Here is a 72,089-nt window from a genome sequence, read left to right as displayed (position 1 = left end):
AGTATTGTTTTGTTAATTTCCGGGAAGGTCCCCATGTGTATCTTTGGAGGAATGTATACTGAGCATAGGTTTAGGTTGCATCCCTCTCATGATCCCATCAGAGCCACGTACCTACCCAGCGGATCCCTCCAAGTTTGATTCAGCAGCAAGTGTACTGAGTTTTTGACCCGTCTTGCCACCCCCCTGGACCCGGAGGTAAATCCTGCATGCGCCAGTAGGGTGAGTCCAAACCTGTTCAGTGCCAAGTACTGATTGCCCCATAGTTGTGTCTCCTAAAGAAATACTGGGGGGGTCATTACGATAGCGGGCGGAAGACCGCCCCCCATAAGGGCGGGGGTCCCATGGGAGCCATTAGGATGCGCCCGCCACAGTGGCAGGTGAATCCTGCATTCCTGACATTGTGGCAGGCGGTGCACTAAGCACCGCCCGCCACAATGCCAGAAAGACATGTCATGCACTTCCATGCACAACATGGCAGGCACAGTGCGGTGCCTGCCATGTTGTGCATGGAACTGCAGGGGGGTACCATAGGTACCCCCCATGTGCACCCCCCACCTCCCAGAATCCCTGGGGGGGCGCGTTATGTGCCCCCAATGGCAACTACTGCATGCCTTTCCGTGGCGGCAACGCCGCCGCGGAAAGGCACAACCCCGCACTATTGCTAATATGGATGGCGGCTCCCAGACACCGCCACCATGTTAGCTGTTTTTCCGCCCGGTCAACTCTACGACTGGGTGGAAAACCGGCGGACGGTCTTTCTATCGGCCGGGATCTCCCCCGCTATGGTAATGTGGGAGGGGGGAAATGCAGGGCGTGCGGTGTTTTTTACCGGGCAGATCGCCGCCGCCATACGGGCGGAGGCGATCCGCCCGCTAACCCTAATGACCCCCTAGGTGTGGAATGCCTGCGAATATAATGTAAAACTACAGTCCACTTTATCTTGTCTAACAGTCTGTTGACATTCCATGATAATATTTTCAATGTAGTTGGAGATTGTGGATCCAGATTGTGGATCCAGAAATGCGGTTTGGGAATGGATGTCTGGACTCCCTTCCCCACCCTCTTCTCTATCCACCCGTCCCCTAGCAGTTCCTGGACATAGCCTGCCTGTGGTACTGATTCAAAGAGTAGATGATACAAAAATGTTAAACACAACATTCAACTATTAAAACAAATACCCCATATGTAACTCCCCTCCCTGCCACCCTGCACTGTAGGTCTACCACTACCCACATCCCTAATTAGCAGAGCGCCTGTCGCCCAAATGGAATCATTTAATGGAATCATTCAACTATAACTTGGGGTACAAGAAAAAAACTAGGGGCCAAGCCTGGTCACACACACAATTGAACGTTCAAAATCATCAACTTGTCACTGTGATCTCACAGTGACAAGTTGGTGATTTCGAACGTTCCATTGTGTGTGTGAGACCAGGCTTGGTCCTTACACAGTCCTGCTTTCTATGATACCTACATTTATGTTGGGTTATTTCTTTATTTGGCATTTGTACAACTTCGTGGGCGTGTTCATTTCTTGGATCGTTTGGGTGTTTATCATCATCTTTCTTCCCTCTTCTTAACTATATAGTAAAGAGTCTGTTCATCATATCTCGGAATTCGTCACCTCACTTGGGCATTCTGGGTTTTACCGCTTTCTGTGTTTTCTGCACAGACTTCATGACAATATGTATATACCAATATTTAGGCATCACTCTGAGTTAGTATGTGACACTGTCATAAGTGTTGTTATGTGGTTTATCTTAAAAGTATATATTTGTTTAAAGACGAAACGCGTATAGGCAAGTTGTGTGCTAGGAGTTTTTTACAAAAATATTAACTTTGAAATAAAAGCTTCTGAACAGCAAGATGACTGATTGTTCTGGATTCCCTATTTTGGACTGTTAGGGGGTCATTACGATGTCGGGCGGATTGCCTCCGCCAGGCTGGCGGTAGCCACCGCCGGCCTGGCAGAGGCAATCCGCCCGACATCCACACTAGTATTCCCCCCTGCCATATTAGTATGGCGGGGGAGAGCTCGGCGGATGGAGAGACCGTCCGCAGTTTTTCCGCCCCGGTCGCCTTGCGGCCAGGGCGGAAAAGGAATAATATGGTGGCGGTGTCTATCAGACACCGCCAGCCATATTATGATGTGTGTCTTTAGGTGCCTTTCCGCGGCGGCGATGCTGCCACGGAAAGGCATGTGGTCTTCACTCTGGGGGCCCCCTGTGGGCCCCCAGAGTTAAGTATAGGTGGGAGGTGCACACAGGGGGGTAAATGTGGTAACCCCCTTCATTTGCATTTACAAAGCGGCAGGCACCGCGCGGTGCCTGCCGCTTTGTAAATGCAAATGCTGAAATGCATTTTTAGCATTGTGGCGGGCGGTGCAGACAGCACCGCCCACCACAATGCTAAAAATAGAGGATGTGCCCGCCACTGTGGCGGGCACATCCTAATACTCCCCACGGGACCCTCACCCTTATGGCAGGCGGTCCCTATTACCACGAGGATGGCGGGCTGGCAAAGTCCGCCCGCCACCCTAATGACCCCCTTAGTGTTGAAATTGTCTCTAAGTGGAGTTAATGGGGTTACTCATACCCAGATGAGATGTACATGCAAATGACTGGATATTCACAAGTGGTGTGCTGCAAAAGCCTTAGTTTTTTTCTTATATTGGATGCACATCTAGGTGTGCTCATAACACTGTTAGGTAGTAGGTGTTTAGGGCGAATCAAGCACTCGTCTTGACGTGATTGTCTAATGAATGTGCGGACATTTCCCTGCTAGGGAACACTAGTACCTATTTGTTTTTATAACCTGGGGTAGACCAGCGCAGCCTTTCTTAAACCGCAGCAGCCCTCCCATCCTTCTCTCCTCTTGTAACTAGAGCTAGGGTATTCTACGCATCTTTACATGTTACTCGACCCGTTATTGTCCCCACCTTTAGCGGGAGCCTCCATTGTGTAATGCAGCCTGAGGCTATGCAGTATTCACACCCATCAGGCACAATACCCGAATCTGACCTTTGTTACTGTACCATTTCCCCCCACCTCCACAGCTCATCCAAAATTAGTCAGGGGGGTCCACCACCATGCGAGCATGCATAGGGTCACCACAGACCGCATGCATGCTCTCCAAAGGCCAGTATGAAGAAAATTCTCGCTAAAATATGTTATAATTCCACCTAAATCGTGTCTTGCCGATTGTATTCTGAGAACTCTATTTTCTTCAGAGCGCCACAATTTGAATTTACTCTTTCTATCAATATATCTTTCCATGTGAAGAGGCAAAAACAGGAGTGCATGGTGCATGAAAGGAGGAGAGACTGGATGGCACATTGAACCAGATCAACTGCAGATTTTTTATTTATTGTGTCCGCCTCAACACTAAAGCAACGTAGTTAAATGTAAATAGTCGTTCTTTTCATTTCTGGGGAGAATTGTAGTTATTCTGACAAACTGTACTGTCAACCTTCAACATGAACGCCACAAACTCTAGCTCACTCATTTCCCAACCAGGCTTACAAGGTTCTTGGAGCGCGTATATCATGAAGTATGCCTCCCCCTGGGGACTGGGCCAGCATTTCATTTTTGTTCTGGCATTTGGCCCGTTGAGTTTATGAGGTTCTGTTGAGCAGCAGAATGGATGATCTGATGCATGAGGGGAAGGAAACAATGTAAGAGTTATTTACTTTTAAACGACTATCACAGTCTTTCAAGTTTTTCATAAAAGAAATGTTTTATCCGGCAATAAAAAGAAACTTCGATTTGAAAAAAAAAAGTTTATATGCTGCATTCATCTTCCCCGGAGAAAGTCTTTGAAAAGTTCTTGGGAGCAAGACTAGTTTCCTAAAAAATGCCAAGGTCTCTCTACACCGCTTTCGCCTTCTTGTTATGGTCAGAAATACAGTGTAGGTCTTGCGGCTCTAAGTAAAATATTGCAAAGCAGTAGCTCGGCCATCTTGAATCCCTGCTCTTTTAACATGGCGCTGTACATCATTTGCAGTTGTCGTCCAGCCTAGTGAGGAACAATGAGAAATGGCCCTGCTTACACATGATCACCCGAGAGCGCATTGATTCTGCTGCAAGCAAAGTAAAAACATGTGCCTGCTGACTGGGGCGCTGAAGAATGGCGAGGTGCTGCGGAGCATTTTATAAACCCAATTACACACTCCAGGGTGTACATTAAAAGTAATGTGTTTCACTTCCAACATGTTTAAGGCTAACACACCTGGAGAGCAAAGCTATTTATCCTAATACACGTCGTGTCCTGTGAAAATGGATCACTTGCCGCAGTTCTTAGATCACTTTAGAATACCATCAGCAGGACAAGTCTCCGACAGACGCGCACGCCTTTGTGACAGTCAGTTATCGATTCTGTGTTTTGATGCGCATCTTAAAACCAGTGGTAGGCTACACAGTTTAATAAATGCACAATCTGTATCATACACCAAACAAGTAATATGTGATGCAAATATTTGCGAATAATTCTTTTTGAGGGATGCTTAAGTCTGGTGATATGGCTGCCATTGATGAAATCCTGCCCATTGCCCTCCCATTCCATTGCTTTTCTCTTGACTCCCAAGTATGCTTCCTTTTTTTTATTTAGAAATTATTTTGAAATTATATAACTGCGAGACGTCTTGGCTGATGCCCAGTGGAGCTGCCTAAGTAGTTTGGCTATTGGGGAGTCCGGCCTGGGTTCTCCCGCGACCATCTCCAACGCAGCTGGACATTGGAGAAAGACATTCCTTGTCTCGCTGCTCTTCTCTCCTTCTGCCTACTGCCTCGGACCGACTCGCCGCTGTTGAAAGAAGGGCCAGCCTTGGCGCAGCATTGCCACCATCGGCTGCCTGCCAGTCCTCACTGCCGCCTCGCTGCCTCCCTTTGCAGGCTTTCTACCTGGATATGGTCCGCCTCATCACCGACTCTGGAGACCCGAGTGAACTTTTCCCAGGTATGGGGGCGCAGGAGCCAAGACCAGATGATTGTCTACAATGTTGCCCCAGTGGACCCGATCCTACACACCTCCTCTTCCTTCCTCCCCGACTTTGGGGGTCATTATGATGATGGGCGGACTTAGTCCACCCGCCATCATACCAGGACCCAGGACCGCCCGCCTTAAGGGCGGGGGTTCCGATCAGGGCATTAGGATGCGTCCGCCACACAGGCGGGCGCATCCTGTATATGTACCATTGCGGCGGGCGGGCAGAGCCGAAATCTCCACCCGCCGCAATGGTAAAAGTGCAAGTTGTGCTTTTCTAAGCGCGACATGACATGCACCCGCAGTGCCTGCCATGTTGCACTTAGAAATGCGGGGGGTACCATAGGTACCCCCCATGTGCACCCACCAAGCCACGGACTCCCAGGGGGCCCGCAAGGGGCCCCCACAGGGAGTCTGCTGCCACGGAAAAGCATCAGCAAAAGCCCATTGTAATATGGCGGGCGGTGTCTAACAGACACTGCCTCTATATTAATCATTTTCCGCCCCGGCCGCAAGGCGACCGGGGCAGAAAACAGGCGGGCGGTGTTTCACACCGCCACGGTCCCCTCCGCCATCCTAATATGGCGGGGGGAATTGGGCAATAGATGTCGGGCAGATTTCCTCCGCCAGGTTGGCGGTGGTCACCGCCAGCCTGGCGGAGGAAATCCGCCCGACATTGTAATGGACCCCTATGTCTTTAATCTACGTATCCACCTTGACTTCTTTCTTTTTGCACTTTAATTCACGCTCCCTGGGTCGCTTTCACAGACTTCATGACTTTTTATTTTTTGCCCTGCCCACCATTTTGTTGCTGTTCTCTGATGTTTTCTCCGGACCCTGACCCGCCATCTTGTCGAACTTTAGTCCTTCACCCTTTTCCCTCGTTCCCCCCTTGACGATCCTCAAACGTTTCTACCTCTTTCTGATTTGATTTTTCTCCATCCCCTCGAATCCCCCCACCCTCTATCAGTACACTACTTTTAACCCCTCTATCTTCTCTCCCCCCCTTTTTGACTTTTTCACCTCCCCTGTTAATTTCCTTACAACTGTCTTTTCATTACTGTTCTTTGACTGTACTGTTGACGTTTCTATTTGTTATCATTATGTAACTTATTTAACTTGTAACTTGCAAACTCTCTGGGGTGTAACCTAATGTAAAGCACTCTGATACCTACGGGTCTAGCCAGCGCTATATAAAACTCATTAAATAAATAATTTAATAAAGCACGTGATGAAATTGGGCGCACACGCTTTTTAAATACGGACATGGACTTAGCGTTGAATGAGGACGGAGTATTTGAGCATAGTCCATCATGCACTTTCAGTCATCTCGTGGCTGCAGAAATGTGCAAATGCAGGTATGTTCACGTTTTGATTTCCACTTAAAATGCGGAAAAAGCACAGGGATCAAGAATGCCATATTCACATTGCCTAAATTCCCAGGGCTATGTGGAGGAATAGAGCTCGTATACAATGCCTTTTTTTAGTCTCCCACATTGCAGTAACAATAGAACAGTACATAGTGCAAGCCATAGTGCATGAAAGCAAAATAACTAATAATCAGTGGATTCTCAGTGACTGCACCCAGGCTGAAAAGTATGGCAAGATAATAATGCAGTACACAGTACATAAGTATGTGCAAGCAATGCATCAGCCTTTACAAGTTCTCCTCTGTTTTTGTTAGTTACTACTCCCTAAAGTTGTGATCTCTGTTCTGCTCTGACAACAGCTAAACAGGCCTCAAACCATGTGTCAGTTAAACTGTAAATGTTTGTATGCTTAAAACAGCTTATACTACGGTTGGCCTAGGCTGACATGTTGCAAGGGTGTCAGCTATAAAATCCGTGGAATTGACACACCAGTACCGGCTCATGGACTCCTCCTTGTGCCAGTACAAAAAATGGATGCCTCTCCTCCCTGACAGCACATGCACATGTTAAAAAATAAAAAAAACTTTTATCAGTCGTTTCCTCCTTCCCAGGACCTCTGCAACAAACTCAGCTCCTTCTTCCACCACAAGATCAGGACGTTTTATGAAAACTTCGATGACCAAGACCATAACAGTGTCCCAACACCCTCCACCAGTGATGCCACCCAGCCGACCCTCCTCACCTGGACCCCTGTCACCATAGAAGACACAGCAAAGACTAAGAAAAGCATCCTCTATGGAGCACCCACCGACTCCTGCCCATCGCACATCTTCCAAAAGACCACCTCTGCCATTGCACCAGAACTATGACAGACAATCAACTGCGCCCTCAAAACAGGCACGTTCCCTGATGACTGGAAACGCGTCAAAGTCAAACCCCTCCTCAAGAAGAACTACAGGCCCATCTCTCTCCTCACTTTCGCCACCAAAGTCATCGAGAAAAGTGTCAACACCCAGCTAACGCACTTCATAGAAACATACAACATCCTCAGTAACTAGGTCAGTAACCAAAGCACAGACACCACCCTCATAGCCGCCACTGATGACATTCGCACCCTCCTCGATCAAGGCCACACTGCTGCTCTCATACTAGTAGACCTCTCAGCAGCCTTCGACACCATCTCCCACCGCACACTAGACGCCAGACTCCATGACGCGAGCATCCAGGGAACTGCCTTAGACTGGATTTGTTCTTTCCTCTCTGGCAAAACACAAAGAATAAGACTTCCAACCTTCTCCGAACCCACAGAGATCAGATGGCGAGTAACCCAAGGATCCTCCCTCAACCCCACGCTCTTCAACATCTGCAGGGCCCCTCTTGCAATCATCATCAGAAAACACAGACTCAACATAGTATCCTACGATGACGAAACCCAGCTCATCCTCTTCCTCACCGAAAAACCGACATCACCAAGCACAGTTTTCAGGAAGGAATGACGGACGTTGCATCCTGGATGAGCAGCAGCTGCCTGAAGCTCAACTCAGAGAAAACTGAATTTCTCATCCTCAGACCCGTCCACTCCATATTGGACGACACCTGGTGGCCCCTTGCCCTCGGAAACCCACCCACCCCCATAGACCACGCCCACAACCTCAGTATCATACTCAATTCCTCACTCACTATGATCCACCAGATGAACTCCGCGTCCTCCACATGCGTCACAACTCTCCGCATTGTCCGCAAGACCTTCAAATGAACACCCCCCCACTCCAGCAAACTGTCACCTATGCACTCATCACCAGCTGGCTGAACTACATGAACTCTCTGAAATTAAATAAAATGAAAAGGGGACTTATAAAGCGCAAAAAATTCACCCAAAGGTATCAAGGCGCTAGCTCAGCACAAAAGAGACAAGACCAATAGAGACCGCCTCAAAGATTAAAAAGCCACGTCTTTAATGCCTTCCTAAATGGCAGCAGGTGACTTCCTTCCCTAAGCCGCACCAGAAGTGTGTTGCAGAGTCTGGTCGTACTGACCAGAAAACTCTTCCCCCCCCGGTGCACTTTTTAATATACTGGGAACTACCAGGTTATGAGAGCTTGCAGAGCGGAGCTGGCGGGCAGGAACATAAGGCTGCAAATATTTTTTTCTTAAATGCTGGCCCAATATTGTGAGTGGCTTTGAACGCAATGCAGAGAGCCTTAAACTCTATCGCCTTTTCACTGACAACCATTGAAGCTTTATGAGCACCGTAGAGGCCGAAGTATGTTTTGGGATATTCAACAAGAGGCGCACTGCAGCATTTTGCTAAATCTGCAACTTATTGAGGCAATTTTTGCGGAGGTTCATAAAGAGCCCTTTACAATAGTCGGCTCTGGATAAAACAAGTGCCGAAACCACTAATTTCCTGAAGTCCGCTGGAATGAATGGGAGAATCCTTCTCAGTATTTTTAAAGTAAAAAAAGAGGCCGAAGTGACCTGATTAACTTGTCCCTCAAAGGAGAGCATAGAATCAAACGGAACACCTACGTTTTTTACCTTATTTATTGGGTTGGGGACCGTACCAAACTCTGAGGGCCACAGAGCGGGGGCCCAGAAGTTGGTATGGCTACCGAAAAGTACGACTTTAATCTACTAGCATTCAGCTTCAAACAGTTAGCAAACATCCAGTCCCCCACCTGGCGAAGACAGGTATGGAACTGTGCAGCTGTTTCGTCTGGAGAGCCTGTCACTGAAACCCCAATCTGGGTATCATCTGCATACGAAATAGCAGAGAAACCCAAAGATCTAATTAGCCTTGCCAGTAGGGCAACATAGATATTAAAAAGGGTAGGGCTCAATGAAGAGCCCTGTGATACTCCACATGGCAGTGTGAAATTCAGTGACTTGTACTCACCAAGAGCCACAAACTGTTCCCGACCTGACAAGAATGATTTTAGTAGAGCAAGCCCTTTTCCTTTAATACCAATCCCCTCCAGGACCTGCAATAGTTTCTGATGATTAACCGTCTCAAATGCCGCAGAGAGGTCAAGCAGCACAAGTGCTGCTTTGCCTCCTGAATCAACGGTTTGCCTAATCATTCCGGAAGTTGAGATCAACGCGAGTTCAATACTTTGTTGCTTTCTAAAACCAAACTGGGAAGTGTCTAGACAGGCATGCTTTTCCATATAATCCGATATGACAGTATTCATGGCTTTCTCCACCATCTTTGCGGGCAAGGGGAGTCTGGAAATTGGTCAATAATTATTAGGGTCTGTTCCATCCACATTGGTCTTCTTTAAAAGAGTGATAAGGAACGGCAATTTCCAATTAGCCGGAAAAATCCCGGAAAGAAACATTTGATTAAAGATAAAAGTTATATGTGATGAAAAAAATCTGTCAGGAGATGAAATATTTTGGGTGGACAAGGATCTAGGGGGGACCCGGATTTGGTGGACATCAAAAACGTAATGACCTCCTCCGTTGTTAATAACGGAAAGGAAAGCAGTTCATGAGTGTCATTACTGTCAGCGGATAACGGAGGGATTTCCATTTCCACCATGACATAACCAGGAGACCCTAAAGCTAGCAACTTCCCTGAGGCGGCAGTCTGTAAGAACCTTCTATAGACCACTTTCAGTTTGTCTTGAAAGAACGTGGCCAAGGAATTACATAATGTTTGGTTTGATGGTAAAAAGGTCACCTCAGGGCATTTGGCTAGCTTTTTCACCGTGGAAAAGAGTTCCTTCGATGACGTCCGCTACTTCCATTGGCTCCCCATCGTAAAGAGAGTAACCTTCAAACTACTCACACATGCCTACAAAACACTCCATAACACCGGATCCCAATACCTCAATGAAAGAATCTCCTTCCACATCCCCAAGAGAAACCTCTGCTCTGCCAACCTAGCCCTTGACGAGGTTCCCCGGATCCACAGAGACAGAACGGGGGGGGGCAGATCCTTCGCCTACATCGCGGCCAAGACCTGGAACAAACTCCCCCTCAGCATCAGATGATGCCCTACACTGCAAATTTTCAGACATTACCTCAAGACCTTGCTCTTGGGATGACCTCGGAGCTGCCTGAAACCCCTCCCCCAGCACCTTGAGACCCTCACGGGAGAGTAGTGTGCACTATAAATCCCTGATTTATTATATGATTGATTGAAGAATGATTTAAACCAGTTAAAGGATAATCCACCAACTCCAAAATTAGCCTAGTTTTGCAAATTGTTTTGCATGAGACAAAGTGTTGAAAATCAGCGAGATATTGAGCACAATGTATTTGAGCTTATATAGCGCACAGCTACCCACAAAGGGTTTCCCGGCGCTTGCTTAGGGAACCCGTCCTGGTATTCCCCTGTGAGATAACCCCCGGCAGGGGACAAGGTGAAAGCCAGGCATCCCGCCGCGAGGGGCCATTGTGGAGATTAAGCAAGCTATTGCCCAGAGTCGCAGAGTGTGAACCCGTGAGTCGAGAAGGCACCGGAGCGAGAATTATCGAGTCCGTGGAATTTTTGAGCCCAAGACCCGCCGAGGCGGGGAATTGAACCCTGGTCCAGGGCCGATCTCAGCTTCCGGGTCTGCCGCCTCTAACCCCTGAGCCACACTCAGACCAGATTTCCCTCCCTGGTCCAGAGTCAATTTGATTAATTCAGACACTTCAAGTAGTGCCATCTGTGTGCTATATTCAGTGCAAATTCCAGATTGGCTGGCATGTTGCAGTTTATTGGTCTCCAAATAATCCGACAAAGGCTTATTTATCAGCTTCTCAAGCATTTTATCTATCACAGGAAAAAGCAAGATAGGTCAGATGTTTCACAGGTACTTTTACCAGGACATGCAGCTCGTTCTCAAAAATATTCAAATTCATCAGTCATTTGAAGGCCATAGAATAGAACTGTGTCATCTCTATGTCTGGATATATTACTACAGCTATGTAGCGTGATCAATTTAAAATAACCTGGTACAGTGCTAGTACACTCCTAAAACCTGTGCCAGCATCTCAACGTTGGCTTCCATTGTCACTCACATCATTAACATAGTTAAGGTTTAAGAGAAAAGACATACTATAATTTGCATGGAGCCACAGGCCTATGCAAATGATGGAATGCCCTCCTGACACTGCATTGCAACAGAATGTGCCTCCACTCAATGGGATTACAGAAGGGTCTGTGCAACCTCGACTCAAAAATTAGAAATTTAAATTGAAGTGCACTGGAACAAAGGAATGCATTTGAGAATCAGACTGAGGCAATCAAACGCTGGAAGTAGTAGTGGGTATATAGCTCCTTAAGTACAGCAAAATTCATGCAGTGTGTGTTTATTTTATTTATTTTATTTTTATTTTAGCGATTTCTAAAGCGCCTGGTGACCCAAGGGCATCCCCGCGCTATGTAACTTGAAATCCTAATGAGAGGAAAGGCGGCCGAAGGGTGTTATTTGGGAAACAGATGGGTCTTTAGATTTTTGCGGAAAGCAAGGTAGTTGGATTCCAGTCTGAGGGCGCGAGGGAGTGCATTCCAGCCCTTAGCCGCCTGAACGGAGAATTGTCGACCTCCTGTGCGGGCTTTTTTGAATCTGGGGATGCAGACTAGATTCTCCTTTTGAGATCGTAGTGATCTGGTTGCTGTATAAGGTGTGATCATTTTACTTAGGATCGCAGATCCGTTGTAAAGCTTGTGTGTTGTACACATTGCTTTAAAGTGCACGGGGAGCCAATGCAGGGTTTTGAGGGCTGGCTTGGCGGATATTCTGGAGGGGGTGTTGGTAATCAGGCGTGCTGCCGCGTTCTGAGTCCGCTGGAGTTTCGTGATGGTAGCCTCGGGGGCTCCCAGATAGACCAGATTGCTGTAGTCCAGACGGGACAACACTAGGCCCTGGATAAGGAGCTTTCTGGACATAGGTGGGAGTAAGGGCAGGATTTTACGGGTCGTGCGCATGAGTCCAAAACATGTGCCCGAGGTCTTGGTTGCCTGGGTTTTCATCGTAAGCTGTGGCTCAAGCCACACCCCGAGTGTCTTGATTTCAGATTTAGGGGGGGGAATTTCTCCGAACACATCGGGCCATAGTGCAGGGGGGATAGTTGTCCATTGCTTGCCGAGTAGCATTACCTCTGTCTTAGTCCCATTCAATTTCAGTGAAGATTCATTCATCCAGTTGTGGATGTCTATGAGGCAGTTAGTTAGATTTTCAGGGTGGTCAATCAGCTGGGACAAGGAGACGACTAGTTGGGTGTCGTCAGCGTAACTCACCATTTTGATGTCAAATGGAGTTACCACATCCTCGAGGGGGGCCATATAGACATTAAAAAGCGTCGGGCTTAGGGAGGAGCCCTGGGGGACGCCGCTAGTGAGTGGGAGGGTGGATGAATGATGGCTGTCGTCCCACACTTGAAAAGTGCGTCCTGTAAGAAAGGATTCGATCCATTTGATAGCTGTCCCGGTAAGTCCTGCATTTGCCAGTCTATGCAGAAGGACACGGTGGTTAACCGTGTCAAAGGCTGCACTTAGATCCAGGAGGATCACTGCCACTGATCCTCCTGAATCTAGTAAGCCCCTTGCTTCTTCAATAACTGCGAGGAGTGCGGTGTCTGTTCCATGGCCTGGGCGAAATCCAGTTTGGGATTGTCGGAGCAGTTTATTTGTTTCAAGGAACTGGGACAGTTGGATGTTTACCAGTTTCTCGGTAACTTTGCTAATGCCCGGGAGTAGAGATATTGGTCTATAGTTGGACATGTCTGATGGATCTAGCTGGGGTTTTTTTAAGAGTGCTTTGACCACAGCACTCTTCCAACTGTCGGGGACGGTTCCGTGGGTGAATGAACAGTTGATAAGGTCCGTAATGGTAGGCACAATTACTGATGCTACGGTCTTGAGGAACCTTATAGGGGCTGGGTCCAGAGGGGATCCACTTTTCATTTTTACTAGGGTTCGCTCAACCTCTCCGGGGGTGACAGGTCGGAAGGTCTGAAGCGATGGACGACAGATGCTTTCAGTCTGTTCGAGGAAGGTACTACTTTCCGTGAGGCTAGGGGAGCTGGGGGGTGGGAGGGAGGCCAGGATGCGGGTGATTTTCTCGTTGAAGAAGTTAGCTAGCTCGTTACTTCTATCAACTTTGGGGGTGTTGGAGGGAGAGGTAGTGGGGACCTTGGTCAGCTCTTTGATGATCAAAAAGGATTCTCGGGCTGAATTGGATGCTTCTTGTATTCGTGTGTTATAGTAAGAAGCTTTGGCTGATTTAATGGCCTCTTTGTAAAGTTTGACCGTGGCCTGGTAGGCTTCTTTGCTGGCATGTTGCCAAGTCTTTCTCCAGAGTCGTTCGGCCTTTTTGCAGTTTTTGCGAAGTGTCCTTAGTTCTGCAGAGTACCATGGTGCTGAGCCATGTTTGCTGTTTTTATTTTCCCTATTTCTGAGTGGAAGTACTAGGTCTAGGGAGACGGTGATCCAGTCCCTGAATCTTCTGTCTGCCGTATTAGGATCTTCAGCGTGAGCAGGGATGTTTTGTCCAAGGGTCTGAGCCCAATCGTCCGTGGAGAGTCTGGGCCAGGTCCTATCCTTACTAAAGGTAGGGGGTGTACGGTTTTTCGTGAAGGTTCCAGGTAATTGGATAGGGACCAAGAAGTGGTCTGTCCAAGGAAGGGGAAGGGCCTCCTTTGCTAGCATTGAGAACGAGCTGGTAAATACGGGGTCTAATAAGTGGCCCTTGATGTGGGTGGCTCCGGAGTTTAATAGACGGATATCGAAGGCCGCTAAATCTTGAATCAGATCAATGGCTACCGAGTCGGCCGGGTCTTCTAGGTGGATGTTCAGATCCCCAACTATCATATAGTTTGGTAGGGAGTGGGCCTGAGTTGTGACTAGGTCCAGAAGAGAACAAGTGAAGGGGCCTGGGATGCCGGGGGGGCGGTAAATGAGGAGTCCTGTTAGAGAAGTGGTTGGGTTGAGTGTGATGGTAAAATGCAGACTTTCAGCGTCGGTGATCTGTGCGTCGTGGGTTTTGCAGTGGAGGTGTTCACGATGGATGATAGCTACACCGCCTCCTCTGCCTAGAGGACGGGGTAGGGATTGAATACAGTAGCCCTGTGGTGTTGCTAGTGCCATATCTGATTGTGAATGGGGACCGAGCCATGTCTCCGTGAGGAAGAATATATCAATTCCATGATCTTCTATGATATCGGCAATCTGAGTCGCATGTTTTGGAAGTGAACGACAATTTAAAGAGGCAAGGTTGAGGGTGGCGGGTTTGCTGGGTTTAGTGGGTAGCGTGAGCTGGGCTGGTTTGCATAGGGAGCAGCGAGTGAAGGGTCCCTTGAGATTATGGATGTAATCACAGGAGGGTGGGGGGGGTCTGAGGCTCAATAGATCTCTACGGGAGTACCTTATGATTGGGTGAAGAGAATCGGGCAGGGGTTCTGGCCCTGGGCCCGGTCGTGCGCGGACGGAAGCAGACGGGCTTGCCTTAGGCGCGCCTTCGGCGCGCAAACGGCGCTCCCGCTGCTCTCGTCCGCTGCGCTGGTGGGGGCGGCACATTTGTCGTGAATGGTAGAGGGCGTGGCCTCGCAGGGGGCGTGGCTACACCTTTGCCGCGCTGGCGGTGATGGCGTTTTGCAAGTTGCTCTGGGGGTCTGGCTGGCGCTAGAGGCAGCGTTTCACCAGGTGAGCTCGTGAGGATTACGTGGTTAAAATCAAATTAGCAGTTTTTTAAAATCAAACAAAACAATGAGTGAGCGAGTACCTAACCTCCGGCTTCCGCCTCAGAGGGAGTTTCAAGTCTTGTGAATCGTTGCGCTATGTAGCGTTTTTTATAGTAGTTCCTGGATGGGCGTGGCCTCGCAGGGGGCGTGGCTACACCTTTGCCGCGCTGGCGGTGATGGCGTTTTGCCAGTTGCTCTGGGGGTCTGGCTGGCGCTAGAGGCAGCGTTTCACCAGGTGAGCTCGTGAGGATTACGTGGTTAAAATCAAATTAGCAGTTTTTTAAAATCAAACAAAACAATGAGTGAGCGAGTAGCTAACCTCCGGCTTCCGCCTCAGAGGGAGTTTCAAGTCTTGTGAATCGTTGCGCTATGTAGCGTTTTTTATAGTAGTTCCTGGATGGGCGTGGCCTCGCAGGGGGCGTGGCTACACCTTTGCCGCGCTGGCGGTGATGGCGTTTTGCAAGTTGCTCTGGGGGTCTGGCTGGCGCTAGAGGCAGCGTTTCACCAGGTGAGCTCGTGAGGATTACGTGGTTAAAATCAAATTAGCAGTTTTTTAAAATCAAACAAAACAATGAGTGAGCGAGTACCTAACCTCCGGCTTCCGCCTCAGAGGGAGTTTCAAGTCTTGTGAATCGTTGCGCTATGTAGCGTTTTTTATAGTAGTTCCTGGATGGGCGTGGCCTCGCAGGGGGCGTGGCTACACCTTTGCCGCGCTGGCGGTGATGGCGTTTTGCAAGTTGCTCTGGGGGTCTGGCTGGCGCTAGAGGCAGCGTTTCACCAGGTGAGCTCGTGAGGATTACGTGGTTAAAATCAAATTAGCAGTTTTTTAAAATCAAACAAAACAATGAGTGAGCGAGTACCTAACCTCCGGCTTCCGCCTCAGAGGGAGTTTCAAGTCTTGTGAATCGTTGCGCTATGTAGCGTTTTTTATAGTAGTTCCTGGATGGGCGTGGCCTCGCAGGGGGCGTGGCTACACCTTTGCCGCGCTGGCGGTGATGGCGTTTTGCAAGTTGCTCTGGGGGTCTGGCTGGCGCTAGAGGCAGCGTTTCACCAGGTGAGCTCGTGAGGATTACGTGGTTAAAAATCAAATTAGCAGTTTTTTAAAATCAAACAAAACAATGAGTGAGCGAGTAGCTAACCTCCGGCTTCCGCCTCAGAGGGAGTTTCAAGTCTTGTGAATCGTTGCGCTATGTAGCGTTTTTTATAGTAGTTCCTGGATGGGCGTGGCCTCGCAGGGGGCGTGGCTACACCTTTGCCGCGCTGGCGGTGATGGCGTTTTGCAAGTTGCTCTGGGGGTCTGGCTGGCGCTAGAGGCAGCGTTTCACCAGGTGAGCTTGTGAGGATTACGAGGTTAAAATCAAATTAGCAGTTTTTTAAAATCAAACAAAACAATGAGTGAGCGAGTACCTAACCTCCGGCTTCCGCCTCAGAGGGAGTTTCAAGTCTTGTGAATCGTTGCTCTATGTAGCGTTTTTGATAGTAGTTCCTGGATGGGCGTGGCCTCGCAGGGGGCGTGGCTACACCTTTGCCGCGCTGGCGGTGATGGCGTTTTGCAAGTTGCTCTGGGGGTCTGGCTGGCGCTAGAGGCAGCGTTTCACCAGGTGAGCTCGTGAGGATTACGTGGTTAAAATCAAATTTAGCAGTTTTTTAAAATCAAACAAAACAATGAGTGAGCGAGTAGCTAACCTCCGGCTTCCGCCTCAGAGGGAGTTTCAAGTCTTGTGAATCGTTGCGCTATGTAGCGTTTTTTATAGTAGTTCCTGGATGGGCGTGGCCTCGCAGGGGGCGTGGCTACACCTTTGCCGCGCTGGCGGTGATGGCGTTTTGCAAGTTGCTCTGGGGGTCTGGCTGGCGCTAGAGGCAGCGTTTCACCAGGTGAGCTCGTGAGGATTACGTGGTTAAAATCAAATTAGCAGTTTTTTAAAATCAAACAAAACAATGAGTGAGCGAGTAGCTAACCTCCGGCTTCCGCCTCAGAGGGAGTTTCAAGTCTTGTGTTGGCACGTCAACCTAAAAACGCCACGGGGCAGATTTACTAAGCACTTGCATTGTCCTTTCATCATGCAATTCGGTTCAAGGCAAGGCAATGCAGGTGTCTTTACCAAGCCACACAAATCGATTTTTACGTGGCCTTGGGTCACTTTTGACCTTGTGCTTCCGTACCCTGAGTCAGGGATGCTTTACATGGTTGGAACATGGTTCCTGTGTATCCACCAATGTTTTTTTACGTAAACTCACATTTAGTAAAGATCAAAATCTTCTTTGCATGCGTGCTGCATTCTGTTGCACACATACAAAGAGGAACCCGACTCTGAGGATAGTTTTTATGCAGGAAGGATACCCTCTCTGCACAAACACTTTCCTGACCACAATGCAGGTACCCTCCCGCCATGTTCCAGTGTTGGCTGTGTTGGATCTTGGCTGCCTCAAGCGCATAGGGAGAGAGCAGAAGTGTGCCATATCTAAGTAAATATGATGCATTTCTGCTCTATACCTTTTATACAATGTCGCACACTATAGGGCATATTTACATGTTCTGACGCATTTCTGCAAATCAGCAGGGATGCGCCAGAACATATGCGTCATGCAATCCTCTCCTTCCGCCATCACAGATGCACCGCATTTACAATGCGGCGCACCATGGTGCAAGGAAGGGAAGATGCGTGACGCATTTTGTGGCGTATGGGTGGCGCATTGCTGGTGTTGCGTCGCAAGCGAGACGCAACTCCTGCAATGCACAGGGGCCACCCATACTGAACGTGGTGCGTCACTCCTTACGCCTGCTTCAGGCAGGCGTAAGGATTTGATGCAGCAGCCTCGTAAAACTGACTCAGTGAAATCTTGTAGATTTCACTGAGTCAGTTTTACGGGGCTTTCCTGCGAGGGAACGCCCACCCTGCGACAAAACGCCCACATGAAACCTGACGCAGGTTTCATGTGGCGCAGGGCTTTACAACGTGACGCATCTACCTAGATGCGTCACATTGTAAATAAGGCGCATTGTTTACGCCGCCGCTGCGTCACAAAAGTGACGCAACGGCGGCGTAAAAGTGTCGCAAGGGGCTTGTAAATCTGCCCCAAAAATCCCTTGCTGCGTTGCATTGTGTGAAAAATCCAGACGTGTGTCTGCAATGCCGCCCTGGACCCTCCGAACTGCTCTGCAAGAGTCACACAAACGTATTCATGAAGCCATTGTACTCCTTATTGACCTATGGTGGAGTGGCCCTGGAAGCATTTTATCTGCCTTGTTGGAGTGGTCATTGAGGCAGTGGGAATAAAATGGGCACCCTTCTTCAGACAAGCAAATGTCATGGCATGTGTGATGGGGTACCAGTCTGGTGCCACGTCGAGATGACACTGTTGATTTGCAGCGGGTTATTGAATTATTCCTGATACCAGAATGCTGCCCAGTCCACAATGTAAAAAGATCAATGAATGGTAGACAGCAGCTGTTTGGGCATTATGCTCCCTATCACATCAGAAAACCGCTCTCTCTATCTTTGGCCCGTGTCTTTGCAAGACTCTCCTCCTACACGTGTAACAACACAGAGGTGGAACCAGGCGAGGCTGCTCTTGCAAGCCTTACAAGCAGACCTCAAGACAGCTCGCTGGCAGAAACGTGACATGGCAAGAAAAGTGCGCCACACGCGCCTTAGAAATATGCGGCAAAAACACATGGCGCTCGACTTTCAGACAAAAGTGTTTATGGCGACGGTGGATCCAGTTACTTAACATCACAACGCACCCTGGCAACCATGCTAGAAAACAATTTTGGGGCTGTGTAAACTGTCCCCAGGTGACTCGGCTTGGCAATACCACGGGCATCCGGCCTGGGGTTATAATGAAACGCGATAAGGGGAGAGTTTGGGAGAGCATTGGATTGATTAAGACACTGGCCCAAATGGTTGCCAAATTCCTAAAGCATTCAGTTTTCAATTTAAAATGTGTTTCTCTATGTCAACCCTGCCCTCTGAATTCTGGAGATGAAAGCTCCTAGAGCAACACAAATAAACGAGCTCATTCCATGTCTTTGCTCTGAAAGCGAAACTATTATGCGAGCCCGCTGGATATCATCACTTGTCACTAAGAATGAAAACCTATATGCTGTCAAAAGAGATAGTGGATTAGCAGATTTTATCAACATCCTCTACAATGATGTCATATTCCATTGTACAGCTTTCACTGCATTCCCCTTGAGAAGAGTTTTTATGAAAACTGCAGTTTTTCCTGCCTTTTTCATAAGGAAATCCTAAAATGCTATGAAAATGAGAAAGTGCATTTCTTGCAAGAAAAACAGTATAAAAATACGTGTCGCACTGGCCATTTAATCTGGAAATATTATAAATAGGGCTCCCGGTTTTATGGTACTTATTTTTTTGCCATTTCCGTTTGTATTTATCCATATTTCTTTTTTGGGCATTTTTTCTGTATTTATCCACATTTATTTTTGCCACAAGCAAAAGATGATGCTACAGCTAGTATTTTTCCACATTTCTTTCAGTCCCCAAAAACACATGTGCAACTGCTTGTACACAGACACAAGAGCCGAGGGAACAACAAACTAAATGGCAGCGAACTCAACACACACCGATCACAATGCAAAAGGGACACCACAAGCCACCAGGCCGCAGACAGACATGGGTTAAGTGTGCATCCAGCTACAAGAGTTGGATCTAGGACTAGTTGTTGCAGACCCAGAACATTGAAATTGTCAGCAAGAACCAGCGTCCAACTTCTAGTGGAATGTGTAACTGTATAGATTGTAAAACATGCGTAGCTGATAACCCCTATAGGTCACATGAATTAGCTTCCTAATGGGACAGAGCTGATTTACCCATTTATATAGCGGAGGCCAAGGGCGTAATTTACAGGGGGTAGTGAACAAACTCAGAGTTCTGAGGGACACAAAAAACACAAATTAAAATGCCTGGACATTGGCATTGACATTAAATACGCGTTTCAACGTATACATTACAATTATAATTAATGATTTAACTCCTTTCACCTAGCGCTACCTGTTCACTACCATATTGCCTCACTGACTGAATTAAAACGTCTCCTACTGTTCGCAGAATGCAAAAAATGGTTTGGGAACATGAATCAAATGATGCTTATAATTATCATTGTATATCATGGATCAATACAGACATGGGTAGCAAAATAATGCACTAGTGATTTTATTGAAATAGTTTTGCCTCCTTTGTGCTGTGAAAAAAATATATATCGATATTATAAATTATGCTGTACATTCAGATGATGCTCGTTACCACCTCCTCAGAAGAATAATAAATGCTGTTCGCTCTGTCTCTATTCAGATTGTTGCACTGTTGGTTATCTATGGAGCAGACACTCATCCCGCTGAACTACCTTACAGAATATACATAGCTGCCAAGGTTTCAGATTGCTTGTGTGTGATATTTTCATAATTTCAGTGAAATTATGAGTGATATTCAGCAACTATGAGTGACACTTTCTTGCGAACAGTATAATGCCACCCACACTTAGTAGTAGCATTGCACAGCCCACAGCCTAGGTCGGACACCTGTTGCTGTGCGAGGCTGCAGAGAAACAATATATCAGAGTGAAATTTGCATAATCTGAACTGTCTCACTTGTAGGCAAGTGAGATGGGCCGATGGGTGTTGCAAGCTGCAGTGGCCTCCTGGTTCGGACCCTGGCACTTATTATTGTATATATAAGCACTGCCCTGCATCATTAAAAGTAGGGGGGACCTAAACCAGTTCCACAGTCGAAAACCCTGTCCCGTTCAGCAGTACCACAACACCTTCACGTCACATCTATGGTGGAGAAACTTTAGGAAGGCAAATTAGCTCAATTAGGGAAAGTGTCCCAATGTTGCTCTTCCTGCCCACAATCTCCATGAAAGGCCAGATGGGTGCAGGCTGGAAAAAACACAAATAATGCCCTCTATGCACTTGGAGACAACCTCTCAGTGCATCAGATGCATCAAACAACAAAATGCTGACCTGGTCGGAAATACAGTTCAGTGGTCTTGAAAAGAGGCTACTTCATCCACTTAGTGAACAGCAGATATGATGGGGCACGCCTGGTGTTTGGGGTAAGCTGTTCCATGTTCCAGGTGTGATGCAAGAGGCCGGCACAGCACAAAAATATTTTTCTTTGGACAGGTATTAGCACAAAAATAGCGCCCCATTCTATGCCCTACTTAGTAGGCACGTGCCATGCTCTGGACACAGAGGGTGCCCATGCAACTCCAAGGAGACACAGGGACATGTGATAGATGGCAAGGAGGCAGGCAAGCAAAGAAAACCACAATACTACCACTGGCCTAGTGCACAGTGGTAGCAGTAATGCTGACAATCGCACTGTCAGGACTATAAGTAACAGCTCGAGCAGCAAGACAGTCCCAGCCTCGGTAGCTGTGCAGCACTAGCATCATGGAAAGGAAGGATGCTGCTGCCGGGTCAGCACACCGCATGTGTGCCATATCGAAACCAAATGTTTCACTATTGAATACGGGAGTCTTTACAGTGGTTGTGAGAAAAATAAAATGTGTACATTAGGATGCTATCTTAAACCTATTGCACACATTTTGGTAGATTAAGGTTACATTTTGTACTATTTTATTGCGTTTAAAATGTGTAAAATGCCTTTTATAATTCAATTAATCTGTTTCCTTATAATTCATTAAGTGTTGTACATGTTTCTCCAACTTTTCGATTGTGAATGAGCCTTCGAATAATTTCTATTACATCACCGCGCCGCGCTAGTTTAAGAATGCTGCCTGACTTTAACACCTAGTGCACTTTCAAGAGTTGCGTGTTTTCCTGACCTTCTTCTGTGTCACGTGCATGTGCTAATATCTAATGTCTATAGCCTAAGTTCTATCCACATCTTTGTAAATGATACTATGAGCGCCAAACAGTGCCAACGCTTCTGATAATGCTCTCAAATCTAAGCAGCGCGGACACATACTACCTGACACAGAGGCGCAACTAGAGTCAAATTTCGGGATGGGGGCTACAATAAATTTCGGGGTTGGGGGGGGGGGATGATTCTCTCAGCAATATGCAGAGCGGAGATGCTGGACGCTAAGAAGGGGTGAGAAAACACAACAAAGCCTCGTTAGCAAATAAATGGTCTTTTAAAGGCATGTGGAGTACTCGGGTGCGGCTGTGTGTGTGCCCGGGAAACTTTCTCAGCCGGACTGACACACACCAGGGGGGACTGAAGCTCTTTGAGCCCAATCGCGTTGCGCACCATTAATCTGTCCCCTGAGGCCCCAGAAATACACTTGTCAAACAGACAAACAGATGCCGAATTTAAAAGAAAGGCTGGGGCAACAACAAAAGGAACAGGGGCGTGGCAACTCTGGGCTGAAGCACGGCAGCCCAGCAACATTTACTAGTATTTTGCCGTTTTTACATATAAATACAGACAAAGGAAAAATTGCTTTCTGTCTGTATTTATATGTAAAAATCTGTTTAAACGGAAAACCGGGAGCCCTAAGGACAATAGGTTCATTTTTTTCTGTTTTTATTATAACATTTGTTTCCATCGCAGTGATAAATATGTACAATTACCGAGTAAAAGTGTTGTACACATTTTTCGTAAAATTGAGATCATCTCCCAACACCTTTCCACAATTTAACTCAGTGTGCCTGCCCATCTTTTCCTGTTTTAACTCAGATCTCTCTAATTGAGTTATTTTATTTTGTTACTTATTTGAAGTTTATACAACACTCTTACAGCGAGAATAAGGTCACTAGACGGTTTATAATTTAAAAAGCAGGGAATGGATCTAATCTAGAAAGGTGCATAATCCAGACGAACCTTGACAAACTAGCAAACCGTAAATAAAACGTAAATGGTAATCAAGTACAGAAAATAGGTACAATGTCCACACAAACTGGTACTGAGAATGTAGTTTTACATCAGATTGCTAGCAATTGCTCCACCGAGACACGCCATCAAGTAAGCCACATTGAACATATCATATTTTGCGCAGCTCAAAAATACAAACAAATATGGACACTTTCTGATATTGGGTAATTCATGTGGGAGTGGGTGATCTCTACCAACTTAATACAAGCAATCTGGTAAGGTCAAAACACAGTTCTGAAAGAATCTCTGCTCAATACTTGGTAGCAGTGGCATAAGCAGCAGAAAACCCCCAGAGAAGTACATGATACTTTCAAACAGTACCAGGAATTTCAATTAAAAGAACACATTGCAGTACAATTCCCAAATCACATAAGAAACAATGAAAACAATGTAACGAGCAAAAAGACTTTAAGATTATTACAATAGGTAAAGAGCAACCTAGTTAGGAGCAATGTAATTCTGAGGCTAACCGCACTTTGAAAATATGCCACTGATAAATAAACGTTTGCGGTTGACCTGACCTTGCAATTGCAAGCCAGGACATAGGAATGGTTTTGAATACACAAAGCAGGTCATCCCAATCACAGTTTTTGCTTATGAACTGAGGGCCCCATTAGGATGGAGGGTGGATCGCCCCCGCCGGGCCGCCAGTAGCCACCACCGGCCCGGCGGGGGCGATCAGCCCGCCATCCTTGCTGCAAAGACCCCCCACCATATTTCTATGGCTGGGGGGTCCGCAGCGGACGGAAAGACCGTCCACTGCTTTTCTGCCCGGTCGACAAGCCGACCGGGTGGAAAAGGCTTCAATATGTGGAGAAGTGTGGCTCACTGGTTAGAGGAGGCATACCTGGAAGCAGAGGTCAGCCCGGGACCAGGGTTCAATTCCCGGCTCGGCGGGGTCTTGAGTCCTAAAATGTCCATGGACTCGACAATTCTCGCTCCGGTGCCTACTCGATTCACGGCTTCACACTCTGCGACTCTGGGCAATAGCTTGCTTAATCTCCACAACAGCCCCTCGCGGCGGGATGCCTGGCTTTCACCTTGGGGATACCCTGCCTGGGTTATCTCACAGGGGAATACCAGGACGGGTTCCCTAAGCAAGCGCTTAGAAACCGCTCGGTGATTTGCGCTATATAAATTCCTGTACATTTACATTTACATATGGTGGCGGTGTCTGTTAGACACCGCCAGCCATATTAAGATGTGGGCAGGAACATGCCTTTCCGTGGCGGCATTGCCGCCACAGAAAGGCATGCAGGAATCTCTTTTGGAGGCCTGGTGCAAGCCCCAGGGACTCTGAGAGTGGGGGGAGCACATGGGCATTTCAATGTAAAACGTGGCAGGCACCACGCAGTGCCTGTCACGTTGTGCATTGAGAAGCACAACATGCAATTTTGGCATTGCGGTGGGCGGTCGCCGCAATGTCAGAAATGCAGGAGGCGCCCGGCAGTGTGGCGGGCGCATCCAAATGAGATGTGCGGGACTGCCGCAACCTTAGCGGGCAGTCCCATTTCCCACTGGTATGGCGGGTGAACATAGTCCGCCCTCCATACTAATGAGCCCCATAGTCTCTGAAATGAAAGTCAAAATCTTCCAGAGGGGCAATGTCCAGTGATGTGATAGCAGTGAGAGTCCCTCGAAGTCAGAAAAGTTGTGGTCAAGCTCCCACTGAAGCCATTTGTTTTGGCACCAAAAGCTTAGAGCAGGAGAAAGCTGTATTTCATGCCCACCAAGGGTGCCTTGTGGTTGCAGCCTCTTAAAACTAATATGAGTCATGCACCTCTGTACAGTGTTGTCACCTCACTCACCACATTAACTATAACTCACACCTTCTCCATGCTCTGGTTATACGCTTGATATTACATCACTTACACCATGTGCAATTATGGCAATGATAACAACACTTATACCATCGCAAATCACAATATTTGTTAGAACACAGTGCATGGTAGAGTGGTGACTCATAGTTAATGTAGTGTGGCGACTGACGTGATAATATGGTAAGCCTGATTCACAAAGTACCTCTGCACTTGCGGCGGAGGTCCCGTAGTTGTGACGGGGACCCCGCACTCGTGGCAGAACCTTCATACTGCAATTACCCATTGTGGAGATTCCACCATGCGTGGGGGGCACTTGCCACAACTGCGGAGCCTTTGCCATGAGTGTGGAGGCTCTTTGTGAATAGGCCCATGTGTACTGAAGTGTGCAACTTATAGTAATTTGGAGGTGTTGCATAAATTACATAAATATAAAGGATAAGAATAAATTTAGAATATCTAAAATGTCTGTTCTCTACGTTTTGTTTGTATAGAAAGAATAAATAAAGTTACAGTAATATAAAGGTGGTGGGTGAATTAAAAATTTAGGTTATAACTATAACTTTTGCATTTCTAATGTTTTAATGTTTGTGTAGTTTAAGTTTGTATTGTGTAGAAAGAATAAACAAAGTTTTCCTAACTATAACAAAGGTTTAAACTTGATTTTTTTCATTGAATTGTAATGTTAATTTTTTTATAAAAATATGTTTGAAATTGTAGAGTCTAGTGTTGTCAAGTGGAGTGTCGTTAAGTGGAGTGTTGTACAGTAGAGTGGAAGAGAGTGTTGTATGTTGTATAGTGCAGTGTTGCAGAGTGGATTAGAGTAGAGTGGTGTAGTGTCCAGCAGACTAAAGTGCCATAGAGTGCAGTGGCATGGAGTGCAATAGAATGGACAGGCATAGTGTAGAGTTGAGTAAAGTGTTATAAACTGGAGTGGGGTTTTGCACAGTACAGTGGAGGGGTGTGTTGTAGGGTATTGGAAAGTGTTGTAGAGTGGAGTAGAGTGTAGCAGCATAGAGTGGATAGAGCGTTGTATAGTGTAGTGGCATAGAGTGGAGTGCAGTGTGGTATAGTGGTAGAGAATGCAGAAGAGTCTTGTACAGTGGAGTCACATAGAGTGGTGTTTAGCGTCGTAGAGTGGAGCTGTGTAGAGTGGAGTGTTGGATAGTGCCATAGAGTGGGGTAAAGTGTTGTAGAGTGGAGTTGAGTGGAGTGGAGTCCAGAAGAGTGGTGTAATCTAGAGTGGAGTAGCATGCTGTAAAGTAAAATGTCATGGAGTGGAGTAGAGTGGACTGCCCTACATACAGTGGAGTAAAGTCTTGTAGAGTCAAGTGGTGTGTGGTACAGAGGGGTGTCAGTAACTGTCGTAGAGTGGAGTAAAGTAGAGTGTCACTGAGTGGATTACAGTGTTGTTACAGTGGAGTGGCCTGGAGTAGAGTAGAGTGTGGTACAGTGGTAGAGTGAAGTGGCATAGACTGTCGTAGATCTGAGTGGCATAGAGTAGTGTACAGTGGAGTGGCGTAGAGTGCAGTAGTATAGTTCAGTGGAGTAGAGTGGAGTAGTGTCTCAAAGAGTAGAATACAATGAAGTGGGGCTAAGTAGCCTAGCGGGAGTTGTGTAGAGTGACGTAGAGTGGAGTATCGTACAACGATATAGAGTTAGGTAGGGTGCTTTACACTGGGATTGACAGGAGTACATTGTTGTACAATGTAGTGCTATGGAATGAAGTATAGTGTAGTAGGGTGGAGGGGTTTAGACTGTTGTTAGGTGGAGTACAGAGTTGTTGAGCAGAGTACAGTGGATTGCCGTTCAGGGGAGTTAGGTTGAGTGGAGTAGCATACAGTGGAGTGGCATAGAGTGCAGTGGTATATAGTAAAATACAGTGAAATAGTGTACAGTGTAGTCGAATACAGTGGAGTGGTGTAGAGTGGAGTGACAGAGTGGATTCAGGTACAGTGGAGTGGGGAAAGTGGAGTTATGCACAGTGGAATAGTGTAGAGCGGATTGGCATACAGTGGAATAGCATACAGTGGAGTGGTATAGAGTGGACCGGCATACAGTGGAGTGGCGTACAGTGGAGTGGCGTATAGTGGAGTGGGAAATAGTGGAATAGCGTACAATGGAGTGGCGAACAGTCGAATAGCGTACAGTGGAGTGGCATGCAGGTGGGTGGTGTGGAGTGGGACAGAGTGTAATAGCATACAGTGGAATAGCATAAAATGGGGTAGTGTACAGCGAAGTGGTGTACAGTGGTTTGAGGTAAAGTACAGTGGCATATAATGGAAACGCGTAGAGTGGAGTGGTGTAGTGTGGAATGGCATATAGTTGAGTGGATAGTGGAGTAGCAGATAGTTGAGTAGCATACAGTGGAGTGGAGTGGCATACAGAGAAATTGCATAGAGTGGAGTGGTGCACAGTGGACTTCTGTACACTGGAATAGCGAGCAGTGGAGTGGCATAGAGAGTAATGGCACACATTAGAGTGGCGTAGACTGGAGTGACATAGACTGTAGTGGCATGCAGTAGAATAGCGCACAGTGGAGTGTTGTAGAATGCAGTGGGGTAGCATGGAACAGCATACAGTGAAGTAGCATACAGTGGAATGTCGTAGAGTTGAATAGCGTGCAGTAGAGTGGAGTATACTGGAGTGGTGCAGAGTAGAGTGGAGTGAGGTACAGTGTAGTGGCTTACAGTGGAATAGCAGAGTGGAGCGGCCTAGAATTGATGAGCATTCAGTAGAGTCGTATAGCGATGAGTGGAGTGGCATACAGTGGAGTGACATAGGGTGGAGTGCGATATAGTGGAGAATAGTGTAGAGTGGATTAGCATTAGGTTTGGGCGAATTTTGCGAATTCGCAATTCGCGAATTTTGCAAATTCGCGAATTCGTGATCTGCAAAATCCACAAATTTGCGGATTCGCAGATTTTGCGGATTGTGTGGAGAATGGCGGGGCGGGAAAACGGTGCACATCGCTAGTGTGAGGGGCAGGGCCAAACGGGCGAGGCTTATATGCGAGTTCACATGCCTCTTGTGTGCATAAACGGACAGGCACGGACCAGAGAAGCTCGTGGTCACAGGAACTGTACAGGGATTGAGCTCGTGAAAGTCAATAATGCAAAGGCCTCCATCAAGCATCATAGCGAATTTTCGAAGATAGATATGGGGAGAGCGCACACCTACCCAGCCTCGACAAAACACACATTTTTGGGGGGGCTGATTAACTTTGCCATCACACCAAAGAGCGCCGGGGTCCCTCGAGTGAGCTGTCCATCAAGTGGGTAAAGGGCGCGAAGACGGTGCACACACCACTAGTGTGTGGAGAGGGGCCAAAAGGACGGGGCTTATATGCAAGTTCACATGCCTCTTGTGTGTATAAAAGGACAGGCACGGATCAGAGAAGCTTGTGGTCATAGGAACTGTGCACAGGGATGGAGCTCGTGGAAGTCAATTATGCAAAGGCCTCTATCAAGCATCATAGCTAATTTTCGAAGATAGATATGGGGAGAGCGCACACCTACCCAGCCTCGACAAAACACACATTTTTGGGGGGGCAGATTAACTTTGCCATCACACCAAAGAGCGCTGGGGTCCCTCGAGTGAGCTGTCCATCAAGTGGGTAAAGGGCGTGAAGACGGTGCACACACCACTAGTGTGTGGGGAGGGGCCAAACGGACGGGGCTTATATGCGAGTTCACATGCCTCTTGTGTGTATAAAAGGACAGGCACGGATCAGGGAAGCTCTTGGTCACAGGAACTGTGCACAGGGATGGAGCTCATGGAAGTCAATTATGCAAAGGCCTCCATCAAGCATCATAGCTAATTTTCGGCGATAGATATGGGGAGAGCGCACACCTACCCAGCCTCGACAAAAAACACATTTTTGGGGGGGCTGATTAACCTTGCCATCACACCAAAGAGCGCCGGGGTCCCTCGAGTGAGCTGTCCATCAAGTGGGTAAAGGGCGCGAAGACGGTGCACACACCACTAGTGTGTGGGGAGGGGCCAAACGGACGGGGCTTATATGCGAGTTCATATTCCTCTTGTGTGTATAAAAGGACAGGCACGGATCAGAGAAGCTCGTGGTCACAGGAACTGCACAGGGATGGAGCTCGTGGAAGTCAATTATGCAAAGGCCTCCATCAAGCATCATAGCTAATTTTCGACTATAGATATGGGGATAGCGCACACCTACCCAGCCTCGACAAAACACAAATTTTTGGGGGGCTGATTAACTTTGCTATCACACCAAAGAGCGCCGGGGTCCCTCGAGTGAGCTGTCCATCAAGTGGGTAAAGGGCGCGAAGACGGTGCACACACCACTAGTGTGTGGGGAGGGGCCAAACCGATGGGGCTTATATGCGAGTTCACATGCCTCTTGTGTGTATAAAAGGACAGGCACGGATCAGAGAAGCTCGTGGTCACAGGAACTGCACAGGGATTGAGCTAGTGAAAGTCAATTATGCAAAGGCCTCCATCAAGCATCATAGCTAATTTTCGACGATAGATATGGAGAGAACCCACACCTACCCAGCCTCGACAAAACACACATCATCCTAACTAACTATTTTAGGATGGCGCCGGCAAGCTGCCAGCGCCATCCTAAAATAGTTACTAAATTAGCCTCATCAGGAAGCACTAATAGATAAAATAAAGCAGGTGCTCGAGCACCTGCTTATTTATCTATTAGTGCTCCCTGTTGAAGCTAACTTAGTAACTATTTTAGGATGGCGCTGGCAGCTTGCCGGCGCCATCCTAAAATAGGTAAAAGTTCAACAGGCTTGAACTTTTCCCCCCGAAATCCGCCGCCGGATCTCGCAGATTTTCAGTAAATTCGCGGAAGTTCGCAGATCGCGGATTTACCAAAAATCCACGAAATCCGCGAGCGGAACGGATTTTCCGCTCATGCCTAAGTGGCATAGGATGGAGTGTCATTCAGTGGAATAGCATAGAGTGTCGCATTTGGGGACCTCCCCTTTTTTCTTTGCCCCCCCCCTTTTTATGAATCTCCACAAAACATCCCATTGTCTGCCAATGGAGTAAAAGGAATAGATCTTGAAAGTTTCATGGAGAGTTGCCAAATGGGTGCAAAGTTATTACTGAACAAATATCCAAGAAATTCATCTCTTTGTGAATCTTAACTATAACTAGAGGGGCTACCATCACTCTGTAATTAATATATAAAGCCTGCCAAAATGCATACCCAAAAAAGTACACTTTGGAATATGTACAATGAAATCCACTGACACTAATGACAGTACCACACACACCATAATGGCACATGGAATACTGGCACATGCCAACAATTGTATCCATAAAGTCACATGTCTGTGGTACATGTCTCTCAAACTCCCAGTATTTAAGGCCATAGTGACATTCAGAAAGCACAAAAGTCATTTTACACCCCGCTTTATAAAATGTTCAAGACAAGCCATTATTACCAACCTAGAAGCACTTTAAGAATCAGAGGAGACATACTTAATTGGTAGACCTCAAAGAAAGTGAGATGCCTATCGTAACCAATGACACCGGGTCGTATGTCACTCTCATTCATAAAGAGCATGAAAAACACCCAACAGACATATTGGAGGAATAACAACTGAAGAATTGGTGAACAAGTACACCCCAGTATAGTGGTGGCTCAGCTCATGAACAAATGCATTCAAATGTGACTCGGAAACAGGAATGAGGAAAGCCACCAGAACTGCACTTCCGACATGCAGTAGCCTGACCAAAGTATGTAGTACCCAAACCAAATAAATGCGAGTACTGCCAAAATCTGGCAGGTCTGAACAAGTTGATCACGACCAAAACTGTTCAAAAGATGGTTTCTAGGTCTTACTTACCATTGTTTGTCATCTTAATAGGTTTTTATAGAAACCATACAACTTACATTCACCAGCCACTTCAGAACCAATAATTTTTCAAAAGCAGTTCTACAGCATAAAGAACAGGAGCAGGAACTCCGTCAAGTTACAACTTCCAAAGAAAAGATCTTTATTTTGAAGCCTCAAAAAATCAGATGAGTTCACATTGTTTCTGTGTCTCTTTAAGCACAATCTAAATCACTGCTCCTACTTACAGCAAAAATCAGGCCATGTCTTAACTTATTTGAATATGTTTACATATACAATGGACACTTGCGCTAGGGAATCCTGCAGGCCATATTAAAAACATTTGAAAGGATATGGACATTTTTTTAGAGGTGAATCCAATCCATGGTAAGGTTGATATGTGCTCTAGGGTTGACCTAGGTGATGTGGCTCTCTACTTTAATTTGGAATCCAGTAAGCCTCATTATAATATGGTCTAGACGATGTGCAGGAAATATCATGACTTTCTATGGGTCTCCATTGTTGTGCCTTGATAGGTGAAATTACCTTTTTTGTGGGCTAACTGTTGTTACAAGCTACAAGCTCCCTTCTGAAATTTGACTTTTCATAAAAATGTCATGACCAAACTTTAATGTTCCTTCATGAAAAGGGGATTTTGTCCAGCAGTTCATTGTTCCATCATATTCACCCTAGCTTTGTTGTGCTCAAATGATAGGACGACATCCACTGAGTTGAAGGTGACTGACAAATCTAGTATCCTCATGAGGCTACAAATAGACATTTCTAATAGTGCAGTAATTATAATTATCTTAGGCTTCCCTGGAAATTCTACACTTGTCAATGAGCTACGATCAAACTTGGCAAAGATTTTAATCACCAACACTGAAGATTATAATCAAACAAAACAAGACGATGGGGGTCAAACCCTGTGTGCAATTTTCCTCCTATTAATACTTCATGTGAACACTCTACTTCTCGTGGTCCACCGTCACCAACCACAGTTTACAAACATTTACAATTCTTTAGAAGGAGCATTAAATCTATACAAAAAATGCAAACAGTTAATCCTTTATACAGCCAACGCGTTTGGGACGAAACGTGTTTGCTGTATAAAGCATTAACTGTTTTCAAGTTGAATGATATTGAGGATATGATTGGATGCAAAATAAAGAACAACATATGAAACAGGCGTTTTAAGGATCTTCTTTTGGACTCCAATATTCAATTGCAACATTTTCTGTATAGATTTAACGTTCCTTCTAGAGTATTGTAAACACTGAAGATTATTTAACACCTTTGACGCTCATGACGAGCTGAGCTCGTCATGAGGACACCCCTCGTACACTCATGACGAGCTGAGCTCGTCATGATTGCATTGTTTTATGAGTTATTCAGCACAGCAAGGGAATTGCTGCAGCGCTGATGGTGTTAAGAGAGGATGAGGACTGACCCACACCATGAGAAGGTGACCCATCTTCTCAGTTAACACCAAATCTATTTTTGTACAGTATGGTACAGGAGGTTCATTTTTCTTTTTGCAGTTCTATGTAACATGTTATGCTGGTCATATAGACCCTAGTGGGAAGTTCACAAGGCCATGAGGTTAGCAGACGTCCTCACCTCCATTTTCCCACTGAAGTATTGCCCGCTGTTTTGTGAGATCCCTGCTTTGATGAAAGAGCTTCTGATAGGGTAACATAGTAAGCATTTTCCTCAAAATTGAATGCGGGGTAGGCACCATATTTTTTCAGCCAGTTCAGCACAACTTTTATTTCTTAAACAAACCCACAAATCAAGCTTGACTGGGTGAGAGTATTCTGCTTAATTCAGAAACTCTGTTCATCACCACCCCTTGTTGTTAAATATTTTGTCCACCCTAAGCGTGGAAGGGTATACTCAGATGTGAGTCCCTTGCTCATTGCACCATCAGGATTCAAGCAAGCCGGGCCGACAACGGCTGAAATGCCAGAAACCGGTCCCCGGAAGCTTGTTTCCTTCCCAGTGTAAGAATTGGCTTGGTAGTTTGGTTTGCCCTGTTCCCATCATGGAGAAGTGTGGCTCACTGGTTAGAGGAGGCATACCCTGAAGCTGAGGTCAGACCCGGGACCAGGGTTCGATTCCCGACGCGGCAGGGTCCTGAACCCAATTGTCCAAGGACTCGATAATTCTCGCTTCGTGCCCACTCTAAGCATGAGTTCACACTATGCAGCTCTGGGCAACAAGCTTGCTTAATCTCCACAACGGCCCCCCAGCGGCGGGATGCCTGGATTTCACCTTGGGGATGCCCAGCACAGGTGATCTCACAGGGAAAAACCAGGACAGGTTCCCAAGGCAAGCGCCGAGATGCCCAAGGGTACATCGAGCGCTATATAAGAACATGCAGACATACATCATGCACTGGGACAGGAACAGACTAATTTGCATATAGCCAGGTTCTGAGCTGGGAGGGTGCAGTGAGCTAAAAAACGGTGTTGGATCTAGCCCTGATCTCTTGACAGGGTGAGAGTATTCTGCTTAATTCAGAAACTCTGTCCATCACCACCCCTTGTTGTTAAATACCTGATTTACTAAAGGCAGTGGTACTGTGATGAAAAGGCCACCTCAAATGATATAGACACTGTATATAATGAACTTTTATAAACCGCTAGTCTTTGCCCTTTTACTTTCCCCTGAAATGTACTCCTTTCTAGGTCTCACCCACTAGATAACAAAGGTGCTGTGTGTTGTGAGACATATTGTGGGCTTACCAAGAACATACAAGCGCTTATAGCCGGATTATTACTTACCATTTGTCTGCTTTCCTGCCACACTCATTTGCTCGCTTCTTATTCTTATCCCAGCTTGTCGATCTTGTGCGTGTCTATTCCATGGAGCTTAGCTGTTTTGTCATCTTTTTTGAGTAGCTAGCTTCTATGCTTCCACTGTTTGCTTTTTAAGCACTACTTTTTTCTTCTGCGGCAGCACTCCATAGGAGTGCATGTGTTTTCTAGGTGTCTCCCTTGTGTATGTCTCTCCCCTCTACTCTACATTACTATGTGTCGCTTTTGTGTTTCTCCCTGCCCCCTCAATGTTGCTCTCACCCATTACTTTACCCTTTTGGTTTAATGGAGGTGTGCTTCTCCCCTGCCTGATTCACGTTGTTTTGTTGCCTATTGCATTGCCTCCCCAACCCCACTCTCCATGTTGCTTCTCCCCCCTCACGTTGCTTCCCTCCACCCATGCCCTTCTCTCACCTGCTGCTTCTCCCTTTCACTTCACTCTCCACCGGTCCTAGGATGCTTGTTTCCGGTCCAGGGGGGACCTGGCTTGGCAGTTCGGGCTGGACTGTTCCCATGAGGCACAGGGTCAAGGCTGATTTATATATGGCCAGGTCTAAACTGGGGTGGCATGGTGAGCAAAGAATGATGGATTTAAACCAGATCTCTTGACTGGGGGTGAATGTGTTGATTTGCTATGCATTCCATCCATCAATTGTGTGTCTCTTGCTTTCTCGCCATGGAGCTTAGCTGTTTTAAGTACTACATTTTTTTTCTGCAGCAGTACTCCATAGGAGGGCAAGTGTCTCCCTTGTGTATGTCTCTCCCCTCCACTCTACATTACTATGTGTCGCTTTTGTGTTTCTCCCTGCCCCCTCAATGATGGATTTTACCCAGATCTCTTGATTGGGGGTGAATGTTTTGATTTATTTTGCATTCGTACATCAATTGTGTGTCTTTTGCTTTCTCGCCCTAAGTGCGCAAGGTATGCCCAGACGTGGGTCCTGGGCTCACTGTGCCACTGGAATCAAGCTATCCTGGCTGAAGAGGGGTGAAACCCTGAAACCGGTCCTAGGATGCTTGTTATGGTCCAGGGAGGATCTGGCTTGGTAGTTTGGGCTGGACTGTTCCCATGAGGCACAGGTTCTAGACTGATTTACATATGGCCAGGTCTAAACTGGGGTGGCATGGTGAGCAAAATAATGTTGAATTTAAACCAGATCTCTTGACTGGGGGTGAATGTGTTGATTTGCTCTGCATTCCATCCATCAATTGTGTGTCTTTTGCTTTCTCGCCCTAAGTGTGCCAGGTATGCCCAGACGTGGGTCCTGGGCTCACTGTGCCACTGGAATAAAGCTATCCTGGCTGAAGAGGGGTGAAACCCCGAAACCGGTCCTAGGATGCTTTTTTCCGGTCCAGGGAGCACCTGGCTTGGCAGTTCGGACTGGCGTTTTCCCTTGAGGCACAGGGTCGACTGATTTGCATATGGCCAGGTCTAAACTGGGGTGGCATGGTGAGCAAAATAATGATGGATTTAACCCAGATCTCTTGACAGGGGGTGAATGTTTTGATTTGTTCTGCATTCCGTCCATCAATTGTGTGTCTTTTACTTTCTCGCCCTGAGTGCGGCAGGTATGCCTAGACGTGGGTCCTGGGCTCACTGTGCCACTGGAATCAAGCTATCCTGGCTGAAGAAGAGTGAAACCCCGAAACCGACCTTAGGATGCTTGTTTCCGGTCCAGGGAGGACCTGACTTGGCAGTTTGGGCTGGACTGTTCCCATGAGGCACAGGGTCAAGACTGATTTGTATTTGGCCAGGTTCAAACTGGGGTAGCATGGTGAGCAAAAGAATGATGAATTTATCCCTGATCTCTTGACTGGGGTTGGATGTTTTGATTTGTTCTGCATTCCATTCATCAATTGTGTGTCTTTTGCTTTCTCGTCATAAGTGCGCAGGGTATGCCCGGACGTGGGTCCTGGGCTCACTGTCGACTGGAATCAAGCTATCCTGGCTGAAGAGGGGTGAAACCCCGAAACCGGTCCTAGGATACTTGTTTCCAGTCCAGGGAGGACCTGGCTTGGCAGTTCGGGCTGGACTGTTCCCATGAGGCACGGGGTCAAGACTGATTCGCATATGGCCAGGTCTAAACTGGGGTGGCATGGTGAGCAAAAGAATGATAGATTTAACCCAGATCTCTTGATTGAGGGTGAATGTTTCGATTTGTTCTGCATTCCGTCCATCAATTGTGTGTCTTTTGCTTTATCCCCATAAGTGCACCAGGTATGCCCAGTCGTGGGTCCTGGGCTCACTGTGCCACTGGAATCAAGCTATCCTGGGTGAAGAGGGCTGAAACCCCAAAACCGGTCCTAGGATCCTTGTTTCCAGTCCAGGGAGGACCTGGCTTGGCAGTTCGGGCTGGACTGTTCCCATGAGACACAGGGTGAAGACTGATTTGCATTTGGCCAGGTACAAACTGGGGTGGCATGGTGAGCAAAAGAATGATTGATTTAACCCAGATCTCTTGACTTAGGGATGAATGTTTTGATTTGTTCTGCATTCCGTCTATCAATTGTGTTTCTTTTACTTTCCCGCCCTAAGTGCGGCAGGTATGACTAGACTTGGGTCCTGGGCTCAATGTGCCACTGGAATCAAGCTATCCTGGCTGAAGAAGAGTGAAACCCCGAAACCGGCCTTAGGATGCTTGTTTCTGGTCCAGGGAGGACCTGACTTGGCAGTTTGGGCTGGACTGTTCCCATGAGGCACAGGGTTAAGACTAATTTGCATTTTGCCAGGTCTAAACTGGGGTAGCATAGTGAGCAAAAGAATGATGAATTTAACCCTGATCTCTTGACTGGGGTTGAATGTTTTGATTTGTTCTGCATTCCATTCATCAATTGTGTGTCTTTTGCTTTCTCGCCCTAAGAGCGCAGGGTATGCCCAGACGTGGGTCCTGGGCTCACTGTGCCACTGGAATCAAGCTATCCTGGCTGAAGAGGGGTGAAACCCCAAAACCAGTCCTAGGATACTTGTTTCCAGTCCAGGGAGGACCAAGCTAGGCAGTTTGGGCTGGACTGTTCCCATGAGGCACAGGGTCAAGACTGATTTGCATATGGCCAGGTCTAAACTGGGGTGGCATGGTTAGCAAAATAATGATGGATTTAACCCAGATCTCTTGACTGGGGGTGAATGTTTTTATTTGTTCTGCATTCCGTCCATCAATTGTGTGTCTTTTGATAATTCAGTTGACAAGGCATGATATAATTTATGCTGAATTGAAAAAATAATGCAGCTGGGAAACATGTGAATGAGAAATGGAAAAAATAGTCCATTTATAGCTCTTCTCCTCAAGGAGAATCACGACTCAGTCCTTGTGCTTGATACAGGGTTTTGTTCATGGGTTTTGGTCGGATCATGAGGGAAACTGTATCTAGTTGTCAGCTGAAGATGATTTAATGATAACAGGATCACAGGCAGCATTTGAAGGATCGATGAGATAGATTGGCAATGCTTGTGAGGTAGATGGACCAGAGCACTAGAACAGATGTTGTGGTTAAGAAGCACTCAGAGATAATGAAAGTGTTTCAAAAGGTGAGACAAGCGACCCTTGACCTTGCTGGTAGGTCGCTCCCCCACCACACAGCTCCGCCTGTGTGTCCTGACCCTGCCCCAGCTGCCGCTGCTGTAGAAGTTGAGGCCCTCCTCCACCCGCAGGCTACCACCTGCGCCTCATCCCTGGTGGCCAGTGGTAGGCCTTAGGTTTGTATCACTGTCACTGTCTGTCTGTTTTCTCTGTACTGCCCATACCGTCTTCTTGTATCTGTGACCACTGTTGCCTGTCTATCCCCTGTGCCTACATTCTTATCTGTGCCCGTTTTCTTGCCTTCTGTTCCCTGATTGTGCTTGTTTTCTTGCCTTCTGCTCCCCTGATTGCACTCGTTTTTCTTGCCTTCTGCTCCCCTGATTGTGTTTGTTTTCTTGCCTTCTGCTCCCCTGATTGTGCTAGTTTTTCTTGCCTTCTGCTCCCCTGATTGCACTCGTTTTCCCCTGATTGCACTAGTTTTTCTTGCCTTCTGCTCCCCTGATTGTACTAGTTTTTCTTGCCTTTTGCTCCCTTGATTGTGCTCGTTTTCTTGCCTTCTGTTCCCCCTGATTGTGCTAGTTTTCTTGCCTTCTGCTCCACTGATTGCACTCGTTTTTCTTGCCTTCTGCTCCCCTGATTGCACTTGTTTTTCTTGCTTTCTGCTCCCCTGATTGCACTCGTTTTTCTTGCCTCTGCTCCCATGATTGTACCCGTTTTTCGTGCCTTCTGCTCCCCTGATTGTACTCGTTTTTCTTGCCCTCAGCTCCCCTGATTGCACTCGTTTTTCTTACCTCTGCTCCTCTGATTGTACCCATTTTTCGTGCCTTCTGCTCCCCTGATTGCACTCGTATTTCTTGCCTTCTGCTCCCCTGATTGCTTTCATTTTTCGTGCCTTCTGCTCCCCTGATTGTACCCGTTATTTGTGCCTTCTGCTCCCCTGATTGCACTCGTTTTTCTTGCGCTCTGCTCCTCTGATTGTACTCGTTTTTCTTGCCTCTACTCCCCTTTGTGCCTCTGTGCCACTCGTTTCCCCCCTTTTTTGTGACCTTTCTGTCCTTTCTTGGGACCTTTGTGTTTCAGTGCCACTCGTTTCCCCCGGTTTTTGTGACCTTTCTGCCCTTTCTTGTGACCTTTCTGCCTCTGTGCCACCCGATTCCCCCCATTTTTTGTGACCATTCTGTGCTTTATTGTGACCTTTGACCCTGCTTGCAGGCAGGTCGCCCCCACGCCGCTGCGCGTCACTTGACTGCCTGGTCCCTGCCTCCTTGCTGCCTCCTTGTTTCCCGGGTTTTCCCTCCCCTCTGCCCTGTGCACCAGTTCCCCCCGCCGCTCCCGATCCGACCCTTTCCCGACGCTGCATCCCTGCGGCCCCCCTCTGCACACCCATTCGCCTCCCCGCTCCTGCCTTCCTGCTGCTTCTCCCTCCCAAGCCACCTCCTGCAGGCTGAGAAGCAGCCCCGCATCTGACGCGTGCAGCGGGCATGCCGCTGGCGCGCCACGCCCATCCGCGCCTGGACCAAGCACAGCGCCAGAATCCCTGGACCCCGCAAACGCCACGACACCAGAACCCACTATGACGCCAGCACCCTCCATGCACTCAATGCCGGCCGAAACCACACCTGCTTCCAGGCCGCCCCGAAACTGACCCACGGACCCTTCTCCTGCCACACCTGGAGCTTCACCTATGACAGAACCACCAAACCTTCAAGGACTGGACCCAACCACCTCAGCTGCATAGTCCTCAACACCCCCTCCGCACGCAAACACTCCATCGAGCTCTAGGATCTGCTCGATACCTCCGCCCCAGACGTGGCCTTCCTGACCAAGACCTGGTTGAACGACTCCTCGATGCCCGACATCGCCATAGCCATCCAGGACGGCTACAAGATCACCCGCAGGGATTCCGGCAACGGAATTCGAGGAGGAATAGCCATTGTCCACAAGTCCACCCTCAATGTCGCCACCCACGCAGACGAGACCCTCAACACCGCCAAACACCTGCACTTCCGGATCCACACCGACCCCAACACCACCCTCAGAGGAACACTAATCTACAGACCCCCTGGACCCCGGGCTCAGTTCAGCGACTCCATCGCCGACCTTGCCAGCACCCACACACTCGCCTCCATGGACTACATCCTCCTCGGGGACCTGAATTTCCACCTCGAGAACAACAACAACGCCAACTCTGCCACCCTGATAGACAACCTCCCCATCCTGGGCTCCAGACCTCTAAACGTGCATGCCCAAAACTGGAGAAGACATGGCTCCACGAACGCACACTGGACACCACGCAGCCCACAAGGACGCCACCCGCAGAAACCACCACCTCATCAGATTAGTCAAGAGATCCTCCTTCAAAGATCGCTTGGATAACAATGCACACAACAGTAAAGAGCTCTTCAGCATCGTAAAGGAACTCTCCAACCCCAGCGCCAACGCCAACGACATCCCACTCTCACAAGGACTATGCGAATCACTAGCCAGCTTCTTCCACCGCAAGAACGCAGACATCCACAACAGCTGTAACACCACGACCTTCCTGACTACGCCAGACTCCACCTCCCCTGTGAACACCACCAGCGCCAACCGCCTGACCTCCTGGTCCAACATCAACGACGACGAGACACGCAAGGCCATGAACTCCATTCACTCAGGCTCTCCATATGACCCGTGCCAACACCACATATTCAACAAAGCAGACGCAGCCATCGCACCCCAACTACGGAAGGTCATCAACATCTCCTTCGAAACAGCGACATTCCCAGAAAGCTGGAAGCACTCCGAAATCAACGCCCTCCTCAAGAAGCCCAAAGCGGACCCCAAGGACCTCAAGAACTTCCGGCCCATCTCCCTGCTCCCGTTCCCGGCAAAGGTCATCGAGAAAATCATCAACATGCAACTGGCCCGCCACCTCGAAGACAACAACATCTTGGACCCGTCCCAGTCCGGAATCAGACACAACTACAGCACCGAGACAGCCCTTATCGCCGCCACAGACGACATCAGGCGCCAACATGACAATGGCGACTGGACCTGTCAGCCGTCTTCGACACGGTCTGCCATCGCACTCTAAAGACACTAGAAGTCGGAATCCAAGAGAAGGCTCTTGACTGGACCACCTCCTTCCTCTCCGGCAGAACCCAGAGCGCCCGCCTCCCACCCTTCGGATCTGAAGCCACCGGCATCATCTGCAGCGTCCCCCAGGGCTCATCCCTCAGCCCAACCATGTTCAACATCTACATGGCCCCCTCGCACAAGTGGCCCGCCATCACAACCTCAACATCATCTCCTTCGCTGACGACACCCAGCTCATCCTCTCCCTCACCAAGGACCCACACACTGCCAAAACCAACCTCCATGAGGGAATGAAGGCCGTCGCCGATTGGATGAGGAGCAGCCGTCTGAAGCTGAACTCGGACAAGATGGAGGCCCTCATCCTCGGACCCACCCCCTCAGCCTGGGACGACTCCTGGTGGCCGACCACACTGGGAACAGCACGAACACCCACGACCATGCACGCAATCCAGGATTCATCCTCGACTCCTCCCTCTCCATGTCTAAGCAGGTCAACACCATCTCCTCCTCCTGCTACACCACCCTCCGCATGCTCTGCAGGATCTACAAGTGGATCCTGACCGAAACAAGAAGAACGGTGACACAGGCCCTCGTCAGCAGCAGACTGGACTACGGCAACGCAGTCCACGCACAAATCCCAGCCAAACACCTACGACGACTACAACGCATCCAAAACGCCTCTGGCCGACTGATCGTCAACGTCCCCGGCCGCAGCCACATCACCCTCCACCTGAGAGACATACACTGGCTCCCCGTTGACAAGAGGATCACCTTCAAGCTCCTCACCCACGCACACGCGCACAAACACTAGATTGCTGATACTCGACCCCTGAGGCTTGAGCCGGGTGGTTGCTTTTTAAACTGCTTTTAAAAACTTTGATTCACCCCCCCCTTTGTGTCCTTCCCACACCAGCCACAGCGCTCCACTCTGCTTGTTATTTCGGCGCTTTCACTCGTGCTTAAAACTTGAGTTTCAGGACTCGTTTTGGTCTCTTATTAATTGCAATTTTCGACTCTGCTCGGTTTTGACAGATAACGTGCCTCCCCCTCACCCTCTGGCCGACTTAGGGCCGTCATTACCGAGGGACCGAGAGAAAAGCTCAGTGGCGGACATCTTGGAGTGGGCTTTCCCTCCTGTCACTCGGGCGCCTATAAAAACTGAAGAAGGACTCTGTTTCAGTAAGATTGCTGATATTCGACCCCTGAGGCTTGAGCCGGGTGGTTGCTTTTTAAACTGCTTTTAAAAACTTTGATTCACCTCCCCCCTTTGTGTCCTTCCCACACCAGCCACAGCGCTCCATGCTGCTTGTTATTTCGGCGCTTTCACTCGCGCTTAAAACTTGAGTTTCAGGACTCGTTTTAGTCTCTTATTAATTGCAATTTTCGACTCTGCTCGGTTTTGGCAGATTACGTGCCTCCCCCTCACCCTCTGGCCGACTAAGGGCCGTCATTACCGAGGGACCGAGAGAAAAGCTCAGTGGCGGACATCTTGGAGTGGGCTTTCCCTCCTGTCACTCGGGCGCCTATAAAATCATTTCCCCATGGCTCCGCGCAGCGGACGCGTTCAGCGGGCGCGCCGGTCGCACGCCCGTGTCAAGCCAGAGTCCTGCCCGTCTGCGCCCGTCCGCGACCGAACGGGCACGGGGCAGGACTCTATGCCCCCACAGAAATACCTAGGGAGATATCTCGAGAGGCAGCTAACCAGAGAATCCAATATTCTAAGTCAACATTATTTGAACTTGGTAAGACCTCCAATATATCCTGTCTGCACTCCTTAGACCCTAACATGATAATACCTGCGCACTGTAAAATATGTCTTAAATCACTCCCTACAGCAATGAACAACGCGGCCCCGATTACCAAATTAAAAATGATGCTACTTAACTGCAGATCGATGATAAAACATAAAACTGAAATACACGATCTGGTACAAGAAGGGGGTTTCGATGTAATGCTTCTCACCGAAACATGGCTGGAGGAATCCTCCGCCCCCGATATCCTGGAAATAGTGCCCCCGAACTATAGTCTTCTCAGAATCGATAGGCCAAAACAACGCGGCGGAGGACTTGCACTCATATGCAAAAAAGAGTTGGAATGCACCCTTACTAATAAAGCTATCATTAATAGTGAATGTGGTGCATTCTCTATAAAATTGAATCCTTCTATGACCATTACTGGTCTTCTTATATACCGCCCCCCTGGCACTTCAACCCCTTTTTGCAACCAACTCATAGAAGCTTCCACCCAGTTAGCGATAAGACATAACAATCTTATGATTTTAGGTGACCTAAATTTGCACTTTGAAGACAAGAATGCAAAAGAGGCGCAAATGCTTAAGACAGCACTGCAATCATTGGGAATAAAATTACTTTCCACCATCTCCACTCACCAACAAGGTCACCTCCTTGACCCAATTTTTGCTACCTGGGAAGGAATTGAAGTTCACCACCCTATTCCAATAATCTGGTCCGACCATTATATGATTACTTTTGATATACCGACTAACTGTACTAATAAAGTACCTAACAAACCATTGTCTCTGAAGCGCCGTAACTGGAAAAACTACACCCCGGAACGATTTATTAACGCACTAGAAGAACTTCCCCCCCCCCCCCCCCCGCAGGTCAGTCCCTACATGACACGTGGAATAATTATGAATCATGGCTAGAGAAGGCTTTAGACAAAATCGCCCCGTGGACCTCAAAACCCCCTGTGAGAAGAACCAAATCAGAGCCATGGTACTCTGAAAAACTAAAAATCGCTAAGACTCAATGTAAAGCGATAGAACGCCAATGGAGAAAAAGTTATACGCCCGACCTTAAGGATAAGTATAGATCTGAACTAAAAAAATACCAGAAAATGGTAAGAGAGGAAAAAAGCGCCTTTTTCAAAACTAGAATTGAGGAGGCAGACAATCCCACGAAAGAACTGTTTCGTATCTATAAAGAATTGACAGACACCACACGTTTAGATACTCAAGACACATACTCCAACGACATATGTGAACAAATAGCAGATTTCTTCGTCGAAAAAGTCGAGAAAATCCATGCCACCTTCCCAAGGTCAATAAATCAGGAAAGGAGGCAACGATTAAAGCCTCAACTACTCTTAACTCCACACTTACCAATTTCACTACACCGGGAAAAAAAGACCTCATTAATATCATTAATGGTATTCACTCAGGCTCTCCTAGTGATGTGTGTCCACTGGTAAAAAGCAAAGACATCATGGAACACCTTCTTATAGATCACATAAGAAACTTGGTAAATTTATCCTTCCAAGAATGTAATGTACCTGAAGCCTGGAAAACAGCGCAAGTCATACCTCTAAAAAAAAAAACTAATATCCCTATCACTCAGTTCCAAAACCTTGGGCCCATTTCTCTCCTGCCGCAATGTGCCAAGATAATAGAAAAAATAGTAAACAAACAGCTCATGGCCTTCTTAGAAAAGGAAAATATTCTACACCCCTCTCAATCGGGTTTTAGACCTGGCTACTCCACAGAATCAGCGGTGCTGTATTCTACGGAATGTATCCGTGAGATGGTGGAAGAGGGAGAGACAGCAGGGATGGTCATGTTAGACCTAAGCGCAGCATTTGATACTGTGCTTCACGCCACGCTGCTGTCTCGACTCTCGGATATAGGAGTGAAAGACCAGGCACTACTGTGGCTCGAATCTTTTCTCACCAAAAGATCGTTTCAGTTGCACTGCCCACCCTTTAAATCATCCTCTCGCGACGTGAATCATGGGGTTCCACAGGGCTCTAGTTTGAGCCCCACCTTATTCAACATCTATATGGAGCCCCTGGCTCGCGTTGCAGAGAACTTTGGGGTGGGCATTGTAAGCTATGCCGATGACACCCAGTTGATGTTTAAACTTACCCCAGACACCGAGAAATTTGCCACCAATTTCTCCAGCTGCATGGCGGCTGTGGCCGCCTGGATGGACAGCAATTGCCTCCGCTTAAATGGAGACAAGACAGAGGTGCTGGTGGTAGGGAACAAAACATCAATATGGTCACAGGCATGGTGGCCTACGGCCCTGGGTGATTTACCATGTCCTGTAGAAAAAGTCAAAAACTTAGGGATTATGATTGATTCAGACCTCTCGGGTAAATCCCAAGTTAGCAAAATAACAGGCAAATGCTTTGGCACGCTAAAAATCCTGCGGAAAATCATTGATCTTATTCCTATTGGAGCCAGAAAAATCATTGTTCACGCTCTAATAACGCCTCATCTAGACTACGGCAACGTTCTTCTCTTGGGCCTGAACCAGAACCTTTTACACCAGCTTCAATGTATTCAAAATATGGCCGCCCGCATGGTGTTGGGGCTTCCCAAAAGAACATCTTCCAAGACAGCTCTTTCCAAATTACATTGGCTCCCTGTTAGAGAAAGAATCAGATTTAAAAGCCTTTGTTATGCTCATCGTATCGCCCACAATAAAGGACCTACCTACCTTAGAAGTCTCCTAACTATTCATCGTCCGATTAGAGACTTAAGATCATCTGGCATGACACAATTCAAACTTCCCCGCAATTCCAGAGCTAAAATGGGGGGTAGATCCTTTCGCTACTTAGCAGTGAAGCATTGGAACGCCCTCCCAATACATCTGCGAATGGAACCCTCGGAAACTCTATTCAGAGCCAAACTAAAAACCCACCTTTTCCCACAATAACTCTCTTCTGGTCTGTCTTTCCTGGTTCTTTTCCCATGAGAGATGTCTGTCAGGAGTTAGCGCGGGGATACACAGTTTTGTGCAGCCATGCGCTTTATAAATGACCTATTATTATTATTATTACTCCACAACGCCGGACCAGCCTACCTGAACAGCAGACTCAGCTTCCACACCCCACCCGCCAGCTCCGCTCCGCCAGCCTCGCCCTCGCCGCTGTCCCCCGCATCCAACAAACGACCTCCGGCGGCAGATCCTCCTCCTACCTCGCCGCCAAGACCTGGAACACCCTCCCTACCCACATACGGCAGACCCAAGACCTGCTCGCCTTCAGAAGACTCCTCAAGACCTGGCTCTTCGAGCAGCAGCAGCACCCCCCCTCCCCTCAGCACCTTGGGACCCTCACGGGTAATAGCGCGCTTTAGAAGTACTCTGATTGATTGATTGATTGACAAGTGACATCAGTGGTACAAGCCAATTCACCCGAAGTTCTTTGAAGAGCAAAGCCAGTCCATCATCGGGAGCATATAGCATTTAGCAGCATGGGCAGGTGCATTACTCAACAATACTTTTAGTGTCACTGGTTGCAGGAGCATTTCTACAACTAAGAAAGCTAAGGGCTGCTCCAGATGTAGTTTCCGGATGATTTCAGTAGTACAGTTCATACACCAAAGGACAGTTTTAACTTGTACAATATCAATTTTGCAAAAGGACAATTTCCAGCTCTCACTGAGTTCAGAAGGCCATTTATGTCCCAGGCAGTGCTCAGCTGGATATGTGTACTCCATATTGTTAATACTCTTGTTGGATCAGGAGGAAGATGACAACACCACAGCAGATTAGCAGCAGGACAGATTGGAGACCAAGGTGTGAAAAAATGATGAAATCAGTCCGAACACAGATTTAAATCCAGTCAGCCCAGATCCGATGTTCTTGAGAAAGGGCACAATACCAGCTGTAGTGGACATGTTAAAAAATGTTTGTAGGATATCAACAACATGAGTTGGGTATTGGGTTTGTAACAGCCTGTGCATTTCTGAAGCAGTTGTGGCTTTCTGCAAGTCGTAGGTCTCTGTGGCAGAAGTCAAAGGGACCTCTTTTTGTAGTTAAGCTGCAAAAAGTTTACCCATTTTTTATCAAAACACATCTTTTATAATGATTGTAGGCCAAGGAAAACCCTTGTTTACATGTTGAAGTGGTGGATACAATGTTCCTCACAAACACAGTTTTGTTTTAGAAGCCTTAATCACTTAAAGTTGGGCAGGTTCCAATCTGGAGCAACTGATTTTGGTTAGTATTAAATATGAGCCATTATTTAAAAGTGCGTAATGCGTTGGGATAGACAAAAAGGGAGTTACTAATAAGACACAATTCAAGCCATTCTGTACAAGGATATATCATTGCACATTAGTGAATGACCTAGAGAATTTCAGCAGCTCGCACACTGATGAACACAAGTATCTTTATTTAAGCACGTGTAGGAGACAGGAAATTTCCACAAATGAAACAAATGTGAATTGTGCATTTTCCCATACAAGCCTTATTATTTATATTTTGGCAAACAAAAAAATGAAAAGTAGTAATTATGTGGGAAATAACTCTGTTGATAGATTTTCATTACCATTACCAGAAAATAGGATTCCCTACATTTGCTCAAAGCTTAACAAAGTGTAGGTGGATTATTTCTTAGCCATTGTCTTCTGTGTTGGTGTTAAATTGTAAGGCACACAAATGGCTGTTTCTTTCAGGAGTTGCCAGAGCACATAACCTAATTGCAGACTTTGTAAAGCACAGTGCAATTGTATTATGGCTGTGCCTGGCCATATTATAAAAGGCCTATGTTTCCTATAAGGATTCCTAATGCTGAGGACACAACGTTATTGAATGAATTCACTCTTCTGTAGAGTGTGTGCATGCCATTGTCAATAATCCTAAATACTTCTTGTATATTTTATTATCAACCTGTTAGAATCTTTCAGCTGCTTCTCTTTCTGAGTAGTTGTCCAATTCATTATGAATGACACATGCACCTGTTGCTATGTATCACTTAGTTCTATCCATATTTTCTTTAGTTAGAGACAACCGGAAAAATGAAAGGTGCTAACCAACATTGGTACAGCTTACCTAAACTATAGGTAGTAATGACTACAGGTATGCCTCTATTATACCGAGGATAAGGGCAATCAGGGTTTGAACAAGGGGTTTTGGAAAGAAAACAACGCATGCATGTATTGTATCATTGGGCCATAAGGCTAAATTGTGAGGAATTATAGGTTTTGGATCCAGGGGCCTTATTTATGAAGGCCTTGCATCAGTTTTGCGCCGCCAGTGCGTCACTTTTTGTGACGCACCAGCGGTGTAAAAAAATGCGCCTCGTTGCGCCATATTTAAAAAGTGACGCATCTAGGTAGATGCGTCACTTTTTAAACCCCTGCGCCACATTATACCTGCGTCAGGTATAATGTATGCAGAGGAGGCGTTCCCCCGCAAAAAGCCTCGTAATAGTGACCGAGGGAAATCTATGAGATTTCACTGCGTCACTTTTAGGATGCTGTTGCGTCAAAATCTTGCGCCTGCCTCACAGCAGGCGTAAGACTGACGCAAGCCCTTTCACAAGGGGCTTTCCCCATGTGAAAGGACGCATTGCTGGAGTTGCGTCACTTTTGTGACACACTCCAGCAATGCGTCACTTTTGCGCTTACATATACGTCAGAAATACTGACGTATCTGTAACTCCTTGCGACATGATGCGTCATACATTAAATATGACGCATCAGGAATGTCGTAAGGAGTGCGCAGTGAAAAGTGACGCATCGCTGTTTTCAGGCAGCGATGCGTCACTTTTCATAAATGAGGCCCCTGGTATTTATTTCACAATCAGAAATGTTTATTTGTCGTCTCCAGGTCCTAGACCGGTAGTCTGCTTGATTGTTTCATTCAGAAAAATAATTTCTTTGGGTATAATGCATACTCGGAATAGGACTTCTTGACCTTGAACTTGCCAGTAGTGAGTTTCCTAAATACGTTTTCATTTTCATCAATATTTTCTTTAGAATAATCATATTCCTCTGAATAATCATCTTGTTGGTAGAAATTAAATTTTTCAGGAGTTGTGAATAATAGAAAGATGAAGGATGAGACCATTCCTCACTCTGGAAATAGAAGAATTTGGATGACTACTAAGGCAGGGCAATTACATCTGACCCACTTGAAAATAATTAGAATTCCCAGGCCTAAACTAAAGCAGTCTACAGTCAGTTCCTAGCACGAAGCGAGAGCAGTAGATCACAGGGTCTGGGTTGCCAACTGTCAGAAGATTACAGAGACGTCCTGCAAATGCCTCCCAAAACTTGAGCTTAAAATCAGGGAGCTGAAGCCCTCACCTGTCTGTAGGGGAATTTAATACGCCGAATTGCAGATCTACCCATTACTCCTGTGGGGGAAAATCTGGTTATCTGAGGACCTGCAGCTTACGAAAGAAATTTTGAAGGATTGCATAAGATTGAACCATGCTATGCGGATCCCATGGCTGTCATACGTGAAGGAAACTTTTTATAAAATTGGTCTAGGCCATATTTATGAAAGTCCAGAATTTATTCAGACGGATACAAGGATTGTAATTAGGAAAGCTTATCGCGATACTTTGGGTCAGTTAAATTACAATGAACAAGCACAGTATCATAGGGGTAAATTGCAGCATCAATTTTATCTGTCTTTTACCATACATACACAATGGCATTTTTATTTGACGCGATTCCGATTAAATATACTGCATTTCATTTTTTCTTTTCCGAAACAAGGGGGTTGGTGTGAGAGGCTACCCCCTTGTCCATGTAAAAACCAAGCTCAACAATGCACCTTGCATTTTGTTCTTTTTTGCCCTCTGTACAAAAATCAGATAAACCGGTTCATTAAACCGATATTAATGGACATTCGTCCCTGTAATTATAAAGAAGGCTATGAGTACTTAAAATCTTTGCATACTGCTGCTATATGTAGTGCCATGCTTAGCTTTATTAAATTGTCATTTAACATTAGGAATCGTTATTGAAATATTGAAATATATACCTGATGTAAGACTAGAGGACAATGCGGAAGGTTCTATCGGTTCTCATGTGATATCTATAAATTGTATTAGTAGATTGCATTTTACTATTGCTTTTATGATTTATTGTTAATTTTTAGGGATTTTAATTATTTTTAGTGATCTTTTTGATATTGTGAAGTAATTCATTGTCTGTTAATATTTTTGGGGGGTAAATCTGCAAAACTTTCGTAAAATTTGTAAAATTTGTTTTTATTCAAATGTATACTTTTATGATTCCTTGGATGAATCGAAATAAAGTTTATGAACAGATCTACCCCATCCATAGAAGCAAATGAAACTGCTGATGGGTCCTGTAGGGGATTGCCCAAAATAAGTATAAGAATTTGGTAAGACATTATTTTTAAAAATATTGCATCAGACGGTGAGGCTAATGGGGAGCTTGTTCCAGAGTCTTAGTTTTTCTATAACATACAGCAAAAGGGGCTCTTAGTTTAGCTTAACAATTGGTGCCACCTGTGAGGTGAGCTGAAGGCCTAATTATGTGGCCAATGGACTAACCCCAGGTGTAGGAGCTTCGGGTTTAAAGTTCATAAGAACTTGAATTTTCGCTATGTTGTGTTTATAGCAAGAAAATGTTCCACATTTGGGAGCTTCATCAACAATGGAATTGAGGTCAGCGGATGGATTAGAAGAAGAGTAGATCACCACATCTTGGCATACGCAGTGAGATTAAGTTTGCAGCTGCCAGAGATAATAGGCCAGATGTGATCATTTAGGTGTAGGGAGCTCAGATATGGCTCCATATATAGAGCAAATAATAAAGGAGATAGTAGACACCCCTGCTGGATGCCACAATAGACCCAGAAAGGTGTAGAGAGTAACCCTGCATCAGCTAATTGAGCACATGGGCTGCTGTACAGTGACTGTATCCACATCTTAAGCATCCGGACCCATCACTGAGGGACAACCCAATGTTTCCAGCTATTATTCGAAGATCAAGTGGGCAGAGCCTGGTCTCATTATTGGGTTGAGCATCTAGGGCACCTTTACGATCTTAATGGATTCCTCTCATTCGCTGGGTTCCAGGCCTCTTTTGATCACCCCCATTGCTTTTTCTTTCAGTACTTACAGATAAGGAACTTCTTTATGATTGGCTGTAAGCTTACAATAACTGTCATAGGCTCTGATCTACTCACTTGCCTTCATAAGGCACCCATGATATATTAACTAGTACTGTCTGCCAATGCTTTTGCCAACACAGGGCCAACGATAGTCCTAGTCTTCCTGCTAAGCGGAGTAAGGCTCTGTCCGATGAAGTACTACCCTCTTGCTTCTTTAGAGACTGTTGAGGGTTTAGTACACTCTATCAATTTAACATTGCAGCAATTCAGAACTACATGTATATTATACTGTACACCTGATAGAAATGTGGGCAGGGAACTGCAGGGTGGTTAAGAGCAAGTACTAGAAATGCCACTGGCCTGTGGCTGATGTTTTGCATATGTTTGTTGCTTGGCCCATGCTGCAGGAGTTCAGGTCAGGTCGGATTCAGGTTTCTAGATCTTGTATCTGCAACAACACACAGTTTACACATAAGGAGATTATGTTAGGTTATAGAATGGAAGTCGATTATGGGCTGAAACAAATGTTTCGGCTAGGCTCTGCATTGCCAGAGCTTTGATTTCTCCATCATCTCAATGCATTCCAATAAGCATCTTCATTGTCCTGTAAATCAGACATCATGGGGTCGATTCGGATTCGGGAAAAACCGCTCCGAATAGCCGGTCGGAGCGTTTTTCCCGTACGAATCGTACCCTGCAACGTCCCCCGTACGTACGACGAAGTACGATTCGTACCAGGAGCCATACTCCGTACGAGTCGTACAAGACACCGCACGACTCTAATCTCCGTACGATTCTCCCTCCGAACCTGCTGTACGCGACATCTGTACGGTTCGCGGCTGGTTTTTACGACTCAGCAAGTACGATATGTGTCGGGTACGCACCGTACGAGCCTTTTTCTACGGGAGCTGAAAACAGCCGTAAAAGCAGAGTTCATGCCAAAACAGGTACGGAATGGCCCCCCCGGGTATGGTGCGTACCCCCCATGATCGCAGGGGTACGAACCGTACCCCTGCGATCATGGGCTGTACGAGCCGTACCCCATGTACAATCGGTGTACGAGCCGTACCCCATGTACGATCGGTGTACAAGCCGTACCCCCATTGTACGATCGGTGTACGAGCCGTACCCCCCATTGTACGATCGGTGACCGAGCCGTACCCCATGTACGATGGTGGTACGGCTCGTACACCAATCGTACATTGGGGGTACGGCTCGTACACCGATCGTACATGGGGTACCGATCGTACACCGATCGTACAATGGGGGTACGGCTCGTACACCCCATGATCGCAGGGGTACATGCCGTACCCCTGCAATCATGGGGGGGTACGCGCTGTACGGGGTGTATGTAATATTGCGCTTTTCCGTACGAATCGCCCTTACCTGACGTGGACCGTACGAATCGCGTCCTGATTCCCGGGTACAGATCATACTCGTCGGGTCGTACGGCGTGTGTACGGGTCGTACGGTTCACAGTCTCAGCCTTGCAGTACGTACGGATCGCGACGATTCGGACGGATTCACGGAATGCAGATCGTACTACGCGACTCGGACGGACGGGTACGATTCGTACGGAAAGGGCTACGAATACGAATCGTACGGTGGATTTTTTTACCGGATCGGAATCGAGCCCCATGTGTTTTACAGCCTCAGTGTCCTAGTCATCTGAAATAGACAAAGGAATAATCACATAATTCATTGAAACTTTCAAAATATATGGCAATTGTAATGTTTCTGTGTATCTCATAATCTTATAAGGAACCTGTTGGATTTTGCCCTTTCTGCAGGATCACCCCAAACCTTTTTGCCTTCTGCTCTCCCATTTATTGCTGAATTTGTTTTTGTTGGCCATAGGACTCAATGGACTTTACCCCTATTAACCAGTGATGAAGTGCTTGTCCTCACTCCCTAAAAAATGTCAACATGGACTTAAACCTGATTGGCATATTTAATTTACGTATAAGTCCCTAGTAAAGTGGCATACCGTATACCCAAGACCTGTAAATTAAATGTTAGTAGTGGTACTGAAGCACTTATTGTGCCACCCCCACTTAAGTAGCCCCTTAAAACAGTTTCCAGGCTCACCATGGCAGCCTGCATGTTGTTAAAAACTGCCAGTTCGACTTGGCAATATATCCCCTCTTGCCAAGCCTTAAACTTCCTTGTTATATATATATATAGGTCACCCCTGAGGTAGGTCCTATGCAGCCAATGGGACTGGGTGCATTGTAATTAGAAGGTTGGACATGTAGCTTTAATACTTACATGGCCAGCAGGGAAGAACTCCTAAATTCAGTTTTTCTCCACTGTGATGACTACCTCACCCATAGGAGAACAATGGGCTGCCTTATTACAGTTAATAAGTGCTTTCCTTTGATAGGGAACAGACAACATTTCATATTTGGTTTCTGAGAAATTGTAATTTAAAACCCTCTTTAATGGTAAAGTCAGATTTGAAATTTAAAATTTTAAACTGCCACATTTAGAAAGGTGTCATCTTCCTGCTTCAACTATTTGATGCCAGCAAGCTGTTCCTGGGTCACATAACTGGGTATGGTTGGCAGTTGATCTTTGTTTATTCCTCTGAGATAGCTACACAATAGCAGGTTTAAGTGTGCCTGGATGTCCCATCACTGGCAGCATGGGGGGCAGAGCTGGGCACAACCCCACTTGCAACTTAATAAGCTGTGCCCAGCTTGGAGCCAGGACAGGGTAGTCTGGAAACATCAAACACTTCAAAAGAATTCTCTAGAAATCTCTCCCACCTCAAAGAAGGCACCAGGTATAAAAATAGCACCCTCAGACCCACTTTTTAACTCACTTTCTGGAATTATTAAGGACTCTCTGATGACTGCCTGCTGCTGTGGCCTGCTGTGAATTCTACATGACTGATTTGATGCCTGGTGCCTCCTTCGAACCCTCACAGGCCTGTCCTGCTGCTGGAGCCCTATTTCACTGCTTCGAACCTAGGACTACCAGAGCGACTTCAAGGGCTAGTTAGCTGGCCTCCTGATGAGAGCCTCAGTAACACAAAAGGCTACAACCCTCTTGACCTCGACTTGAATTGAGCCTGAGTGAGTCCTAACCCACAAAGTGGTACCTCTCCAGTCCTGGACCCTTGGTGATGGTGTTAAATAAATCCAGATTGTCAAATCCCAAAATTGAAACTTGGAAAAGTTTTGGCTAAAACTGCTCTGAGAATTGAGAGGAGACCAGGACCAAAATGTTCATCTATCCGCCCAAGATGGCTCACCGGTTGGTCTGACTTTGCTGCAGCTCTCACTATGTTCTTCTCTGCAGTAGCAAATCCTGTTCAGCAGTTCATTGCCAAAGGGGTATCTAGTCTCCTGGAACTCTCATGGGCTACTGCCTCCAGCTTTTTCCCGCTGGATATTTTGAACTTCCAAAAAAGGGATATCTTTGACCAAAGAAATCTTCACTGCAACTTCATCCAGCGACTCCCCAACAATAACACCTCGTCTTTCCTTAGACACCTCCTGCAGCCTTGTCCCTCTGAATTTCTTCTAAGCCCGTAGGCAAGCAACAATTGGGCCCAATACACTTTTTTAATCCGACTCACGCTCCATCGCTTTGGCCACATTTTTTTTACTTCGACCTGGTCTTGCATGATTAGTTGTCTGGGGTAGCATCCTTGTTCTTTTAGGCACTATATTTCACCTTAAACGTTACAAATTCATACCTTCAGTTCTACTGATTGTATTTTTCTCATTGCAGTGTCAAATAATTTATTTCAATTTACTGTATTTTCCTGAGTTGGTTAGGGATTTTTCTTGGGTTGTGTTTTCACTTTATTACTGTTTGTGTGAAGCTTAAATACTTTACACATTCCCTCCAAGTTAAGCCTGACTACTTCCTTGCCAAGCTACGAGAGGGTTAAATCGGGTTAATTTACTGACTTTTGTGGGTCACCCTGACAGGTACTGTGGCTGTTGCTTCATCAAAGTTAACACCTTACTCAATCAACAACTCAATTTCTCACAGAGCCCTTTCCCAAGCTATGTACTCGAAATCGGGATAAGCTTTAATGTTATTAAAAAACAGCATTGCTTTTAACATTTGCAACTGTAGTAGTTACTTTGTCAGATCTTTCCATGGAATCCATGCTTGGTTCAAAGCTTGAGACACAACAGGCTAAAATTTCCCCGGCTGGATACTCAATCTGGTGATGTTACTGCGCTTTTTAAAGGGTATTTCATTCAGAGTTGGGAGATGCTGAGAGACTCTACTCTGTATCCTCTGAATCCTTCTTGTTGTTCAAGAGGATCTAGTGTACAGCATTAGCCACATAGTGCTGTGTTCAATGGATACTGGTCAGTTTTTCTTTGAAGCAAACAATGGAGGCAGGATTATAATTTGTTCACCTTTTACTCCAAAAACTGGAATGGGTGGTCTAAAAGATGGCTCAAAAGCTTGGTTATTATGGATCGTCTTCTGATCTAGACACCCCACTTGAGGGACCTACCCGTCAGCAGCTGCTGACACCTTCTCTTTGGTGATGGTGGTATCAGAGTGCTTCGAATTCAGATAGCTTGCCTCTGACCTCTTTGACACTTTGTAAGACATTTAAACACGAGCCCAGGTCAAATTATTTTTCTTCCACCACTTTCCCAGGATTATCTAGGTCAGGTATATACATGGGCACTATGGAAAGTACTTTGTATGGAGTGTGCCCTCCCAATACTCTTCTAGACAAGTTATGTAATGCTCTCTGAAATTCATGCAGGTGATGGTACCAAGTAAGACCTGTACAGAGTACACTGGCAGTCAGGGCATGTTTAAGTTTGTTATTAGGGCACACGACTAAAGCATTACTTACCGCTTCAAATGGAGTTCTGAATTGCAGATATACTTGCAGGGTAGACACAACATTCCTGTCATCCTTGGAGGCAAATGGAAGACCATTGTCTGAATGAAATTTATAAAGTGGTCCAATCGGTATGAGACACTGCAAGTCCTTTATGACTGCTCATTGTAACCTTGCCAACATGAGTTTTGGAAACTGGCATGTCAGCCTTTTGCAATGCTGGTGTCAAAATATGAAGTTCAGCATGTTGTGCAGTGCTGTCACCTAGGATTTAGGTGTGGGTGTGCTGTGGGTGAAATTCACCATCTTTGACTACACCCTTCAGTAAGTGTTTGGGACAAAAGTTGTAAGGTATGACATGTGGAATAGAGTGTTTATCTCAGCTTACTTGCTTTCTGTACAAAGCTGGAGTTTGTTTGAACTCCACTCTCTTGCGTAAGATTCTATGATATATTCAGTGTTGTGACTGACATCATTGGTGGGAAATTCATCCAAACCTTTTGCCTTTACTCTCTGATTTTTGCTGAACTCATTCTTGTTAGGACTATATGCATTTTATTCCTGCCAACCAGTGCTCAAGTGCTTGTACTCTCTCCTTCAAACATGGTAAAACTGGACTACACCTAATTGGCACATTTTATTTACTTGTAAGTCCCTAGTAAATGGTACTGAATGTATACAGGCCTGTACAATAAATGCTGCTAGTGGACAGCAGAACTCATGCCATCCACTAAAGTAGCCTTTTAAAACATGTCTCAGACCTTGCACACACTGCCATTTTGACCTGGTAAAATAAACCTTCTGCCAGGCCTCAACCTTCCTTATTAATACTTTCGAGGTACCCCTGGGGTAGTTCTTAAAACCTCATAGAGAAGGATTCATGATATACAAAAATCAGGACCTGTACATTTACGTTTGTGTACTGCAGGGAAAAACTCCTACATTTTTTGTGTGATGGTCTAACATTGGGCTACCTTTTTTCAATTAATAAGTGTTAGCTACACATTGGGAGTAGACAGAGAAATACTGTTTACACTTAAATACATTTTAATTTAAAATCCTCTGTAAAGTTAAAGTCAAATTATAGATTACAAGTTTGCAAATGTCACTTTTCGAAGATTTCCTGTGCAAAGTTTCTGAGGCCTTCAAGGAATTTCCAGCTGCCTGGGTCTGTTAATTGTCCCACCCATCAAGGATGTGTATTAGGTTCAGACAGGGAACAAAGGGCCTGAGTTTAGCCGGGAGAGGGTCCTGACAGGATGTCTAGGGAGGAGTTTCAAAGGACCTTGCCCACAGCACACACAAAGTTACCTGACATCAGGCCTCCCTGCCTTTTGTCGCCCTAGACAGTGTGAAATTAGAACTAGTAGAAGGGGAACAACTGACCAGGACTAGTACCAGGTATAAAATAGGACTTTCAGAACCACTCATCAGAACATTCCTGGACCTGTGAAAGATTCGGAAGAAGGATAGTCCTGCAGCTGGAAAGGGATGTCTTGCTGTACGAAGAAGGAAGACTGGGCCAGCTTGCTTTGATACCAGGCTACTCAGAGTGACTCTGGTGGTCATGTGTGAACTACAGGGACAAAACAAGCTACCAGAGGTCTACCTGAAACTGCCCAGATGACCATCAACAACTGGACCTGACTGAGCCCTGCTGCCGGCCTCTGGTGTAGTGAGTCTGATCCCCAAAAGGTGCTTCCCAGGTCCTGGACCCATGTTTGGCATCAGTGTGCCCTCCTCTGAAAGAGCATGGTGCGAATTCTGAAGTCTGGACTGCTCATGACAGAATATGGGCCTATTCACGCTAAGGCTCTGCCACCTGTGACAGACACCAATGCGAAGTTCCATTGAGACCTTTTCTTCGTGCCAACAGTGATCTTTGGCAATGACCGGCAACCCCGGACCTGTAATTCACGTAGACAGTGACTGACTGCGACGATCCACTGGTGTGAAGCTCCAGCAATGACCACATTTTCACACTACAGCAATGACCGTCCACGACGTTCAACCTGCTCTTCAGGCCAAAAGCCTCCTCATCCTTGCAGCATCCTCCAAAGTAAACGGAACTCTTCACAGCAGAATTTAGCGGGACTAACCTGGTCCTTGTAGTCAGGCTGTACTCCAGTGCGGTCAGGTTAAACTTGTGTCTTTCCCCCAACACGAACAGATAGCAGAGAGTGGCGCGTTCTGTTTCTAGGCTCTATTTTCATTCAAAACTTTGAAATTCAGTTTTACTGGTTCTACTGATGGGATTTTTATCATTCGGGTATAATTTTTTTAATTACAATCTACTCTATTTACCTAACTTGGTTTGGGTTTTTGCCTTTAAGGAAAGCCTGGATGCTTTTGTGTCAAGGTACCAGAGGGTAAAGCACAGGTTAATTTAGTGACTTTTGTGATTCACCCTGACAAGACTTGTGGTTGTTGCCTGAATGGGGTTTCCACCCCTCTAGACCAATTACCCAATTTTGTAAACTCGGGTACTATGACGGGAAAGTCTACTCATAATACCTTCTCCACTTGGGGGCCAGTCCTGTGCTGTTAGTATTATGTCATAATCTTAAGATAAATGCAGCCAGGTGACATCTTTAATTGTGTGCAGTCCACCCATGTGTGGGTCCAAATTATAAACCCTATCAGGAGGATTTACAAGTTTTTCTGGTGTCTCAATCTGTATGAAATCAACAATTAGACTCACCGCCAGAAAACTCTAGAAAGTTTGATGCGCTATTGTTACTACTACTGCATTCTAATAAAGCGCTCTAGTCCAAGTCCCATTCCACAGAAGTGTCCATAGCTGGTAAGGTATGTTTCTTATAGAGTACTGGCACTTAATTCTTTTTTAATTGAATTTTGACCTTTCTCCTTTCTCTTTAAACTGACCTCAGTTATTCCATGGGAAGAAGCTTAATATTTTATGTTTGTCTTGGGATATTGTGTTATGGTAAATCTTTTTCAACTGGTTGGTCTTGTGAGCAATCCAGAGGGCAATTTCAATATGCTTGGTGTGCATTTGTCACTTAATAGTATTTATTGTTCGTGGATAGATTACTTGTACAGCAATATGCCACTGCACTACTGGTCCTGTTAGGGCTGGTATAGGGTCCATGGACATAGCATATAGTGTATGGGTTCCTGGAATGAGGAGACTTTGTAATTTAAGATTCCTAGTACGTTAGCGAGTGGTAAGGTCTCAGGACTTGGAAAGAGAAGATATCCAGCTAAGAATTACCATGTTGTCCTTCATCACTCTGGGGACCCAATCTAACTTTCCTGTGTTTGTGTGGTTTCTCACCAGCAAACCAATTCTGGTGTTCTTGTTAAGTTAAAGGGATTTCGAAGCACTGATTGGTATGCCTTATAATGTGCAGACGGTGGTGCTGGTTTATAACCCTCAAACTGCCCTGAGGCAGCATCTATAGCCTCAAACTCTGCCCATGAGTAAAATGTTTCAAAGGCATACACTGTGTGCGCAGCTATTACAAATGTAATTTCTCACCCTGTTCCTGCATTGGCGACACCTCTATTCCTGAGGTGTTGTAACTGCCTCTAGGTGATTTACTCCAATCACATTCGGAAGAGTCATCATTTTAGTTCAGCAGATTCGTTAAAACATGAGATTCAGAAACATAGAAAACCACAGGTGGGGAATAACCTTTTAAAAATCAAGCTTGGCAAACCTGCAGTAATAGGTGCTTCCTTATTCTTTGTAGGAGGTTACCACAATTACTAAAGACATTTTCTTGTGCTTGTAATAATGGTTCTCTTGAGGGTGCATATTCAAAGGCTACTCAAAGGTCCAAAAATCTGAATGCCGACGTCAGACGCCATGTTACATAAACTAGGGCTCTGGCCTAGGTCTAAAAGGTTAGGTTTTCCCACCGACAAGTGACTGGACTGAGTTCAGTGCAATGCAGTCTGAGCGGGGAAATCCAGGTTATTGTAACCCCACACAACACTACTGGGCATGCTTGCTGGTGTGGTGTCCATATGTTCTGGGTTACTAAAGTCCTAGAAAGAGGGTCAAGGGCCTAGTGGTAATTCAAACCCAATTTTATTCTTTAGAATAGCACACACAAATATTTCAGAAAGAATTGACACTATATATGTTTAAAAGTGTTTATTTCAAAAGTCTTCTTTTGTTGCTGAGTACATGAGTAATAGCCACATAGAATATAACAAAAACAGCACTAATGTATGTTACTAGCAGCGAGAATAATATGACCATTTCTAATATGATTGGAAAGTCACTAGCAGCTTAAAACCCTACAGACTACTTCCTCTGGCAAAACTGTGAGAGCATGGAGTAGGTGAAAGGTTCAGGGCATATATCTCCTCTCCCACCCTTTTAATCAAGGGAGTCAACCACGCGAATAAAATACATTGTGGACTGACTCACCTTTTTTAATTCACCTTTCACACCACGACTACACTTCCCCCGCCCTCTCACACGCATGCACCATATGGCCGGAACAAAAGATCTCCGATAAAGACATTGCTGGAGTTGCATCACTTTTGTGGCACACCAGCAATGCGTCACTTTTGCGCCGTACAGATACGTCAGAAATACTGACATATCTGTAACTCCTTGCGCCATGATGCGTCTTACTGTTAATATGACGCATCATTGGTGTCACAAGGAGGGCGCAGTGAAAAGTGGTTCATCGCTGTTTTCACGCAGCGATGCGTCACTTTTCATAAATGAGGCCCATGGGGTTTACCACTGACTTTTACCCTATTTGCATGGACTTTCCATTAATGTGAGACATCATGGATATGAACCAACATGATGAAAATACATCTTCTCGGACTACATATTTATTTTACACATCCACTGTCAGACCGTGAAATGTAGATAGCACGGATCTTGTAGCATGATGTGTTAGCAACATCGTTGTTAATATGAATTGACACCTACTCGATTTCAAATAATGACGTGGTGAATGTGGACCAAAGGCAGACAGTCTAGTCTATGTGCTCAAAATGGAGTCTGGCTTTGGGAGTTTGCGACAATTGATATCTCCCTTTCACTGTAATCTGCTAAATATTTCATTTGAAATAGTTACATTTCCATTTGCAAGGCATGTCAAGAAGGATTACCCTATGAAAGATGCAGAAAATATTCAAACATGTAATTGTGGTAAACAGAATGTTTCCTAGTCACAAAGATATTTGAACGGTTAAGCTTCACTTAGATCAGCAAATACATTTATTACAATGACATAATCTCGTTTTGAATTCACAAAAGTTAGTATTGCAATTGTAAAATGATTTGCTCGCGCAAGCCTTTTTTATTAGAAATCTACCTAAAGGATTGGAATGTCCTGTGAGTTTGTACATCCTTACAAAGGTACACATTTGTGGGAGCCATTCTCAAAATAGCGGGAATGTATTGAAAGGGGATCACCGCAGGAAAACATGTTTTTAATATAAGATGCTAGCAAGCGCAGATTTTCAGAACAGCAAAAATACATATGTATGTTTGCTCATAAAAACATTGTGGTCGGAAAAGTTCTGTATGAGTGTCCTTAAAAACCTGTGGCTGCTGCAGGTTTCCAGGCATAGTTCTAGAATATTTTGTGAATTCCTGGAAGCCATAAATCAGCACCCATGCGAGATCATATCTTCGGGTGCAGATATATTACTTTTTTATGGATATGACCCAAAATACGTATTACTTCGTTGAAACAAAAAAACATGTCGCATGAAACATGAAACAAGAAATACTATAACATTCAAGGCCTGCAGAATGCCCGTTTCAGTTGGGCCTTAGGCCTTACTATTCATTAAAAATTGCTCTGATGAACTCTCCTTTCATACACTTATTGGCTTTGGAGGCCTGATTTCTAATTTTGCTGGGAAAATAGCTTTTTTCCGCCACAAACAGATTCTACGGTGGGAATGTTCCTTCCTAAGTTTATATATGTGTTGCATGCAGGTCTGTGGATCTTCAGAAGGCTGCATTGATGATAAATCCTGTCGAATGATATCTCCACTGGGGCAGTTATTCTCCTCTATTGCTCTTTTTGTGACGCTAGTGATGCTCACACATCAAATCTACTGTTACCGCCTGCCAGGGGCTCCTCCTGCTCGATTTCATCGGAGGTGGTAAAGGATTGATACAACAGTGCTCAACAATACATATTGTTAGCATGCTAATAGAAGCACCACACAAGTGTAATGTCTATCACAATTGTATTACTTTCCTGGTGCTGTTGAAAGGGGGGGATCCAGCTCCTATGAGGCTCTGTGCTGGGCCTCTTCTCTCACTCTCTGGTACAACTCCCCTCTAGGACATCAATTCCTTCCTTTTATTCATGATTTATACACCATCTCCTTTATTACTGAGCCTCTGTCTTCAAAGATTTTCAATTCCCACTTTGACTTCTGGTTTTCCTAAACCATACAGCAAACATTTAATCATAGTCTGGTCATTCTTGCTCATGGCATGCATGTTTTCCAAATTGCAGATATCAATGAATTGAGCACTCCATCATCGAGCTTTATCCGGCCACAAAGACCATAAAAGCACAATAAAAACACAATTTAAACCATCAAATCACAATAAAAGCATGCAAAGATCTGCCCCTTACATTTAAAAGAAAAGTTAGAGTACTTAAACAAATATTTTAAAATCCCCAAGAATTACAAAATGTCATGATAGCTTTTTTAGGCTCACATATAAAAGTCCTTACAAAGTCATAACCTTGAGCTAAAGTGCATATCTCCTCAGTTTCAGTGCTTGGGTAATAACATTTAAGACTGAGCAGCATTTAGCTTTGGACGCCAAGCGCTGGAGGAAGCACAAACCCTCCAGGTGATTATTAAAAAATCTCCCTTTTAAAATTGAGCACAGAAACCGAAACCTGAAAGAAGAATATTGCGTGCAAAAGAGCATAAAGTGCTTGGTAGATTAATGTGATTTCCCATTACACGGACAGTAAGGTAATGATGGAAGCCAAGTAGCTGGCAATGGGAAAGCCACCTAAAAGTTAATCTTATTGACGCGTAACCTAGTCAGGTTGAACCTTAGTTCGGGTTCATTTACCCAGGTCAAATAGGGCTCCATACCTTTAGAAGTTGAAGGTGGCACGTATGATTGAACCATAACCAGGTCCAGTACCTTCACGAGCCTAGCTTCCCCACCATATGCAATGTATTTTTCTTTTATTAAATTCTTTGCATTTAGGGGTATTTTATCTGGTTCTGCAAAAAAGTCACTCAGTCCCAGGTCATGAAAAGTGTTCTTAATGTACTTGATTCACGGTATTGCAATAATATTACTGTGCACAAGGCAATCTTTTATTATGTTACAGGTGAAGGCCCGTTCCTGTGTGTTCCAAATTTTGCACCATTATTGAATGGGGGCCATGCCTACCTTATCTCCCAAAAAACCCACACCCAGCTCATCATCTGTAAGAAAACTTGGGGTGGTCTTTGGGGTTTCATAATAATCTATTAAAAGAAATATGTTCGTCCTTGTAGGGCCTTAGAAATAGAATAACTCCATAGCCCAGTCCCTTATGTGGCCAAAGTAAGATATTTACTGTTATAAAGCATAATCATTTCTGGGAGGGGTGTTTGTCCTAACTTGTTTGCAAAGAAGCTGCATCCATCCCATGTCTTCTCAGAATTAATAACCTTTCCCTGTTCATGTTCTCATCGCACACCAGAAATAGATAACTAAAAGCTTTTGTATTTTGGACCTCAGCCCCCCCCCTCCCTCCTCCAATAAAACATGTTTTTGACCGGGTATTTTTTGGGCCACAGGTCATTACATAAGATGTCTTTAAATTCACCTTCAGCTTCAGATCTTGCATAAAATGCTTGAAACCTTTTGCTGTGTGTGCATTTAAAACTACATTGTCCTTGTACGATAACCCAGGGGCTAAGCGGGTACCAGTTTTGGGGATGTCACAGGTGCAAGAAATTAAAGAGGTCTCCAAGGCATTTATATACACTAAAAATAAAAAAGGGGCCCAAATACAGCCCTGTCTGACTCCATGCTTTACTTGAATCGGGGACGTATAGTCTCCTAGTTTCGTATACGGGACCCTCATATGGGTATCTTGATGTAACGTTTCTAAAACATGAACTAATGCAGGGTCAGTGCCTGCATGATCCAAGATTTCCCATAAAAGGTCCCTGTCCACCAAATGAATGGCACAGGAAAGGTCCATGAATTGAGCATTCAAAAAATAACCTCCTTCCTCAAAAACAAATGATACCATCAGTCGCGGCCGGCATGACTCGCGGGTGGGGGGGAGTGGAGAGTACTGTTGTGGTAAAATTAATTACCTGGTACTGAATTTCTATGCGGTAAAGTCAATAAGAATAACTCATAATAAATAAGAGGCAAAATCTGTGATATTTGAGGTTTCTCAAAAAGGGTTTTATTCCTTAAAAAGGAATTGGGTGATTAGCATATTGGCTCGAGCCAAGGTGGCATACCGTTCCGTTACCACGCAGGTTCGGGAAGGGACAGACTGACAGAGTCAATGGTAATATGCGAATATGCAAGTATGCGACAATACATTATTGACAAGCATTCATATATATAGTCAATGCATTACAGTAAAGGCATATGCAGGAGGCGTAACAGCTGAGAAGAGAGATAAGAGTGCATGTACGTAATACAAAAAGGCGTTACAATAGGCGTGCATGAAGGCGTGAACAAGAACGTCATTTAACATGATGTCACAAGTAAGCGGATCCATGAGTGAATCCGGCAGTGTCAGCAGAAATTCATGGCAGAGATGCGTGCGCAGCAGTATGACGTGTAATGTACGTGTAACTTGAGGGGTGAAGGGGGACTTGACATTTAGCCCTACATGTGGAGACAGATGTCTGGATGTCAGATCAACCTAATCCCAAATTGTATCTAATATCTCATGTTTAAGGAACTGTATTATCCGCTAGGAAAAGGTCTCTCGGACAAGAGGCTATTCTATACTGACTGTGAGTGCGTGTATGAGCGTCTACGTGTCTGCATGAGATGCGCTGATGCGAGGGAGGGCATGGGCCTACCATGGAAACAGAGCTATGAATTACTTGCACAGAGACAGTGAGGCCGAGCCCTTTGCTCTGCAGCTGGGAGGATGTTGACGTGAAACTACTAGACAGGAATGTATTTTCGAGGAGTGGAGCAGATAATTCGAAGGTTGAATACAGTCTTGGCAGGCAACAGGCTGAGCCAAGCACTGCTGGCCGCACAGGGAGTAAGGCAGAGGTCACGGGTACAGATGCAAGCCCAGGTTTGAGATTCAGAGTCAGAAGGCAGAAAAAGCTCGATGGCAGAATTCAGGGCCTACTTCGCCAGAACTGAAAAACGTGTAAAGTACACTACATAAAGACGTTGGCATGGCATATTTAGGAACGGACTATTTGACCCATTCATGGTGGATCTGAAAGAGGACATGTTAACGTTGGACGCAAATGTATTTGCGTCTTCATAGCTTGAAGTGGAGGGAACATACATGTACTTGTAGCGTGTACACGGAGTCGTTGGGGTCTAAGATAGGGGACACAATCGATCACAAAATTTATATTACCTCATTCCCTCCTTGTCCCCTACGGACCCTTCATGATATATCGATCTGCATGAATCGATCAATCTGTTCATGTCACATCATTTGCTCTTCTTTCTTCTTTTGACGTTTTGAATGGGAATTTGAAGGCGGAATACATGATGTGGCGCACAGGCCGCAAATCGCCGGTCCACATTGTAAACACAGGCAGCAACTGAATACTATGAGAAGGCCAATGCCTAGGAAGGATAGGATCTTCCATCCCCAAGCGGTCAACGTTGTCCAGAACCAACCGGACCAAGTCCAGGTGCCTGGATTCTGATGTATCAGACTTGCAATTTTATGGAGACGTGTTATAGCTTTATATACCGTTGGCGCGAACTTTAAGTAGAACTAAGTTCAGGTTTCCCCAAACCCAATTCCCATCGTAAACAGCAATGTCAGAATCTAGGGAATTAATCAATCTAAACCATGCCCCACAGGAGCCATTGTGAGTGAACGGGTATGGAAAGAGGGGCAGAACTCCCTTGTATTTCTGGTAGGGAGGGAGTCGGCCACATATCCAGCAGTTTGTAGCATTGTTAGTCTGATGGGAGTGATGTAACATACTAATGAATGTGTTGTTGCGCAGCGCAAGTCTGTAAGACAATTCATGGGGAGGTAATTCGCTAAAAGAATGTTCGGCAGTGACATTGTAAGCAGATTGTGCACGCTTGAAAATAGGGTAGTACATGTGCAATAATATACTGGCAGCAATAATAAGAATGCTTAGAAAAAACATAATCAGTAATGTCACTATACAGTGACTACGAAGTGATTTACAATATGCATGTTTCTTGAGTTGTCTCTGTCTATCTCTCTCTCTATCTCGGTCTAGGGGATACATGTCAGAACCTAATTTAACCGATTCACCTAGGGGAGGACTTAAACAATTAAACTGTCTGACTTGCTAGACCGTAACTTTAGTCTATATTCTTCGGAGGCGGTTTTCTCAACCAGGGGGAGTTTTGAGTCAGTTTGTGGAGGAGGGCAGGGCTTAGAGTCCAAGTCCGAAGGAAGTCCGTGAAACTTTTTGATGTGGCTCGAATGTAGCCATCCTTTTCTGCCCTCCAATTTAACAGCCGTCCTTGTCGTCAGAAGAACCAACTTCGGGGTCTGCCAGCGGGGCTCCAGTGGACTTCTCCGGTCAAAGTTCCGCACGAACACAAAATCGCCAGGGACCACTTCATGGGGCTTCACCTCGGTGTTGTCGGGAAAGGCTGCAGCTACCTGTGAACGACAAGATTGTAGTGCAGACATCAAGGAGGCAAGGTAATCTGTCAGCATAACGCAATCAACATCTGTAATTTTACGAGGTATAGGCGTCCCCCACATATTTGGTGGCCTACCGAAGACCACTTCATACGGGGATAGCCCGGTTCGAGAGTGCGCAACCATCCTCATATAGAAAAGGGCAACTGGCAAGGCTACTATCCAGTCAACGCCTTTCTCTCTACATATTTTTGAAAGTCGGATCTTTAGAGTCTGATTATGGCGTTCCACGAGACCTGCTGCCTCGGGATGCCGGACACAGTGGAACTTCCACTGATACCCTAACAGGAGTGTTATGTGTTTTACAAGCTCGGATGAGAATGGCTGACCGTTATCTGAGTACACGATACGGGGCAAACCATACCGTGGGAAGAATTCGCGAACCAGCTGCTTGGCTGTGGTCGGAGCAGTGTAATCTGGGACTGGATATGCTTCTGTCCATCGGGAAAGTGCACATACGACTACGAGGACATACTTGAATCCTCGACAACGTTCCATCTGGATATAATCCATCTGGAGGACTTCAAAAGGGTGATCGGGAGGCTGAAATCCACCTTTCTCTACAGGAATGCTTTTACCTGGATTGAACTGACAACAAATCATGCAAGTACGCACTTTTTGTTTCGCTGCGGCTCGTAAGTTCTTATTGTACCATATGTGTTGAATGCTATCTAGCATTGCCTTTTCTCCTAGGTGTGCTGGGCTATGTATAGTGTTAATGATGATTTGAACCATAGAATCGGGGAGAAACCATGTAGATTTTCCCTTCGTCATCCATCCCTGATCTGTTTGGATCCCTCCTAGTTCAGTCCACTTCTTGATTTCATCTGGTGTGGCATGTGTCTGTATATCAATTACATCATGTGCGGGATCCTTGACTGTCATGCAGTGTGATTGTGTCGGAACTATTGTCTTTGTCAAGTCAGTTGCATGAATTCGATTCTGGGCAGTTTGCTTAGCTGTTCGGTCTGCCAAGTCGTTACCCTGGGAGATCGTATCGGTAACCTTTGTGTGTGCCTTACACTTCATAATAGATATCGCAGTAGGTAGATGTATTGCATCTAACAAGGCTTGAATGAGGGGACCGTGTTGAATGTTGGCACCGTGAGAAGTTAAGTATCCTCTCTCTCGCCAAAGGACTCCGAAATTGTGAACGACTCCGAACGCATAACGTGAATCAGTGTATATGTTTACTCTCTTATTTTTGGCTTGAATACAGGCTTGTGTCAGAGCGATGAGCTCTGCTGCTTGAGCTGACAGGGTGTCGATACAATTTGTTTCTATAACTTCGGTGTCTGTCGTGACTGCGTAAGCTGCCACTAATTCTCCTGTACCTGTTCTCATACATGAACCATCCACATAAAGTGTCAGGTCTGGGTCTGGTAATGGGACATCTGTCAAGTCTTGTCTGGGTTTCGTCGTAATAGTGATGACTTCGATACAATCATGCTTCAGTGGATCTACACCACTTAATGGCAAAAGTGTGGCAGTATTCAATGTGCTGCAGCGTCTGATTTCTATGTGTGGCTGAAACAATGTCAATTCATAACCTGTCAGTCTTGCTATGGTCAAGTGTTGGGTCCGTGTACGATTTAAAAGAACTTCCACGGAATGTGGAACTTGTACTGTCAATTGATGTCCTAATACTATGGAATCGCTCTGTCTGATTGCTAAAGCTGTTGCTGCGACTGATTTCAAACATGCAGGTAAAGCTTGGGCTACTGGATCTAATGTGCTAGAAAAGTAAGCGCACGGTTTGTGTGAACCTGCTTGTTCCTGAGTGAGGACTGACAAGGCAGTACCTTCACGTTCTGTGACAAAAAGTGTAAAAGGCTTACTGTAGCATGGTGTTGCTAAAACTGGTGCTTGACATAAGGCTTTCTTTAAGTCTTCAAAAGCTTGTGTATGTTCCTGAGTCCAAGGGAGGACAGTCGATGTCGCTGCCTCCTGAGTTGTCAACTGAATGAGTGGCTTTGCTAGAAATGCATATTGGGGAATCCATTGTCTGCAGTACGAGGTGAGGCCTATGAAAGCCCGCACCTCCTTTTATGTTTTCGGTGGTGACATGTTTACAATTAACTGGATGCGATCTGGAGTGAGCTGTCTCCCCACTTTGGACAGCAAGTGACCCAGGTACACAACTTGCTGAACACAGAATTGCAGCTTTGAAGGGGAAACCTTGTGCCCCTTGTCAGCCAGAAAATTTAAAACCGTCAGTGATGCTTTTTCACATTCGGGTTCGCTTCGTGCGGTGATCAGCAGATCATCGACATACTGGAGTAGAGCGGTGTTAACAGGCATGTGGATACTGTCAAGTTGTCTTTTCAGTGCTTGGCTATAGATGCTGGGGCTTTCTGTGAATCCTTGAGGTGCGCGTGAAAATTTGAAACTTCGTCCATTTAAACTGAATCCGAACAAGTATTGGCTTTCTGGATCAATTGGGACGCTAAAGAAGGCGTTCTTGAAGTCAATTACAGTAAAGAACGTCGCTTCTGAATCAATAGCTGTCAGTAATGAAGAGATATCTGGAACCACAGGATACTGTGGTACAATGCATTTATTTAATTCGCGCAGATCAATAACTAATCGATAAACAGGTGGTGCATTTGGATCAGTACGTTTAAGAACTGGGATGATAGGAGAATTACATACATTGGAGTCGGTTTCCACGACCACTCCTTGTGCAATGAGCTCGTCAATTATTCTCAGTAAAGCCACTACAGCATCTGGAGGTAACTTGTATTGGCGAATTCGTGGTAATACCACTCCTGCTTTAAGTGTGACTCGATATGGTGTAATGTGCATACAACCTACATCAGTGGGGCCTTGCGCCCACAAGTGTGCAGGTACATTCTGTAACCGGGGATCCATGTCTCTTAATACATAATGGCCTTTAAAATCTCGCAAGAATAATCGTACTCCTTCCGGAGAACAGCATATTATAGCTCCTAGAGCTTTCAGTGTCTTTATACCTAACAAGTTTTCTGGACATGATTTTGTAAGTAATAAATCTGTAGTCCGTGTCAAAGGACCAACTGCAAGGGGAAGTGGCTGTGATACTTCATTAATAATAGGCTTTCCTGAAAATCCAAGGGAAACATTCTGTGAGCCTGAGAGGGGTGCCCCTGGAACCTCATTGTGACTGATTGTGGTCCTGCTTGCCCCTGTGTCAATTAAAAACTTTCTGTCTTTTCCTAACACTTGACTGTGTACATAAGGACCCTCTTGATCTACAGGAACTTCAATAAGGGGCAAGCCAAACTCCCTCTCTAGGCTGTTTCATGTGTACCGCTGATAATCGGGGTAGTCATTCTGTGCATACTGGTACATCTGTTGTGTCGTGTTCTGTGTTGCAGTAATAGGCTGTTGCTGTGGCACTGCTACAGTTTGTGATGAAGCTGGCATAGGCGGAATATGTTGTATATTCTGTGGTACTTGTTGCTGGGCCTGATCTTGTCTAGGAGCGCGCGGTCTCTCCTTGGTCTTACCCGTGGAGATATTGTGTTTCAGAACTGCACAATCATTTACATAATGACCTGGTTGTTTGCAATAGTTACATGTCCCTTTAACTGGAGCCGTCGAATTACTGGGCTGGGTCGCACCCTTTTTGTGACCGTCAGCAGGAACTGACTGGGCAACTAACATTTTCATTTTTGTGTCTTTCATACGTCTTTGTTCATGTTCTTGTTCTTCTCTAATTCTATTCTGGTGGTACTGTAACATTTGTAACATTTGTGAAGGGGTGTTAGCTTGCCAAGTGCTTTCGACTTTCAGTACTCTGTTCTTAACCTGGGGCAGGGAATTCTCGACTAATTTCGTCACAAAAAGGTGTGGATACGATTCGCTACTCGGTTTCAGGCCACTATTAATACCAAAACATTTCTCAAATCGAGTATGAAAATCACTAGTGTCTTCATCCGGTTTCTGTTTACAGGCTGAGATTGCACCCCAATCTTCCTTTTTCGTACTTAATAAACGTGGCAACACTTGCACTAACAATCCTGGTAATGCTTTAACCTTATCCCCAAGCCCTTGGCCTGGAATTCTAGTATTTTCTTCGTTTTCTAATGCAGTCCAATCAATCTTTGCATTTCCCACTTCCCATTCTTTTTCTTTAAGTTTCTCATAAATACCAGGAGGCAGTAATACTTTCAATATCTTCATAAGGTCGGGATAAGTATAGTCACCCATGAGTAGCATGTCTTTTATTTCACGGTGAAAACCTGCGGGATCTTTATCATGGCTAGGTACTAGTTTCTTCATTTCCAATAATTCTATTTTGGTTATGGGTGTGAACACAAACACACGTCTAAGTGTATTATCGGTATTCTGAACTGGGTGCACTTCTCGTAACGGGTTCTGTCTATCCATGTAATACATTTTTCTTTCCATGGAGTGTGCTGAATCAGACTGTGGACATAGAAAGGCACTATATCTGTGTCGATGTTCTAGAATTACCTTAATTAGATCGGTACCTAGACCTCTCCACTTATTCATGAGTAGTTCTGCTAATATATCAGGCAGGGGGCCTGGATCGGAATGTTGGCTTCTATACAATAGAAGTAGGTGTTGTATCATGTATGTACCAGCTAAACGCTGTTCACTTGGTGTCATATTCAGAAATGTGTGTGCTAACGCATCATCACTATATTTCTCGGGACTGTCAGCCCATTGTACTGCTGACCTTGCTAATTCTTGTTCATCCATAGAATCTAGTACATGGTACCCCATTCGTTCTCGAAGTCTGTTATCAGTAGCTTGAAATAAGTGTTCAGGAGTTCTTGGATTACACATGGCTTCTTGAAAAATTCTTTTACTTTCTGGACGCACTGGACGCATTGAATTATTAAAGGGTCTTCCTTTACCTACATATGCTATCGTTTCTCTAACTGGTAATTGTGCTTGTCCTGTAGCTTCTTCTGGTTGCTCCTCTTCTGAGGACTCAAACTTGTCTGATTCATTTTCTGGTTCTATCTGTCTTGTTTCATGTATTTTTATTACTACGCTTCTGATTCTTTGATACATGTTTTTTATACAATTCTGTTTATCATGGTTCCCGTCTGCTATATTCTGACCCCATCTATGAAGTGCTTTCATTTCCTCCGGGTCCATCCCCGGCCTATCTTGTTCTCTTATTAAGCAGTTTATAAAAAACCGTAATATCTTGGCTTGAGTGTCAACTTTCTGGTGAGCCATGGCTTCCTTAATACTTTCAGGTCCCTGCCCTGTTTGGACAAAATGATATATTCTGTCTAGATGCTCAACCATTCCGGGTAGGGTCAACAAAAAGTTGGTGACCCGTCTTAGTCGTACTGATACTAGTATTAATCTCTCATCATTTCTACCAGGTACTGGGTCATATCTACAATCCCCGAGTCGTTCTTTTATTATATCAAAATCGGATGATCGAGGTGTACGTTGTTGTGCTAGATCCCTGTAAGTCAATCTATGTACTTGTGGAGGTGTCTGGAAACCTATCGCCCCTCCGGACGCGCCTCCTGAGGCACTGGCTCCGAAGGGATTGTTCGGGTGAAAAGTGGGAGGAATGGGTGCAGGAAGAGCTGGAAGAACGGGGGGAAGACCAGGAGGGACATTCGGAACGGGAGGAAGAGGTGGAGGAGTAGCTTGTCGCGGGGGTAGGGGCTGATTGTCTCGGGGTCGAGCACCGCCAGAAGGAGGTGTGCGCGGCGGTGCGGCATTAGCGTATGCGGGCGCTACATCATCTAGATAGGAAGAAAGGAAAATGTCCTTCGCCGTTTTGGGGTGCATTTTAGTCGGGAGCATGGGAGGTGGTAGATCTTTTGGTACTTCCGGAGTGGCCTTAGGTAAACCTTCGGCCAGGAGAGGATACATACCATTCCTAACGGTGTTTAGTTGTCTGTCTACTTGTTCTATTTTTACTCGGATACCTTCCTCAACTAATACGTTTTCTTGGGCCTTGTCTGAATCCTCTTTCCTTTTCTCTTCCTTTCTAAGTGCTTTTTCTGTATGCCTATGCGATTCTTTACGCCATAATTCGATGGCATCCTTCTGTGACTGTCTGGCTTTCTTTTTCCGTAGTGCTTCTTCTACTCTTATGATGCAATCTGAATCCCAAGTCCCTGCAGCGGGCCATCTCTGATTCTCTGCTAGATCTTTAGTGTAGTCCACCCATAAATCAAGAAATAGAACGGCATCTAGGCCGTGCTTGTGGTACATAAAGTACCCTGGAGTGTCCCTAGGTGGAATGGGAACAGCTTCCTCGAGTATCCCTTTTCTAGTCTTTATCTGTCTTAATTTGGAGAATAACGGCATCTTAAAAATCTGGCTACTTGGTACTTACTCAGATATGAACACAATGAACACAATAATCACAATAATGACGATCAAACAATCACTCATACCACGACATTTTGAGACACATTAAAACATTTTGAGATGAACAATAACAATTAGAATGAAACTCGCTAACTGCATAATACTAGATACACTGCTCAACAGTGCAGACTGGATATACTGCTAAACAGTACAGATACACTGTCTAGAACAGTGCATACCAGGTCTGTGTACCCAAACCTGTCTTGACCGGCACAAACTAATGCGCACGTCTAGATGCGTCCCCAGCAACGGTACTCACCGGGAAGCA

The sequence above is a fragment of the Lissotriton vulgaris genome, chromosome 3_1, assembly GCF_964263255.1.
Source record: "Lissotriton vulgaris chromosome 3_1, aLisVul1.2, whole genome shotgun sequence".
NCBI classification, from domain to species: Eukaryota; Metazoa; Chordata; class Amphibia; order Caudata; family Salamandridae; genus Lissotriton; species Lissotriton vulgaris.
Note: the sequence above shows the minus strand (reverse complement) of the source record.